The 50,607-nt window shown below is 39.1% G+C and overlaps 4 protein-coding genes across 14 annotated transcripts; 1 reads left to right on the top strand and 3 right to left on the bottom strand.

The window, feature by feature from the left end:
- Positions 1-13,578: 13,578 nt before the first annotated feature.
- Positions 13,579-18,897, bottom strand: LOC130552757 (uncharacterized). Of its 3 annotated transcripts, XR_008962783.1 has the most exons (5): positions 18,384-18,897; positions 17,978-18,036; positions 15,048-17,701; positions 14,722-14,776; positions 14,547-14,646 (listed from the first exon to the last, which is right to left on the bottom strand). XR_008962783.1 is itself a non-coding variant. In XM_057331307.1 (3 exons), exons 1-3 carry the CDS (start codon positions 18,132-18,134, stop codon positions 14,100-14,102), a joined length of 759 nt encoding a protein of 252 aa, XP_057187290.1. In that variant the 5' UTR covers positions 18,135-18,375; the 3' UTR covers positions 13,579-14,099. The 3 variants fall into 3 exon arrangements, 2 of the variants coding, with proteins under 2 accessions (XP_057187290.1, XP_057187289.1); XM_057331307.1 differs by lacking the exons at positions 15,048-17,701; positions 18,384-18,897 and having other exon boundaries at positions 13,579-14,646; positions 17,978-18,375; XM_057331306.1 differs by lacking the exons at positions 15,048-17,701; positions 18,384-18,897 and having other exon boundaries at positions 13,579-14,776; positions 17,978-18,375.
- Positions 18,898-19,019: 122 nt separating this feature from the next.
- osbp (oxysterol binding protein) lies at positions 19,020-38,064 on the bottom strand. 7 transcript variants are annotated; one of them, XM_057331273.1, is made up of 19 exons: positions 37,939-38,064; positions 36,629-36,799; positions 32,951-33,159; positions 32,673-32,835; positions 32,397-32,508; positions 32,076-32,274; positions 31,819-31,933; positions 31,585-31,645; positions 31,167-31,334; positions 30,845-31,090; positions 30,616-30,736; positions 28,609-28,712; positions 28,371-28,466; positions 28,076-28,263; positions 27,648-27,877; positions 27,506-27,544; positions 26,243-26,290; positions 25,465-25,503; positions 19,020-20,961 (listed from the first exon to the last, which is right to left on the bottom strand). In XM_057331273.1, exons 2-19 carry the CDS (start codon positions 36,760-36,762, stop codon positions 20,819-20,821), a joined length of 2,415 nt encoding a protein of 804 aa, XP_057187256.1. In that variant the 5' UTR covers positions 36,763-36,799; positions 37,939-38,064; the 3' UTR covers positions 19,020-20,818. The 7 variants fall into 7 exon arrangements, with proteins under 7 accessions (XP_057187256.1, XP_057187255.1, XP_057187257.1 ...); XM_057331272.1 differs by having other exon boundaries at positions 31,585-31,648; XM_057331274.1 differs by lacking the exon at positions 27,506-27,544 and having other exon boundaries at positions 31,585-31,648.
- An 825-nt stretch (positions 38,065-38,889) lies between these two features.
- aptx (aprataxin) lies at positions 38,890-40,975 on the top strand. 3 transcript variants are annotated; one of them, XM_057331294.1, is made up of 9 exons: positions 38,890-39,001; positions 39,087-39,219; positions 39,292-39,338; positions 39,412-39,465; positions 39,600-39,842; positions 39,995-40,054; positions 40,163-40,389; positions 40,502-40,605; positions 40,708-40,975. In XM_057331294.1, exons 2-9 carry the CDS (start codon positions 39,090-39,092, stop codon positions 40,857-40,859), a joined length of 1,017 nt encoding a protein of 338 aa, XP_057187277.1. In that variant the 5' UTR covers positions 38,890-39,001; positions 39,087-39,089; the 3' UTR covers positions 40,860-40,975. The 3 variants fall into 3 exon arrangements, with proteins under 3 accessions (XP_057187277.1, XP_057187278.1, XP_057187279.1); XM_057331295.1 differs by having other exon boundaries at positions 38,897-38,928; XM_057331296.1 differs by lacking the exon at positions 38,890-39,001 and having other exon boundaries at positions 39,151-39,219; positions 39,548-39,842.
- A 37-nt stretch (positions 40,976-41,012) lies between these two features.
- slc44a1a (solute carrier family 44 member 1a) lies at positions 41,013-47,941 on the bottom strand. Its single transcript, XM_057331285.1, has 16 exons — positions 47,503-47,941; positions 46,753-46,839; positions 46,489-46,631; positions 46,222-46,358; positions 46,026-46,119; positions 45,747-45,916; positions 44,596-44,685; positions 44,367-44,506; positions 44,006-44,192; positions 43,660-43,828; positions 43,432-43,588; positions 43,235-43,318; positions 42,830-42,967; positions 42,079-42,315; positions 41,883-41,960; positions 41,013-41,806 (listed from the first exon to the last, which is right to left on the bottom strand). The coding sequence occupies exons 1-16, from the start codon at positions 47,524-47,526 to the stop codon at positions 41,786-41,788; spliced, it is 1,956 nt and encodes a 651-aa protein (XP_057187268.1). The 5' UTR covers positions 47,527-47,941; the 3' UTR covers positions 41,013-41,785.
- Positions 47,942-50,607: the final 2,666 nt, after the last annotated feature.

Here is a 50,607-nt window from a genome sequence, read left to right on the forward strand (position 1 = left end):
TTTACCCTGGAGCCAGGGCTCGGGGGCTAAGTATGGAGCAGCGTAGCCCTGCAGTAGCGGAAGGGGCCAAGCTAAGAGGTGGCCCAGTCCGGTTAATCGTCCCAATGACAGTGCGCAACTGTCAGTCCGGCGACGTAGTGTGAGCCCGTTAAGCAGAGAGGACTCGAGCCTGCAAGGCCGGGACGTCCAGACTATAGAATCTGGTGATTGTGGAAGGCGAAGCCCAGCAGGCTGCTGCACAAATCTCTGCTATGGACAAACCGCTAGATCATGCCCATGAAGAGGCAACACCTCTAGTAGAGTGGGCTCTAACTCCCGTGGGGCATAGAAGGCCCACGGAAAAATATGCTAGCATAATAGCCTCAACTATCTATTTAGAAAGTCTCTGCTTTGTGACCGGGGACCCTTTGGTGCGGTCACCAAAGCAAACAAAGAGCTGTTCCGACCGCCTGAAGGGGGCAGAATGCTCGATGTAAACCTTCATTGCTCTGACGTGGCAGAGCAGGTTCAGCTCCAGGTCCTGCTCGGAGGAGGGGAGTGCAGAAAGCATCACTACCTATGCTCTAAACGGGGTAGAGAACACCTTAGGTACGTAGCCATGCCTTGGTTTGAGGACCACCCTAGAGTCGTCAGGCCCAAATTCAATACAGGAGGGGCTCACAGAGAGCGCCTGTAAATCGCCCATGCGTTTAACCAATGCCAGAGCTAGAAGCAGAGCGGTTTTAAGCATTAGGGAACATAGGTCCGCAGACTGCCTCAACGGGAGAGCTCTTCAGAGCTCTCAATACTGTGGGCAGATCCCATGTGGGAACAGTGAGGGGGCGAGGAGGGCAGAACCGCCTGGATCCCTTCAAGAAACGAACAACAAGGTTGTTCTACCCACCGTTTGGCCTGCTATGCCGAAATGGCTGCCACATAGACCTTGAGCGTGGAAGAGGAATGACCCTTATCCAACAGCTCTTGCAGGAAAGACAGTATGTCACCTATAAGACAGTATAGGTGCAGGGTCCAGCGTGATCTTTGGCCGGGGTCCCTGGCGCTGAGTGTGAGGGAAGCGTTTTCCAGAGCGAGAGCGCTGACAAGTCTCCGCTCTCGCTGCAGTCTGTGTAGCAGGGGGTGTGAAAGCGCTTCGGGCGAGCGGTAGAGGACCTGGAGTCAGGTCTTTTCGGCAGAAAGTGCTTCATGGCCTGCAAAGATTTCTGCCCTACAGGAATCGTTCTGCGAAGCCCTACACCGCAGGTCCGAAGAGGCCTGTGGCAGAGATCGGAGCGTCGAGGAAAGGGACCTTGTCAGCCTCCTTGATCTCTGTGAGCGTCAGCCATGCCGTGGCCTTGGTGGCGCAGTGCGAGATTGGTTGCGCTCTGCAGCTCTCTGAAATACGCAGGGTCAGTTCCAGACTCATCCATTCCCTGGAGGAGTTTGGCCTGGTAGACCTGGAGCACCACCACGGAGTGAACCGCTGAAGCCGCTTGGCCGGCGGACGAGAATGAGCGTCCAGCGAGGGCCGAAGTCGTCTTACACGGCTTAGACGGGTGGGTCACTTTCGCCGTCCATCCAATGGCCATGGGCGGACACAGATGTGCGGCCACTGACTCATCGAGAGGAGGCAGCCTCTCATAACGTTTGTCCTCTGCGCCGTCAACCAAAGTGAGAGAGGAGGAAGAAGAAGGTTGCAGACGAGCCGAGTAGGGGCGCGCCATGACCTGGTAAGTTCTTCGTGAAGTTCTGTGAAGAATGGTGACGTTCGCTGACGAGGGGCCTGGGGCGCCCCATCCAGACGGCTGCGAGCGGGTTCTTCTGGCAAAGACCACTCTAAGCCCAGCTCCTCCACAGCTTTAGTGAGGACCCGAAACAGCCCGGAATCCACACCAGGCTTGGACTCGCTGTGCTCCGCAGACGGCAGGGGAGCGGGGTCAAACACTGAACCCAACAGCTCCTCCGCATCTGAAGCAGCTTCCTTGAATTCGCTTCTGCCAAACGAGACCATATCACTGGTGGCGGCCAAGGGACGCTGGTCAGGCTGAGAGAAACGAACCAGAGAAATCTCTATCTGTGGAAAAGGCAAGGCATGCCGTGGCGGCGTGAGCCCGCTCTTCTCCGAGCGCTTAGATCCTCTACCCTGCTGCTTTTTCCTCACATCTTGTGAGGAAGAAAACGGGAGGGCACGAGGGGCGGATTCGCTCTCTGAAAGAAAGCTATCCGTGAGCGCAGAGAGGAGAGACTCATGCTGGGATAAGGTGGGATAACGTGGGATAACCCCAAGCATGAGACGCACTCGCCGTGACCATCAGCGGCGTGTAGGAAGACCCCACACGAGTGACAGGGACGGCGCGGCATTTGCAAAAACGCCGCAAGAAATTTGCTCGAAAATCCGTTCTTTTAGAACTCGCCGGATGGCGGCAGGGAAAAAGACCGGCGCTGCTTACCTGCGCTGAAGAAAACAGCGAGGCCACTGAGCAGGGGCCAATCCGCTGCGAAGGCTTTTCGCCGGCGGAAGCAGTCAGTATCGAATAGCGAAGTTAGAGTTGTCGCTGAAGGAGAAGAGATCTAAGGACACTGAGGTGACGTGTCTGCTTATAGCCATAAGCTCGCCCAGTTTGGTGGGCTCCATTGGTTCAAAGTTTTACTTTGCACTAACCAATGGCCGTGCAGTATTCACTGAGTTATTAAAAAGCTTCAGTCAGAGTTTTTCCCCATAGCGTCCTGCTACGCAGTACGAGTGAAGTATCGATAGGGAACAGAGCTTGTTTTTGCATATACTGTAGTTAAATTCCACCTGTTGCTGTGACAGTCCAAAACTGCAAACAGCAATGTTTTTTTAGCTAGGCTATAACCAAAAACTTTAAATAATATAAACCTAAAATAACACCAATGTTACATAAAATCGTTTATAGCTATTGTAAAAAATCACCTCGTACATAAATACTAATAAATTAATTATAAATGCATTTCAGAAATGCAGATTAGCGACAGACAAAAAGTTTTTTTCTATTTTTGTTTCTTAATGTTTTCTAACCACAGTATGTAAATAACATTGTACACCTCTTGCTCTCCTTTTTCTGTGTCTGTTTTTTATATGAGCATTTTTTTTTTATTTTAAACCAATAAAAAATGTTGATCACAAAAAAGTAAATAATATTGTACACTAAGGTGGGCTTACCTTTCTCTAGTGACATGTGACACAGTCAAATGGAAACTATGTAGTGTATTCTGTAGGGAAAACGTGAAAGTCTAGCTTAACAAAATGAGGGAGTGTCTAAGACCTAAAAAACATGCAAATATGTACCCATCAGTCAGTCACGGCTGGATTTAAAGAACCATGCACGTTAATACCGTGTAGCGTACTAAAATCTTAAATTGTATAATGAGGTAAAGACTGATTCAACAAGATTTTAAATGTTATTTCTTTTTTTTCCTGAAGAGCAGGAAAAATAAGCCATCCCTTCTGAAAATCTCTCCATGTAAGTCTTGAACGAGTTTGTGTTGTGGTTTGTGTTTAAGACACACCTTCAGGGCAGAAGGCAGAAGAATATCAACTTAAACTGTTCAGAGTGCTTTTTGGGATTTTGTTTGATAGATTTATCCCAGCAGAAAATTATGAAACAAGAACATGTTTTACTCTGTTTTGAGAGTTCCAAATTTTCCTTCAGTTAGGAGCCTTAGCATATTTTAACCAATGATGTTGTTCAAGGACTAAAATGTGTGAACACTACTTTATAAAGGTTTCATAAGTGGGTTCTATTCTGAGGTCAGAAACCATTTCATGGAAAAATATCTTTGGTGTTAAATGTCTCCAATAAAACAAAACAAAACGTAGTGGATGAATAGGAAGTGATATCAGCTAATTAAAGTGGACATGCAAACAGTGCCACACATAAGAGAATAACAAAAAGATAAAAAGGAGAAAGAAACTTAAAGGGAAAACTTTTGAATTAAGGTTAAAATAAAAGTTTGGGAATGGTTACGTAAATTATTTTATTTATTATGATGGGATGATTAAAAATACATTTCCATAAGGATACAGAACAAACAATTCAAGCACACAAAATAACATTACTTTATAAATTTGTACCCTGAAATTATTTTGCACCTTTTTGAACAAACATATTTGTCAGTTTGTATTCACAGGCCTTAGTTTTAGACTCGATTATGGTTAATCTATGTAATTGGAATCAAAGTAAAATTTGAGAGACATAGCTATCTGCGATTTCGACGACGCCGTCTGATAATAACTTCGCTGATGAAGTCTGACCGTTCTAGGTTTTGAATGATCCGTATGAGACCTTGACTGATGCGATAGGTGCAGCTCTCATCGAAGCCATCTTCATCTGAATGCTCTGTCACATAAATCTGCTCAAACCAGACTTTCCTCCGGGATGAATCGACGGAAACAATAATTCGATCTGTATTGCTGTCAGGATCATCAGAATCATAATTTTGAGTGACAATATGAGGGAATGTGCCCGGATGGTGGTGATGGTTGCTCAGGTTGCCCACTTCATAGTATGTGAGATCAGTATCTGGAAGAAGATCTTCTTCATTATGAAATTCATGGAAGCCAAAATGTCCTTCTTTAAGGTCGCAGAGTGCAAACATTCTGCCGTTTTGGTCGATGTCAACACATTTATCGGCAAACCACCACAGTAAACTGAGACCATGTCTGGGGTATGGTTGGCCAAACCTGGTGTCTTTCAGGTGAGATAATTCATTCAGGGTTCTCATTTTACTGGAAGTTCTGTTTTTGGATGGAATGAGAGCATTGAATAAGACAAGTTTATTTAAAGGGACAGTACCCAAAAATGAAATTCTGTCATCATTTAAAAGACATTTTTAACTGTTGGCAGTTTTGACTTAATGAAATGCTGTAGTAACTTCGTTTGACACGTAAAAAACATGTACATAAGTTTCACTTTTCTTTAAACACGTACACAATAGCTGTCTGTCTGCAAGTACGCTCAGCTAAGAGATTATCTAAGCACCTGACGTCCTTTCAAACAAGGACTTGGCAAATGTTGCGTCTTTCGATTCCTTTTTTAGTCTAAAGTGGTTCACTTTTTTGTTCCCTCCTGAACCAGATCGAGGTCTTCGATGATATTTACGAAATATTCGTAACGTCTCTGATCAAGTTTAATAACGCTGTATAAGTTATGATTTAACAAAGTCCATTGAAAGACTGGAGACAAAATATGGTCTGTTTTTTTCATAATCACAATGTTATTAAATGATTAACAATAACTAAGCGAGAAACAAAGTAAACTGAGATACTTTACCTGCTTTACACGAGCTGGATCTGTACAGGGAAACGTATCAATCTCTGATATTATTTATTTCTTTGATAGTGGGCGGAGCGAAGTCTGGAAATGGAAACTAATGCGTACGAAAGTAAAACGCAACATGCAGGATAGTGCAACCGAAAAAAAATCGGACATATTCCAAACCTATGATTTCCTTCATGAAAAGGGAAACAAGACGTATTTATTTGGTTGACCAAATGGAGACAATTCATTGGATCTTCTCGTTATATTTAGGACAGTCTTGTTTTTGAAAGGTGAAGGATACATATAAATACTGAATAGGACTAGTTTTAATTTTAAGAATAGAAATGATAATCTTTTTTTTTAAGAATCTTTTTGTTTTTGTGCAAACCTCAATTTAACAAACTTTAATGATGATAATTAACAGAATGAATTTTACATTTGCTGTTGTAGGATTATTGTTTTGCTGCTTGCTGAGTTTATGCAGCTGTCGTTTTATTTTTATTTTTATAGTGATGTTCTATTTGATAATATGAGAGGACTGTTAAGAAACAAATAAATGAAAAGTGATTCGTGGTTTTAGCTTTGTGAAGGAATTTATTTCACAACCACAGATTACCAACATTATATTGAAATTATTTTTTATATTTATTAATAAATTCCATGTGGGGTAAATGAAAAACAAAACATGCATTTAAAGAATGGCACACCACCAGGGGATACAAGTTGCCCACCTCATAGAAGAAGTGCTTCTGATTGGGCAACAGATGCTCATCATCTTCAACTCTATATTCTGAAACATGTGAAAGCCAAAATGTCCTTCTTTAGGATGGAAAGTAGGTTTAATAATTCCATTTCTGACTTCTATGTAGTCATGACCAAACCAATAGGTTCAAGCCATTTCTGTGTAAATACATGTTAAAACAATATAAAATATGGAGGATACTGTACTTCATTCAAGCAAGGACTTATATGCTGCATATATTTAGTTTATTGTGTATAAATGAAAATAAACCAGATTAACAATATAGTTTAGGCGTGTCTCAACTAAGAAGAGTCAACAAACAAACCAGCCACACACAAAAATATCAAAGTCCATAATAAAAATGCGAAAAACTAATGAACCACACACTAATGTCAATTTAAAACAAGAAATTATTAAATTTTGAAAGCCAAAAAGTGTCCCAATCTACCTGAAATCACACCGTAAATACCTAGATGAAATGATTACACCAAAAAACAACAAATAACTCTAAACTACAACCTTGCTGAGTAAATAAAATCTCTATTTAAAGAATGGTACACCACGAGTCATTTTGTGGATTGGAGACAGAATTGAGATACTGCTCTTGAGTCGTGTTTTTGATAATCTGGAGGAGACCCTTGCTGACACGATAAGTTTTGTTGTTGTCGAAGCGTTTCTGGTCGCTGTGTTCAGTGATATACACTCTCTCAATATTGCCATCGTTGTCCATACGCACTATAATGCGATCTTTATTACTGTCAGCATCACTGTTCTTATTTGCTCTGACATAATCCGGTAGTTTGTCTGCACCACGAGCATTCAGGTTCCCCACTTCATAGTATGGAAGACTCTGAAGAGGCACAATGTGGTTGTCATCCTCAATCCTGTTGAGGAACTTGTGAAAGCCAAAGTCTCCCCTTTGCGGACTGGTTTTGGGTACAATTTCGTAGTTACTGAACGCTATGTATTCACGATCAAACCAGTAAAGCAGATTCAAGCCGTGTCTAGGCTGTGGCTGCCCGAACCCGCAGTTCTTCAGTTGGAACAATTCATTCAGAGTGTCTTTCACCATGATGGATAACTGTGGAACGAAAATTAAGAGAAATGAGAGCACAAGTTCAATTTTAAACTGTACAATACAATATATGTATAAACCAAGCAATGCTTTGACATAAACATACTTGTTAAAACCTCCTTGACAAATATTTAGATGCGGCTTTCCTTGTACCTTTAAAACAGAAGTGTCACCCGTCTCTTGTAACCTTCAGAGAGCTGATAGTAATGTAACTGCTGGAGAATGCTCCTGGTAAAGAAAACTGCTATAATCGTGTGCTATGCATTACACGCCCATAAAGATAAAGAGCTAGGAAACAGAAACTTATTGAGAAATAACACGTTTGGAAACATTACCAAACGTGTTTCAGAATTAAAGGAAGCAAAAAACCCACCGTTCGTTGTTATAACCAGACGGACTTGTTTTTCATGTTGACTGAAATGCATTGACCTTCATCACTGCAATATACCGAACTCGATAAAATGCAAACTCGGGAACTGCATTACTGTCACAGCATATATTTTCTTATCATGGTAACAGATAAATGTGACCCTGGACAACAAAACCAGTCTTAAGGGTAAATATTTTGAAATTTAGATTTTTTTCATCATCTGAAAGCTGTATAAATTTCTATTGATGTAATGGTTTGTTAGGGTAGGCAACTATTGAGAAAATTGCCTTAGAAGTGGTTAATCAGAGGCACTGCAGCAAGCCATCCACTCACAAAAATAAAGTTTTCATAAATATAGTTACGGTAGGAAATTTACAAAATATCTTCATGGAACATGATCTTTACTTAAAGGGGTCATAATCGTTTGTTGTAGATGTAATGCAATGTGTATACACGATTTAAGGTTCAAAAACGCTGTATTTTCCACATACCCTGCATGTTTGTATCTCCTCTTTGCCCCGCCTCTCTGAAACGCGCGTATTTTTAACAAAGCTCATCGCTCTGAAAAGCGAGGTGTGCTATGATTGGCCAGTTAACCAGTGCGTAGTGATTAGTCGAATACTGCAAGCGTGTGACGGAAATGTAATGCCTCTTACCATATTTGGAACATCAGGTTCCAAAGCAATTGTACTGACAGGCCCACCTTACTTGCGTATACATTTGGGCGGTCTTAGTCAAGTCATACCACGAACTGACGTAGATTTGTGGGGGTGTGGTTACACGAGACGTTTCAGGTAGGTCTGTGTGAGCATTCGCTTTTAATACATCTTTTCTTCCACACTTTCATTTTTGCCATTTTACGTGTCTAATACATGCATGGGCGACTTATAACACACCAAAGACACAGAAAAACACGTGTTCGCACCATATGTCCTGGGGTATGGTTGGCCAAACCTGGTGTCTTTCAGGTGAGATAATTCATTCAGGGTTCTCATTTTACTGGAAGTTCTGTTTTTGGAAGAAATGACAGCATTGAATGAGACAAGTTTATTTAAAGAGATAGTTCACCCAAAAATTAAATTCTTGAGATTGTTCCAAACTTGTATAGACTACATTTCTTTGATCTGCTAAACACAAAGGAAGATGTTTGTAAGATTGTCAGTAACAGGGCCGCGTTTCCCGAAACCTTCTTTACGCTTCCTCGTTCTTAAGTTATACCTTAAGATGTACCTTATCGTTAATATGTGTTTCCCGAAACGTTCTTAGTTAAGTATACCTTCTGTAAGTCATACGTTCGGAAGGTTGGTCTGGAGCGCTCTTAGCTATACCTTATCATTGTTAAGATTTCACCCGCTAGTGGCCACTGTGAAAATAAAAGCTTTTTTACATCGCAGTCTATACAAATAAAATTCTAAAGTTAAAAATACCAGTAGGCTATATTGACGTGTTATCATGCAAGGGATATAATTGTTTTTACATGTGTTAGCTTTTTAATTATTTAATCTGTGCATCAGCTGGCAACCCAAAGAATGTGGAGTAGCCTAAATTTAAAGAGAAAGATTGTGGTATAAAGTTTAGTCAAACTGCGATACAGCAAATGTTTTGGCTAAATCAAAGACGACGCCATCCGCGGAGCATTTTAATGCATTTAATCCGTGAAAACCTGGCTACAATTTATGCTGCAATTATAGTTATAGAAAGCTGTTGATTATATGTTCCGCGTTCTGCTCTTTTATTGAGTAAATAATGACACTTTAGCAACATATATTATGATAATATAAATAAGGGGTTCCCAAACACAGGTATAATCAAAGGTAGGCTATCTCATGGAACAACCTTTAAATAGAAAATAGGGAAACAACACACATTCACTCCCTTTACTTTTTAATTTTCTTGTCATGAATGAATAAGTTTAATTTTAATATCAAAATACATTATTGTATGGCATACTTGTTTATATTATTCCCCTTAATATTGTAAGTCTGATTAATAATGTTGATTATATTTTAATGCTTTAATAAACGCGGCTACATAAGCTACATGCTTCGCGCTGTAAATACGCCGCTTGAGCATTCAGTGTCCAAGCACAATAAACGTGTGTACAAGTACAAGTATTGTTAGTTGCTGGAATAAACTTTTTAATGCACCGCAACAGCAAGTGCTTTGCGTGAACCCCCAACCCAAAGTTTGAGAACCTTTGATATAAATGACCATACTGCCAGTTAGTGTTGCGGGTTGATATTTGGGCATGAGATTGCGGGTTCGCACACTCATTTCACAATTAAACAATATCCATGGTTGGATTTAGTTTGGAATTTGGTTTATGTTTATCCTATGAGTCCTAATAGATGCAACTTCAACTATTTCTACAGTGCTTATTTTATAAAGAACGCCTCTACCTCACATAACGCAGTGAAGCTGTCACGGTCCTACCTTCTTGTTTATGAATTTCTAGTCATGTGGCAGGATCTTTTGGCTTGCATCCACTTGGGTCCGTGTACTTAGCGGCCAACGGATTTCCCTTTTGAAATTAAAACCAAAATCGGGAATCAAGTTTTTTTTTCTTTTTTGCATTGATTATAGAAAACGGGAAACGAAAAAAAACCTGTTGTCCGATTTTTTCAAATGTGTTTATAAATGGTAGTCGGAAATTAAAATACACGTGTGAAAATCCTAGGTCTCTATTTTCTGCAGTTTGTTTGTAGTGACCCGGAAGCGGAAGCTATCGAGTAGTATGATTAACCCTTCTGTTGATGTCTTTAAAATACATGAGAGCAAGTACATCCTTGGGACCCATCATACGGGCACACGACTTCTCGTATCACTGTTATGCTGACGACACCCAGATCTACATCTCGTTTCACCCAGACGATACCACTGTAGCAGCTCGCATTACAGCCTGCCTAGAAGACATCTCAGCTTGGATGAAAGAGCATCGCCTCCAGCTGAACCCTGCCAAGACAGAACTACTCGTGTTTCCGGCACACCCCACGGTGCCACACGATCTCACCATCCAACTTGGCAATACCACAATCACTCCTTCCAAACAGCCAGGAACCTCAGAGTCATATTTGATGAACAGCCGTCCTTCAATGATCACATTGCAAAGACAACTCGGTCATGCCGATATGCCTTATTCAACATTAGAAAGGTTAGACCCTATCTCACTGAGCATGCGGCACAACTCCTTGTCCAGGCCCTAGTAATCTCAAGGTTGGACTACTGCAATGCTCTCCTTGCTGGTCTTCCTGCAAAGGCTATCAAACCGCTCCAGCTGGTTCAGAACGCAGCAGCACGCCTCGTCTTCCAACAGCCCAAAAGGGCTCAAGTGACACCCCTTTTCATCTCTCTCCACTGGCTACCGGTTGAAGCCCGTATCAGATTCAAGTCACTAACTTGCCTACTGGACTATCACTGGATCTGCACCGGCATACATTCACACCCTCCTACACCCCTACACCCCATCAAGATCCTTGCCTTCAGCAAACCAGCGGCGTCTTGTATTGCCTTCTCATAAGGGCAGCAAATCGCTTTCCTGCTCATTCTCATTCACAACTCCTTCCTGGTGGAACATTCTTCCTAACTCGGTCCGGTCAACCACATCTCTCACAACATTCAAAAAACTACTTAAAACCCATCTCTTCTGTGAATACTTGACAGACAAATGAAAACAGGTAGTGGTCTAGCTTTTGTTTTAACCTATTGTATTATTGCTCCTGTATGACATATCGCTTATTGCTCCCTGAACTCTCTGTAAGTCACTTTGGAAAAAAGCGTCTGCTGAATGTAAATGTAAATGTAAATGTAAATGTAAATGTAAATGTAAATTTAAATGTAAAGTAGAGGAAGCGTCTCACTTGCTAAATTGTAAGTTGACTCAACTTATTGTTGTGAGCAATTCTTTGCCAAAACTTGTCACAAAAACTGATTATGAAAGACGGGTCACAGACTACATAACGCTGATGGAATGACAGCACCATCCAGCTAGTGGGACACCAGCCAGGATCAGGTCTAAATTTGTCAAAGCGCTTAGGCACAGAAAAGAAAATTAAACGTTAAACACAAATAAAGCTAGTTCTCATTTTTAGAAGCTCACTAGGACACAACATTGACTGGACTGCAATAAAAATGTCAGATTATAGTGTTATAAACAAATGCGACATCAGTGGATTATAACACTACTCTAATCAAAAAGAAAACACTTGCAACAGTTAATTTTATGAAATGTTTAGATCTGACAGTGGATTCTGACTACAACTGCCAATAACAAAGCACTGCGACTGCACATCTCTATATCGCCATCTCTGTTTGAAACATAACATTGCAGATTGCTTTAAGTATTTATCTTTACATGTGTTGAAGTCAAATGAAATCAACAGACATTTTAATATGTTAATACACTATTAACACTAGTTTAAATATGTTTTTTTAAATTGATATTTTTAACGCTCTTTAAGTTGCAAAATGAAAATGAAAATGCATTCCCCGGATTGATTACATGTTTAAGATAGTCAAGCAAAACTGTGGAAAAATGAAAATTCAAACGTTATTTTCCGTAAACGCATTAACAGGTTGAACATTTGGGATTGCATTTTCTTTTACACAGGCGCGTTGAGTGTTGCAAAATCCAATGTGGACTTGAAAATGCATTTCGAGCTGGCCATGCCCCCTCCGCAGTCTGATTACATTGTGAATTGTGTGAATTAAATGAAACAACATTCTTAAAAAAAAAAGAGGAGCTTCAAAAGGTTCTTTGATGTCATGGAAGAACATTTTGGTTCCATATAAAACCTTCTGAAGAACCTTTCTGTTTCCAAAAAAAGGTTCTTTGTGGCCATAAAAGGTTCTTCAGATTATAAAAAAGTAAGAAAGAGATGGTTCTTTGAAGAACCTTTGACTGAATGGTTCTTTGCGGAACTAAAAATGGTTCTTCTATACCATCGCTGTGAAGAACCTTTATTTATAAATCGCACTATAAATAGAAACACAGTTTTAATTGTGGTATCGAATTAAACTCCTGTTTAATAGCTGTCAGAAGTCGGATTTATTGCATTCGTCTTGACATTATAACAGATTTTACTCTGATCATACATTTTCCACACAATAGCATAATAGAAATGACCAGATTCATTAATCAAATGACCAGTGTCCAGGTTATCTGAAGACCAGTACATCACGTCGCTACAACGTTCTCCATGGGATTAATTCACGACTTTATTTGAGGATGTGGCTAGGACGTTTCTGGAACATAAGCAAAAATAAGCAAATAAGCAAAGAACGTGGTCACAAAGTAATGTCACTGTGACCAAATGACGAACTGGCGACTTCATCAGAACGTACTGTGTTAGCTGGAGTTTTGTATGTTTTACATTTCCCAACTATACATTTCACTGCAAATTTGTTAACAATTGTAATTTCATTATGTGTTCTGCTTTATAATGGCCTATAAATCTGCTCTTTCATATGCCAAATTGCCAATATAGAGTCATCCCAAACGCAGTCTCAAGGCAGTTCGTGGCATTGGCACAAAATTTGGAATCTATTTATTCGTGTTCATTGACACGAAATATCCCCTTTTTTGTGTCAGTCAGCACAACCTTTTTTCGTGTTACTCCAAACGACTTTCAATACACAGGTTGTTCGTGTATGTACATTTATAACATGATATCAAAAGAAGTTGTACATATTTAAGGATGTGGTTAACCAACACCTTACCTCACCTCACCCCAAACCCTAAAATCACAGCTGCAAAGGCTAATTTTGCTAAAAGAAAATAGGCCTATGTTTATTAAAATGGATGAGGATTGAAGGACCTGTTGCTAAAATTTTGGTGCCATGCAGGTGCACTCTCTTTCAGGGAAGTCATTCCTCAGCAGGTCGGCACTGTTTTGGCATCCGTTTCATTCATTGGACAACTGCATTAGTCTAACCTGATCATATAATGATGCTATGAGTCTGTCTTCACAGATAAGACTGATATTTTAAAAATTGTCTAAGGAAAAAGAATGTGTTAAACACATTTTTGAGTTATGAAATTTCAACACGTTGTCTTTTTGTGATAAATAAATAAAAGGGACAACACAAAGTTGAGATAAAAGTAACACAAAATATATTTTAACAGAGATGTGTTCAGTTAAAGACAGATTGTGTTGTTTTTAACAAGTTTCAGAGTGTTAAAATCTAACATCAAAAAATATGTATAAAATATATTATAGCTTACTTTGTTAACTTATATATTTGTGTCTGTGTCTTGTAATCTTTTACATGACATAGACAATGTAAAAAGTAAGACGATGTAAGAAAGTAAGACAATGTAAAAAGTACACATCTTAAAGGAGTCTTCAGAGGTGGACTGTACTTAAGTATTTGACATATTTAAGTAAAGTATCAAGTACATTTGTCAAGTATCTGTACTTTATGAGTGTTTTTACTTTGGAAAAAATTACTTCACTACATTATAAAGCATATGTTTACTCCACTACATTTAATAAATACATGTTTTACATGTTTTTACCTTTAATACAGAATTTAAGTAGCCTACATTAAAAATCTAGTAAAAATATTTAAGTAATGTCCACACACATCTAAATTGAAGTATAACTGGCCTATCAATCACATTCGAGAGAGAGAGAGAGAGAGAGAGAGACTGTATAGCTATTTAGCTAAGTAGACTAAAATAATAATAGCAACAATTAGCGCACATCCTATCAAACAACAGCATGTTTTACAACATTCATCCTCTGTAGACTGATATGACCGCTGCTGCTCATGTGTTGAATCCTGAATAGGTTCAATTTGCAGTGACTGAAAATGTTGGTCATTCTTCATTTGTCTGAGGAATTCTCCTGCTGACAAATTTCTAATGTCCTCTATAATCTCTCGCCTGATGAGATAGGTGCGATTCTGGTCAAAACGCGTCTGATCTGAATGCTGCGTGACATAAACCTTGTCAAACCAGACTTGGTTTCGGGACGAATGGACTGAAACGATAATTCGATCTGTATTGCTGTCAGGTACATCGGGATCGTAATTCTTCGTGACAGCATGAGGAAATGCGTGCTGAGGGTGGTGACGGTTGCTCAGGTTGCCCACTTCATAGTATGTCAGATCAGTATGTGGAAGAAGTCCTTCTAGATTATGAAATTTGTGAAAGCCGAAAGATCCGTCTTCCGGGTTGTACCGCGTAAACATCCTGCCATTTCTGTCGATGTCAACAAAATCATTTGCAAACCACCAGAGTAAACTGAGACCATGTCTGGGATATGGTTGACCAAACCTGGATTTTCTCAGCTCGGATAAATTGGCCAAGGTTCCCACCATGTTTCTGACAACTGTGTGTTTGGGACAAATGGAAAGGTTACAGTTACAGTCAAATATTTTACTGTAGTCTTTCACGCAAGAAAGTCATTCATTTAGCCTATTCAGTTCTTATCTGTTTTTTTATGAGTCGTAAAACATTAAATGATTAATCAAATAAACATAGGATATTCAAAGAGAAAAAGGCAAATTGAAAAAAGCAGCGAGGACAAAAAGTAGTTTCACTTTACTCTTACTATATAAGAGCTATAAACATCTTCTGTGGCTTGCTTCCACTTAGCCTACCTGCTTTTCAAACAAAGACAAGCCAAAAGTCTTCGACACAAAATATTTGTCGATTTCCCGATAAGTTTCATCAGGGGTGTAACTATGGTTTGAGAAGTGGGGGGGACACAAAATGGGGGAAAATGTTTTTGATTTGAATCCCATTTCCTGCATTTACATACGTTTGGGTACTATGGTGATACAAAATGCACGAAATAATGGATTTTCTGCATGAAGTGAGCGAAGTGCAGATAGAGAGCAGCAAGTGATTTCTCCATAGGGAATTCACCATCACCATCACAAACTCAAAATATCTATGTTTTGCATTGTTTTTGATTGTTTAAATTGATAAAACCATGAAACCACACTATGTTTTTATTGTGTAGCAAAAGTTGATGTTTATGAAGGGGGAAAATGCGAGTATTGACTGAGAAACGGAGGAAAAAATGGCTTGTAAACCTGAATCTGCGGTCGGGAGGAGACGAGCCGGACGACTTTCTAAAACGCTTAACGAGGTTTAACGTACCTAAACAACGACCAAGGAAGCGACATTTCTGTAGCTGCTGTTAAAAGAACGAGTCCGATCGAGAAAACAGCTTAACTTAGTGTTTATTACAAGTAAGGTTTGACAAGAATTTGGGCTTACCTGGTCGTTGTTCAGGTCGTTATACATAAGTACTTTGAGTTTGTCACAGTGAATTACTATGGAGAAAATCACTTGCTGCCGTCCACGTGATTGAAAACAACATTTCATTGAGCTATTTTTAGTGTGCACGCGACACCCGCATCGACACAGGCAGACTGCTCAAGTGGAGGGGACATGTCCCCCCCAGTGGAAATTACGCCCCTTAGTTTCATAATGCAAAAGTTCATGATTAACTAATTTAATCACGGAGATGGAATTTGTAAAGGTACGATTTTCCTAAGCATACATTTACTGGAGGAATTAAAGACAATAAACAAGTTAAAATGCACTATTTCCCTGATTATATGAGCTGGATCTGTAGGCATCACCTTCTGGTATTAGTCTATTGGATTGTTACTGGGCGGAGTGGAGTCTGGAAATAGAAACTAAATGCGTACAGGAAAGCGCAACATTCTCCTGTGTTTTATTATTATCGAGAGGGAATAACAACAAACTCATTATTGTAAAGCGAGTTTAATAAGATTGTCTTAAGATTGGTTTAAAGATGTCTTTAAATCGCTGTCTTTCTTTTAGCCTAATTCCCTACCTTAGTTTGAAACTGATTTGCACCTGCTTCAAAAACATTTGCGTTTTTTGTGATTTGCTAATACGTCACACTCAACATTCTGATATTCAGATAAATTGTACTTAGGGTTTATTAATATTCTTATTAATGGGATGGTCATTTAGGCCTACTCACCCACGTTTCAAACCTATATGATTTTCTTTATAAAAAAGATAAATATGTAATTTATTTTCCCATTTGACGGGGGTTCCACAAAAGCTGTCATACAGGTTTTGATTAACATGAGGTGAGTAAATGATGACATAACTTTAATAGACTATTGCATTAATACATTTAATGTAGAAAGGACATTACAAGCTATAAACTTAATAAGTTTGTGATGACGTTTTGTGTGAAGTTTTAAGGTTTTGTATGTGTTTGCACACGCTACACTTTTAACTGTTGTGAGTAATCTAGACAATACTAACTCTAATGGAACAACAGTTTTGTTTTGTCTTCAAAATCAACACCAACTTTAAACAAAAATAAAGCAAATTGTTTATGGTCTATAACAAATAAGTTTATTGACATCCTAAAGCATGAAGTAAATCAGGCTAGAATTATATCACAAAATCCTGCTCACGCACCTTATTTTATGCATGTTCAGAAAGACAATTGGATTTATTGAACCTCTTTGGAACTTACAATGATAGACCACAGAAGTGAAAAATTTCTCAAGGTAAAGAACAAGAGAAAATCTAAAACCATTGTTTTTAAACAACTGTTTTCATATTAACATAAATAAAAATGAACAACGCTAGAATTATAATCAGCAAAATCAGCAAGCCAATGCACATGCATGTTGAATTATCAGTGGCTTGGTATGGTGTGTGCTGTGATCCAGTCTGTCTGGATTGCAGATGTGTTGAATGAACCCGATTGTATTGGGGTTGGAAAATCAGTCCTACAGGGCGGTCATTCTTTGTTCGCCTAAGGAATTCCTCCAGTCTCAGGCTTTTAATGGTCTTTATAAGACCATGGCTGATTCGATAAGTGCTATTTGTATTTAAATTCAGCTGATCTGAATGCTGAGTGACATAAATCCTGTCAAAGCTGGGTGGATTTTGTTGGAAGCCAACAATAATGCGATCTGCGTTGCTGTCGGCATGGTTTCTATTGTAATTCGCAGTGACATATTTAGGTAGTGAGCCAAAGCTCAGGTTTCCCACCTCATAGTATAGTAAGTTATTGTTAGGAAGAAGTCTGTCTTCATCATCTTCAATTCTGTTATAGAATCGACGGAAGCCAAAATGTCCATATGCTGGGTTGTACCGTGCAATCATATAGCCATTGACATTAAAGTCAACACATTCATCGGCAAACCACCACAGCAATCTGAGACCATGTCTGGGATCCGGTTGACCAAAGTTGGTTTCTTTCAGCTGAGACAATTCATTCAGTGTTCTCACCATGTTTATGACAATCCTGTTTTTGAAAGGTATAGGATACACTTAAAAACTAGTTATGATTCTAAGAATAGAGTAGTCTCTATGCTCAAAGGCTTGTTATGGTCTACTCTAAACTTTTTACAATTTATAAGTGGAGAAAACTCAAATAAAAAATGACAGCGACCACACCAGAACAAAAATATGTTGTTATACATACTCTATTGTGATATGTTGATGTTTCCTGAAATTAATGAAATTACTGTGAAGAAATTTGTGCAAGAAACAGACAGAAAATAGATAGAATTCATTGTACCTTTACACAGTTCCAGCAGAGAGATGAAATGTTGAGCTGTAAATCTGTACTGAGGTGATCTGTCAAAAAAAGCAAGAACGTTCAGAATAGAAACCGGTACAACAAGCCTTAATTCATTTCCATACTCATTGTTGGAATGATCACATTTCAGCTCCATTGTTTAGCAAAACATTGCTTTGCTTAAAGACACATCGCTCATTAAATTGTTTTTATACATCAAAGCATTTTGGTGTATGCCTTTAAACATAACAATAAAACATACTACAACGACATTTTAGAATATACAATTCAATTCAGTTAAATTCAATAAAGTATATAAAGTTTAATATTCAACTAAATTCAGTTTAACCAATAAAGCAATGTAAAAACATTTGTAAAAATTTGTAAATTATGTAGGATACTGTACCTCAAGCAAGTAAGATATAAGATGTACTGTAAGTAACCAGAGAGGGCAAACTAACCAGGACACTCTGATTTTCATGTTTTCTTGTTAGTAGGAGGAGCAAAGACTCTAACAGCAATAAATGAATGTAATTGTGAACAGACACCAGTCACACACAGAAAATGTGTTGCATTTCTTATTAATATAATTTTCACACACTTATTTTTAAATATTTAATTTTTTGATTATTTGTATGCATATTATTTCCTATTCTATACTTTCATTTATGTTGGTAAATTACTACTACTGCAGTGTTCTTTGCAAGACACGCCCCAACTTAAGATGAATAGCTGGGAAACCGAAACTGATTGACAAACATGCTACATGTTTGGGAGGAACTGTTGTCAAGGGAGTAAGATTTGACTAAATGTGTTTTAGAACAATGGGAATGCACATAAAATCACTTTCATTGTTATAAACTGACAGACTGAGTTTTTTTCAATTTGGCTGAAATGTCACCATTTGCAATATACTGTTTAGTACGATGCGATGAGGAAGTGAACTCTCCACCAACTGCATTTATCATCACAGCAGTTATTTTTTATCATGGCAACATGCAAATGGTGACACTAGCTCACAAACAAAAACATGACAACAGGCTGTTGTGTGTTTGATTATTTTCCTTTTCCAAACCAGCTTTTATTACATCATCAGTCTGCACCAGGACGACAGTCCAGAGCAATTCTGTGCCAATACACAATGATCAGAGGCCAAGAGAGAGACACAAACGATGGAAAAGGACAAAGAAAACTAGACGCAATAAGGAAAACTTGTGGAATTACGGTCACGTGGGAAAGAAAATGTTTTACAGTTTCTCAAAAGAAAAAAAATATATTATGAAATTATGGTATCCAAGAGTAAGAGTGTGAATTCATGGAATGAAGGGATAGATATACATATTTATAAAATTTCCATTAGTCAGAGCCAGGACAGATTATTTTTGATATGGGGAGAAAAGTGAACGCTTCCTAGTTTCTTCACATCAAACAGACACCATGAAAAAAATTAAAAAGTCTAAATAATTGTGTTCAACCCTCAAAACTACATCAATTACCATCATTATAACTCTAGCTGTCAGTGTCAGCATAAGAAGAATTATTATTAATAGTATGAATATTTTTACTTCATTATTTGATATATATATATATATATATACACACAAAAACATCTGCAATGATTTTGCATTGCTGTATTGTTTTTTTCCACGCGTGTGTTTAAGTACACTTGAAAATAAAATGTGATTTTTCTTTTCGTTTCACTGGAATATACAATAAACCTCAAATACATCACTCATTAACACACATACTGTACACGCACGCACGCGCACACGCACGCACGCACACGCACACGCACACACACACACAAACAAACATATTTTGAAGTCCTCTCTTGACCTCACTTACATACAAACACTCACACGTTTGTTCGCCTCAGTTTGTGGACATAGTTTCTTTATCTTACTGCCAGTGTTGAAAGGCCAGCAGGGCAGATCCAAGATGCTTTTCTGAAAAGCGAGGATACAGTTTATGATGACATCAACAAACAGGTGGTTCCTGTGGTGATGTGTGCAATGTGACTATGTTTTAAACACCCAAACTAAAATCAAGAAAAGCAACATGGTTTCTGGAGATTCATAAAGCCAATAATCATCCTTCATTTTCCTCTGGCTACGTTCCTTTAGATAACACAACCTCATGTGAGCATCAACACCAGGTCTCAGATCAGCATAACACAAAACACAGATCTGGAGACCACAATTACTCACTGGGCAGTTGTTAGTTGTTTAGAATGATTTCAGTGGGTGTTAGTTAGAGATCAGGAAGATATTCAGACTCTTTTCAAGCACATAACTGAGGAATATCCAGATGTGAAAACCCTTCATCTATTTAATAGGTGAAATACCAACACAGAGGTCTGAAACAGGAACGTCAATAAATGTCAATTTTTTTAGTCCACAAACCAAGGCGAACAACATCATCTAAGAAAACCGCTAGTTCTCTCTCGCACAAGCACACGCAATGAAAGGTAAGAGCTCTACGGCGCTTGTCTGAACTCACTCAGAGTCTCGCCTCAGAATCCCTTCATTTTGAAAATGCCCCCCATAGATGTAAGAGAACAGGTCCAGAGCTTTTGGAGGAGTCTGGGACAGGGATGTGATGCTAGGATACACTTTTCTAACGCTACCAACAAAACCAGAAAACCTCTGTCTTAATTATTCTGCGAATACACAAGAGAAAACAGAAGTGGGATCACGTTCCCAAATGTTGTCCCTCATTGTCCACTAAGTGCAGCACAGGTGGAGAAGCGGAGAGCGTGTTCAAGTTTATCTGGGCTTGTGTTTGTTATCTGGGGGGGTTTAGTTCACTTTCCTGGCGAAGGGGTGGTGTGCGTGATTTAGATTAGAAGATATCCGGGCAGCATTCCCAGTTGCCTTGCTCCTTGGTTTCCCAGTATCCCCCTTTGTAGATGTGTGTGGGTTCCCCCGTCGCCTGATCCACCTGCCGCTCGAACCACATTGCCTTGTAGCTGTCCTGGTGAACACCTGTTTGAATGCAACAAACACATACGCACACAAGTAAACAACAACGTAATTGTGCAAACGAGCAGTTACATGAGAACAAGTAGAGGAAGCGTCCCACTAGCTAAATTGTAAGTTGACTCAACTTTGGTTGTTAGCAATTCTTTGCCAAAACCTGTCGCAAAAACTGATTATGAAAGACGGGTCACAGACTACATAACCGCTGATGGAATGACAGCAAGTCAATGAGGAAAACAGCTAGTGGGACACCAGCCAGGATCAGGTCTAAATTTGGCAAACATCACACTTTTGTCAAAGCGCTTAGGCACAGAAAAGAAAATTAAACGTTAAACACAAATAAAGCTAGTTCTTATTTTTAGAAGCTCACTAGGACACAACATTGACTGGACTGCATCAGGCTCAACAACTAACTGTAGGTGACAGCAGATGCTATGACACTGAAATCTACAATCTCTGATTCTACTCATTGCACACTACATTTAATAAAAAAGAACTAAACAAAAAAAAAAAAAGCAGGTGAATGATATGGGCACATGTGATAGATTGAGGTCCTAAATAGGCTTTGGGTAGATGTTACTTGCTTTTGACTGGAGCTCCATAAGGCCTCTCCACTAGAGCAACAAAGAGCAAACAACAAGTCAATGAGTTTCTCTTTCTTTAGCTTTTTTGAGAGTTGACAAGAAGTCAAGAAACTATTTCATGGCATGAAAAATGTCAGATTATAGTGAAATAAACAAATGTGACATCAGTGGAGTATAACACTACTCAAGGAGTCTTCAACTAAAATCGCTTGAGGTCCAGTAAACAAACCCTCCTTACCAGCCGAGGTTCGGACAATTAAATACCTAAAAACATGAATTGATGGTTTTTGGCAGACCAAAGAAATAAACATGTCTTTTCATATCTATACGACGGCATTACAATGTCTGACAATAATATAATGAAGGAAAATGTGCAAAATGCTCTAATCTCTAAACCTGCACTGAACATACATTCATTTCAACATTAACAACTTTAAAAGAAAACTAAAATGTTGTTTTCTGCTGAACTGAGATTAACAAATAGCAGTATCAAATTGTGACTGATCATCTTCTGATAACATTTCAGCTTTTCTTGTGGCTGGTGCAGCTGAAAGGGGGGGTTTGTTTAATATTTTCTTTTAGTTCATGTCTTTATTTTCCTTCTAAAAGTGTTTCACACGCATCCTCCATGCACTCTTTTACTATTTCCCCATCAGTAAAGGGCTTGTTATGTTTTCCTAAGATCCACTGTATTCTTAGGGAACATTCATATGCTTGTTGTTGGGCGGTAAGTGAGTGAGGGAGGACCCGTGTAGATCGCTCCTACTGGGCTTTGAGCTCATATATTTTCCATGTCCTTACCTCGGACTGCTGCGGGCAAGTTTCTTCATAGTGTCTCTGTCTAATTTCATAATGCCGTTTAAGGTTTCCACGTTTGACAACCGCAACAGACTCCGAGCAAATGAGACAAACCGGTCACGTGCATGTCGATGCAGGAAGAATAAATGCAAATCTCTCGAGCCATTCATCTCGGAAAACATGGTTTTCAGCCTCAACTTTTCTAACTTTTGAAAAGGACATTGTTTTTCAGTCACTGAGAGCTATGTCTGCGCGCTGTGCAGCGAGTCTGTCTCTATGTCTCGGCTCTCTTCACTTATTGACGTCTGAACGTAGCAACAGTGCGCATATGTTAACTGTCCGTGGCACCGTAGGACCCAAACTGCTACTGAACGGACCTTGATGTGCCTGGTATAAATTTGATTGCATTAGAATATAATGTGGCGTCCATTTATTTATTATGTCAAAAGGCTTTGAGGTCCGGAAGGACGCATCTCGCGGTCCGCATTCGGACCGGAGTCCGCTAGTTGGTGACCCCTGCACTACTCTAACTAAAAAGAAAAGACTTGCAACAGTCAATTTTATGAAATGTTTAGATCTGACAGTGGATTCTGACTACAATTGCCAATAACAAAGCACTGTGACTGCACATCTCTATATCGCCATCTCTGTTTGAAACATAACATTGCAGATTGCTTTAAGTATTTATCTTTACATGTGTTGAAGTCAAATGACATCAACAGACATTTCTTTGTGAAATCGTACCTGACAGCTCAACTTATAAATCATTATGATAAGCTTGCCGTTGTGAATTGCAGTGAAGTAGACGTTTTAGGTAAAAATTTGATGTACTTGCTCAATAACTGATTTTTATTTATTTTTAACCAAAAAAAGTTATGATTGCAGCTTCAAAACAGCAAGTTGTCATGCTTTATACTTATTTATGTCAACTTTGACTTCTGTGTAAACAGCAGTGATACAAAATGTACAGTGAAATCTAATGTGTTTGTTGTGTGATAGTATATCAATGTATAAACTCTGATATACTGTCTATATCGGGTTGGCAAGTAAGTTTGGCATCGGGTGAAAAAAACAAATTCGCTGCTAGATGGCGGGCCAGAACATAGTCAAAGGATAATTTAAGAAATTAATTGATGAAAAATACAACTACAATAGCCTACTTTTAAAAATATAGTTATTATATAATTGTATATAATTACATAATGGTTATATAATTATTTAACATAGCCTATTTTTACACTCCTCATGTGCTAAACTGCATTTCTTTTGCCTGCTGGGGGTACGCTATTACGTCGTGTGCACTGATGTTAACATTTAAGCTAGCTAGATGGTGAGAGAAAATGGCACTATCAAAGAGTCTAAAGAGGAAAGTTGAAGGCGAAAATAGGGCATACAAAGAGGAATGGAAAGACATGCATTCATCCTACCTAGTTTTGTGAATGCAAAGCCGGTGTGTCTTATCTGCAACGAAGTTGTCACTGTTTGCAAAGAATATAATATTAGACGGCACTACGAGACGAAGCATGGCACCTTCAAAAAAAGGGAAGCTGAATTTGCTTTATTATTGTTCACGTGTTGGTGCTGAGCAGAGCATGTGAGCGAAGCGGAGCGGTGTGTCGCTCACGGACCAATCAAACGCTCTGTTCACATTACGCTCACCGGTAAACCAAATCCCGCTCAGATCCCGCTCTGAAATATGTCTAGTAAGCCTAATAGTTTTCAGTTTATAATAAACTTCTTGAATAAACATCTCAGTAGTAGGCTGCAAATGTTTCAGTCTGACAATCTGTGACATATTACAGCCAATATTTTTAGTCATTTTTTATTTAAAGAGTGCCTAAATTAACTGTATAATAACTGATAAAGTAAATTTGATTTTCGTTACTTCCGTGGTATTTCCGTGAACATATAGCTGCCATAGTGCAACATTCAAAATAAACGCACAAAAGATGAAATGCACTACCTTTATTATTACTGGGGTTAATAAAAGAAACAGGCTCTAAAGAAAAATAGACCAAAACAAGGGGAAATGCAGTCTTAAAACCTCAATCGTAACAGCATTTTAGAATGTACTTTTAGAAACTTGGACAAAGTAAATGCGTCTTCGAAGGCTGCATGCGTCCTCCGGAGATCACATTTGTCGGCCTCGTTGTCGGCCTGTAGTTGACGCGCATGCCGTTGTGCAATTCTTCAGGCTTCAGGCTCATGCGGTGTACATGGGACAATAATCCAGCAGCAAAAAAGGAAATCACCAAAAGGGCTGAGCGAGCGACTCTGACACCCCATTCAGACAGCCAGAGACTTTGTCGCTGTGTGTCGCTTGTCTCTTGCTATGAGATCGTTTGAAGGCGTTCCTAGCTCTGTTTGTCCTAGTAAAGTTTGAACAAACCCTCCAGTAACTGACGAGAGACGGATGACGTGAGCTTCACTGCTTTACTCCTACTGGTTGTCGCTCGCGAAAGTCGCTCAGCATTAGCATAAAGTTGAAATTTTCTAAACTTTTGTCGCTTCACTCCCGTCGCTGGACACGCCCACTTTCTGTCGCTCGTGTCTCCGGAAGTAGCCAGCTCTCCAATGAAATGAATGAGATCGCTGCTAGTTTCTGGATGTCTGAATGGTGATTGAGCGTATTGAGCGAGCGGAATTTTCAGAACGGCGCTCTCCGCTCCATGAGAAATATTAACGCTACGCTCTCGCTTCGCTCACATGCTTTGGTACTGAGGCCCCGCGTTATAAGCAAACGTTTCAATGCTTCACTGTTAGTTTTTTCATACCCCATATTTCATGACGGCTATTTTAGAAGTGTGTCTAGCGATCGACAGACTCCTCAGAATATCTTTCAGAACTTTTCAAATGAAAAGCTCTCAATTCTTTTCAAAATAAAACTTTGCTGCAAAAACATTCTCTTTGAAGGCAAATTCACTAAAGACGTTATTGTGACAGATCTATTTCAGAACCAGCTGCGGGCAAATTAATCAAAACAATGCTGCTGGTGCGGGCCAGATATTAATGCTGTATTGCCTGTTGCCGACCCCTGGTCTATATAGTGTGTGGAGAAGTTAAAGCTTTGACATAACTGTTGTGACTTTACAAATAATGTGAGTGTGTGTGTGTGTGTGGTACTTGCTTGAGTACTCTGGTGGGTGACACCCGTGCAGTGTTTCAGCTAGATTAGTAGAGGTGGGGATGGAGAAATGCAGACAAACAGAAGATGAGTGTGAGATGTCAGCATGTAAGGGAGGTGTAAACTGAATAAAATAAATATCAACAAAATGCTCTCAACTTATGAGCTCACGCTGCCCCCTGCTGGATGTTAAATGTGGGCAGTCGAAACGCTCATCTTCATGGTTTAGACTTACATTACATTTATACATTTGCTTTTATCCAAGGGACTTACATTGCATGATACTATACATTTGTATTTGAGTACATGCAAATCCCTGGGATCGAACCCATGACATTGGCGTTGCTAGCATCATGCTCTAACCACTGAGCTACAGGAAAGCTTGACACAAGATGTGAAGAGAATTCTAATGTAGGCTGAGTATAATTAAAAACATATCACAATTTGTGATATGGAATTTTCACACTACAGCTTTAAAATAATTCTGTAAAACAAAACAAAAAAAGACCTGCAGAGTGGAACTGAACTCTATTCAGAACCACACAGTTCAGATCGAGATATCAAAGCAAGTGTGCAAACAGCCCCGAGTCTAAACAGATTCAATGCTACACAGCTGCAATTTGTGCTAATTCAGCTACATGAGGGCTACTTGCTTGAGAGCGAGAGATCTGAGGAAGTTTCATCTGTGTCAGCTGATGTAGGGACAGACAGAGGAAGCAAATGATTGGATGATGAATGTGACAGACAAGCGTGATTAAGAGTGGAATGGGATGGTACTTGCTTTTGAAAGTGGTCTCAGAGGGCTCGCTGGCAATCTCGACTTCATCAGCTGATCAGAGTTGAGACGAGCAGCGCGGAAATTAAAAAGGGGGATGCAAATTAAGACAAAAAGAAAGAATACAATGAATGACACTATGAAGGTGAGGAACATGCTGAATATTAATGTCATGGCAAACAGGCATCATTATAGCGTGTTTTTGTTAGTGTTTGTTTGTCGGAGAAGAGAAAAGACAACCTCTGATGCATGGGGAACTTTTAAAGACATGATTAACCTACGGCTGTCAAATCGATTAATCGCGATTAATTGATTGCAAAACAAATGTTTGTGTTCATAAAATACTTGTGTGTGTGTCTGTTTATTTATATGCATATAATCATAAACAAACACACATGTATGTATTTAAGAAATGTATAATGTTTATTTATATTTTTATATATTAATACGTACATGTTTTATTTGTACACAATATAATTTAAATGTGTATAGAGAATGTGAAGCTACGTCACGCCGTGTTGAATCTTGCGCCATCTTGGCAGGATCGCTGCTAGTGCGTTCAATGCAGTGTTTTGTTTTTCTTGTTTGATTAGGAAATATAACTATGGTAGGTTCGGTCTTGTTGTGTTAAAAACTGCAATAACGTTACGCCTAGTCGTTCAGGAAAAGCCTCTAGTTCTTCCACTTTCGATTTTTCCAAATATCAAACGAAACAAATAACGGTACATATCAAAACAATAATATCAGTGGAGTATGATCCTCCCAAGATGGCGGCACCACTGCAACATGCAACATAGGGCTCACGTCAGCTTCACATTCTCTATATAGTTATGCAAATATTTGTTATATATACTGTACACATGTATAAATATATTATTTATATAGAAACATTTATTTTGGAAACAATTAATCGCGATTCATCGATTTGACAGCCCAAGTTTAAACAAATACTCTATATACTTGCATTTAAAAAACGTGCAGATAAAAAAAATTGTGTCCATAATACCTTTTGCTGCCATTGTAAATTTGCTGTGTCATAAAAGAGGCCTCCATAACAAGTTTCGAAACTTGGTTTCGAAACCAAAATAAACACTAAGACAGTTCTTTTCCATTGCAATTCATGCATCAGAGGGTGAAACAGAGAAAACAATCAAGGAAACTTGGTTTCGAAACCAAAATAAACACTAAGACAGTTCTTTTCCATAGCAATTGCATGCATCAGAGGGTGAAACAGAAAACAATCAAGGAAAGAAAAGCAGGAGTACTTGCTTTTGAAAGGCGAGTCAGATATTGAATCCTCAATGAGAGCTTGAGGGAATAACAGAGACAGACAGGAGTGAATGAGAGACAGCCAACAGAGAAACGAGGAGACAGGAAAAGGTGACATTGAGTCAGTCGGGTGGTTTCTTACCCTCCTCTGAAGGATTGGCGGTTCGGCTGGCCTCTCTCTCCCTCTCTCTGCGAGTGGTGCGCTGTTTCTCCTCTAGCCGCTGTTTCTCAGCGTTGGCCTCCTCCCAGCGACCCTGTTCCATCAAGCGCTGGTCCGGCCGTCTTCTGCTGTCCGTGGGAGCCACGCCATCCTCCGACTCGTTCAGCGTCAGTGCCAGCGAAGAAAAGTAGTACATGTTATCTGCACCCTCCCTGGACGGAGACAACAGATTTTAAAGAGTCAAAAAGTTACAAGCTTGACAGATTATTGTAACGGCTTTCTTCAATTTTTCTTCCAAGTCAAAGGTTTGCTCTGTTCAAAGTGCAATTAACGTTACAAGTGCACTACACATGAAACCGGTCTGAGATCCTGAAATTGTATGTATTCGAGAGTATCAGGAAACATCTTACGGCAAAGGATTTTTCCTCCACAGCTCTTTGGCTTTAAGCGTCTGATAGACTGTTTTTTGTCGGCCCTCTGCACCGTTCTCCCCGCCTCTGCTGCTTTGCATGACACGCGAGCACTCCATCTTCTCATCCCACGTCCCAGACAGAACGTAGTGTGCCTTGTCATCCTTATCTGTTACCACACCTGTGACCTAGAGGAGGGAGGAGGAGACCAAACATATATTGCAGACGGATGAAACTCCACACAGGATGATGAAACAGGAAGTGGGCACGTCTACATTCTGAAGAAGTGACTCACCTTTCTGGCTACGTCTCTGGAAAAGTAGCTATACGGAGCGAATTTGAGGTGACACCGGTCGCCCGTTCTGTGGTTCACAACGTCTATTTCTCCTGACTAGAAACGATACAGATATAAATAATCTTATAGATCGAAAAAATGGCATTATACAAATTTAGGAGCTATGTTTGTATAGTACAATCTTAACTTGCAAAATGCACAAAACAATCTGATCATTCAAGACAGTGAAGGTTCTTACCTGATCTATCCATAGTTTCCCAACAATGATATTGTGCACTGTGGTTGTGACTTTCTTCCAGGTGTAGTGATTGTTACTCTTCTCAAACATACAATGAATTGAACCTGAGGGCGCAACGAAGCAATTTAGACAATCTTAGTGTAAAGAAGGACTCACACAATGACTAATACAGTATGTTACTATATAAACATATCGTCGCTGTCGGGCGGAAACCTCCTATGTCCAAATTTGGTCAATTTCATATTTTTTCACAAATCGATGCTATTGGTCCAGTCCCCATGTGGGTCTGTTATTTTTACAAATTATTAATCAATCTAAAGTGTTGAAAATAGCTTGAGAGCAAATCTCTTAACTCCATTGGACACTTCAACTGTCTGAGAAGTCTCGTAACTCCACCTCTTCTTCACTCCGCTGGAGCCTCCCGGCATTACGTCTCCTGATTGAAAGTTTTTAATATACGAGTTATGAGACAATAACGAGTGAAAATAGTTAGGTTAGATACATTTGAGTAGGTCTGTTTTGTTAAAAATCGATAGCTTTAATGCTTTGGTGCAGAAGGAAGTCCGTGAGCCACGAAGGTAAGTTTGCGAGCAGATTCGGCTAATTTCCGCCTATTAGACAGCCTAGTCAGCTCATCGTTTTTTGTATTACATCACGTATAGTTCTTAAACCTTTAAAATAGAGTTTAGGAAGATGTATGTAACCACAGTCGTTAGCTTTGGTTAACTATTTAAGCCTTTTCTCATGTCAAGAGGCTCAACGCGACCGCCGACTTTATTTGCGAGCAGATTAATTTCCGCCTATATTAGACAGCCTGTTTAACGTTTTATTTTGGTATTGCATTACTCATAGCTCTAACGTTTAAAATAGAGTTTAGAAAGATGTATGTAACCACAATCATTAGCTTTCATTAGCTCTTAAAGCCTCGTCTCTTGTCAAAAGGCTCAACGTGACCGCAGACTTTGATGAACACTGCTGGCAGCAGCGATGTCTGTGTCCGTACCATTCTTATCAATGACAGCGTAATCTCGTATCTCCCTTCTCCCAAGTTATAAACCTTGTATCTCCGATTAAACATGGTTTTGGGGAAATGTTGTGTTAATGTTGGTACACAACAGTATATGATAGCAATATAAGGTATAATATCAACTTTTACGATACAATGTTTAATAACTCAAAAAATAATGAAAAATAACCCTGAAAAATAATGGTTTTGGAGATACGAGGATTCCGCCCGACAGCGACGATATTAAAACATCACCATGGTCATTTACAGAAGCATATGAGCACTTAGCCCAGCTAAATCAATGTACAAATATCATTGGATTAGCAAACAAATGTTAAACTGAGGGGATTTATTATATTATATTTATTAGCAAGACATTTTACAAAACCATGTTAGGTTTTCAATGACAAAAATCATTTTGAAATCAGAAATGGGTAGCAAAACTGTTTCAAACATTACATGCTAATGTTTTTCATTACACGTCCCGTTTCATAACATACTGTGTTCGTTTTAAAGGGATACTTCACCCAAAAATGAAAATTGTCATCATTTACTCACTTTGAGTTGTTCCAAATGTGTATAAATTTCCTTGTTGTGATGAACACAGAGAAAGATATTTGGAATATCGCTTATAAACAAACAGATCTCAACACCCATTGACTCCCATAGTAGGAAAAATTACTTTTGTTCTGTTGAACAAAGAGACATTTTGAAGAACGTAGGACAGCAAACCGTTCTGGGGCACTTTTGACTACCATTGTTTTTTTTACCTACTATGGTAGTCAATAGGTGTTGAGATCTGTTTGGTTACAGGCATTCTTCCAAATATCTTTCTCTGGGTTCATCAGAACAAAGAAATTTATACACATTTGGAACAACTCGAAGGTGAGTAAATAATGACAGAATTTTCATTTTTGGGTGAAGTATCCCTTTAAGAACAGAAACTCTTTCTACACATGCTCGAGTCATCATAAGTCTCAGATAAATATGATAAGTCTTACCAAGAGGCATAATGGAGAGGTATTTGCCCCTGAACTTGCTGGCCAGGGCAATCTCCTGGCTCAGTGTCCAGCCTCGCTCGGAGATTGCGTGATGGGCCGCAGCCGGAGGATGATGACTCACCTGAGAAGAGAGACTGAATTTGTAGTTCACATTCAAACAAAACCCACATAATTTGTGGTGTCACGTCCTATTCACTAAGATTTACAGTAATGGAAGGCTTCCAATCACCTGCTCGCAGAGGGACCTGTAGCCGCACTCTGGAATGCGGTCCAGCTCAAAGGTCTCTCCCAGCAGAGGGTTGAAGGGTTTGCCCGTACGGTGAACTGTAGTGGAGTAAGAGGAAACGGTGAAAGCTGCCACGTAGCACATCTGCTCCAGAGAGCTCTGGCACTTGGCGGCCCGATCCAGCAGTTCATAGTACTCGAGATCTTCTGAGAGACGCTGCAACATGGACAGGGGCTCGTTGAAGTTCACCTGCCGAGAGAGGGTAATGAATTTCCGAACGCAATTGAGATTCACGGCTGCTTTAGATTTTTATAGATGTGCATACAGGCATTGGGATTTTGGAGAGCTCTTTTCCGATACAGTTCTTCATGATGCTCCACAGATTGAGCGAGTAATTTGGTTTATCTGGGATGCGGGACCGTCTCTTCTTCATAGGCACCAGCTCCTGGGACTGCGGGGACTCGGGATTGGATGCTAGGGACTGCTCATCCAGCTGTGAGAGATTAAATGAGTTGATGAGTTCAATTCATTTTTGTGAAACAGTTCAAGCTGATTCAACATGAACGATTCATTTTAACACTCTTGGATTCTTCATTTTTTATTCAATAATTTATTTGCGCCACCATGGACAACTTTATTAAATGCAGCTTTGTTATATTTAACTACGTTTACGTTTTTATGTTAAACATTTTGACTGGACAATATGGCTGTTTCGTTGAAATGATCCCATAAGCATCTCATACCGATGTGGTTCCGTCATCCATTCCCAGCTCGCTGCTGATTCCGCTGACGTTACTGCCGGATCTCCTGAGACAAAGCGAAAGAGGGTATGAGAGAGCCAGAGGGTGTGACAGAGAGAAGGAGAACGAAGGAAGGGGAGTGAAGCGGAGGACACACACTTAGGTCCAGTAAGGTAACACATACATAAGAAGGATGGGAGGAGTGTATATAACAGGAGAGAGGGAGGAAATAAAGACCTGTGATATTTGGGATCTGCTGGTACAGTGATGAACTCTTGAACATCCTCGCATGCGTCGAAAAACTCGTTCTCCTCATCCTCGTCGCTGGCGTCACCCTTTACTGGAACCGAGCCTGTGGGACAGATCAGAAGCAGGAAGTCAAATACACTAAACATCAGTGACTGCATACACACCGGGGCTAAACGCCGCTGCCAAGAGGGCTGTAGATTCAGCAGCGGTACAGGAATTTGTACATGACACGAGAAGTATAGTACCTTTACTGTCAATGGCAGGGTTGCTCTGGGAAGGAGGCAGTACAGTAGCTCCTCTGAAGGCTCTCTCAAGATGGTTGTGTTGTTTGGCGAGCTGCTCCAGCGTTTCTTCTAATCTCACTCTTTGCTCTCGCTCGGCCTGCAGTGCTTTCTGCCAGCGCTTACTGTGAGCCTGAGCCAATGCTAGGAAGTCCCGGCACGCCTGGTTGTCAGATTGACAGAGAAGCGTTAGAGAAGAGTATAGGTTTTGTCAAAATGACAAAATGATCATTTTAACATATTGTAACGACTCTTTTATCGAAAGTAAACGTGTAGCTGTCTTACATTGATCATGGCGTTGGAGGTGATGCGGAAGAGCGTGGCTCTCTCCGTCACCTGCCGAATCTTCTCACTCGCTTCTCCTCCCAGTCGAATGCCTTCAAGCTCAGACAAGGACCTGAGGGAGAGCACAGAAATCAACAGATTACACTTTACGTGGTGATATGTGCTTTTTATGTACACCAGTAGCTGGTGCAAACAACACCAAGTTCATAGGTTCGATTCCCAGGGACAAAAAAATGCAAATCCAACTTTTACAGTTTGATATTAAGAGTGACTGACCGCTGAAGAGCAGAGCCGTGTTTGGCGATGAGGTCGTTACAAGTGCTAAGATCCTCCACCTTGCTGCCCAGAGTTCGGAGGGTGGACTGAACTTCCGAGTTGCGTGAACCTCCACCCTGCCCTGACGCTGGTGAAGTGGTCAGGCCCTCGGTTTCAGAGTCATCTGTAGAGATAAATTAAACAGAATTCTAATTTGCTCACTGGTTGATTTGTAAGGCATTTGGATCCATTGTTACGGGAAAAAACAACATGTTTCCAGACTCAGCTGTATGACTGACCCGATTCCGCCTGCATGCGGACAGCTTTGGCTTTGGCCAGTTCTAGTGCGGTGATCCAGCGCTGGCGCTCCACCTCTGAGCTGGCTTTCAGATGGTACGTCTGCGCACCACCATTAGAAATTACAAAGTTGCATGAGTCCTCCACCGCAATGTTGGCCGTGGCCAGGTTGATGGTGCCCCGGCATGTGTGACCCATCTCCGCCTGGGTCCTGAAAGAGAAAGATCTTACTAGTAATGACGGAATTTAACACTAACAATGTGTTAAAACAAGATTTTATGATGAATGCTTATGGAACTAGTTTTTGGATTTGCAAGTTTGCAAGGTTCACAGCAGTAAACCTTTAAAAGCTAAATACTAAATAATGTGGTAATATAGTTAAGTATTATAAATGTGATGATGCCTATTTTGTGGATAATCAAGTAACACTTTATAAACAACAGTTACTTCTTATTCTTACTGTCTTTTTTAGTTGTAAGCTGATTAATACAAACAAACATCATTCATAAACAAATCAGTCTGGCATCAGTGTAAAAACATTACATGCTTTTACATTATATGCTTCAGTACTGTCAAAGTTCATTGTATAAAGCCTGGAAGTAAAACTTGAACCTGACAGCTGTTATTCAGTGTCTGATGCAATATTCATGAATCAGCGCTAAAATGCTTACGTTCGAGAAACGCCTCCGGATAGTTTTTCTCTCAATCTTGTGACACCCTGTTATTGCTGCTATCCTACTATCTGATATCAAATTGAAAATGTGTCTCGTGTGCTCAGATATATTGATAAACACACACAGAAGTTAACCTGATAACCAGATAACTTTCCCAACAGGGGCACCCCTGCATCCTGATGTATTTGCTCAGTTTTCATTCTCCCAATATGCATTTTATAAAACACTTCAATATGAACCATATCAGGCAGATCAGAGAACAATCAGTATATTACAGCTAGAAATGTATCTTTTAGAGCAGTGGTTCTCAACCTTTTCATGGTCGTGCCCCCTGTAACCCACTTAAAAAACTGGCGGGCCCACCTCATACTGTACATTGAGGATAGATAAGATAATGTGTAAAATATGTTTTATATATATATATATATATATAAAGAAGCGAAAAATACCTGTATATGACAGAATGATCTCAAGAGATCAGATTATAAATGTAACAACCCTGCTGATAAAAACAAAAGAAACCCAAAAGAAACCATCACAGAAATGGGTTCCATTAAAATACAACTGTGAAACTTTTTGCATTAAAACCATTACAAAATTGTAGTGTTTCGTGCATTATTCCAAAATCTGCCAGATCACGAGAACGGTGCGCGTTTCATTGATTGTAACGAGCGAGAGTTTATTTGCAGTTTAAAATATAGACGTAGTGTGGTGTCATTTGCCTGTCGAAAATAGCGCTTTACATCTTTAATAACTGTCAACAGCTGTAAACAGCCTTCCAAGTTTGGAACCTGATGTTCCAAATATGGTAAGAGGCGTTGCATTTCAATCACACGCTTGCAGTATTCCACCAATCACTACGCGCTGGTTAACTGGCCAATCATAGCACACCTCGCTTTTCAGCATGATGAGCTTTGTAAAAATTCTGCGCGTTTCAGAGAGGCGGGGCAAAGAGGAGATACAAACATGCACGGTATGTGGAAAATACAGCGTTTTTGAACCTTAAATCGTGTATACACATTGCATTACATCTAAAACAAATGATAATATTAGTTTTAGCTGTGTCATATGACCCCTTTAAGCTTTTGTGCGCAGCCTAAAATTGCACTGCGCAGGACCTACAATGAGTCTGCGCAGCCGCTCACGCGCGCAGCTTCAGACAGAACATTGCCCTACAGCAATTTGCAATTGCGTTCCTCCGTGCATTCGCGATCGAGTTCCAAAGGTTGGGGTTTCTGGGAACCTTCGCGCCCCACCTGCAATACCTCTGCGCCCCCCCGGTTGAGAACCACTGTTTTAGAGGATTAAGTGGGATTAGAGTTATTGCATTCTTATAAGAGAGACTCATAGTAACCTCAGTTAGCAGCTACTAACAAGCACCAATTGTACAGAAACTAAATAAAGTTTCCATGTTCCGATGTAATCTGCCAATACTGGTGAATCATAGTTTCTTTGGATTTTCCATAGTCTATAGACAAACAGGGCAAGACACCTTTGGATGGCTTATGAAGTGACGAAAAACAGATCCCAAATCTCTTGCCTGCCCTCTAATTTTCATATGAATCTCAAGCACAGTGATTTATCAGAGCAGACTGCTGGAAAATGTTGAGGCTTTCCAGCAGGAACAGAGATGATCCATTACAAGAATCACATGACCCAAAGTCACCAATCAAATGCTTATTCAACAGCGTCATGAGGAGTGAGAGACAATGAGCTCTTGTGTCATTTATTTACACTGTGATGCTACAGGTCTCACACTTTTTATACAGTGTGTTTATTAACCTATTCCTTGGTAGTACTCAATAAAAATATAAGAGTTGCATAAAAACAAAATGATTTCAAGCCAAGAAATCACTTTATAGACAAGCAGCAATGTAAATATTTATATTTACTTCAGTAACCTGACTGGAAGGCAATTGTGCAATTGTATAAAACCATGAATACAGTCTACCAAATAGGATTGTGAATTACACATTTCGTCATAATATATTTTCCAGGGTGCCTAAAAACCCCAGAAATGTCGTCCTTGAACATCTGTTTGTACAAAGATATGTCATTCATATATACACATACTATCAGCACGAACTGTCTGCACTTCTGTTTGTTTAATTCTATTCACGGTGAAATACAAATAATTATGAAAGCGCCTCTAAAAATAACGTGTATCCTCACTCACACTTTCCAACAGCTGATGGGTTGGTAATTGTTCTATTTAGAGAGTTAAACATCGAGTTAAGTGGGTGGATTTGAAAGAATGTCTTATCCTCTCATCTCAAACTGTTGAGCAAACAGTGACGATCGCACGGACAAAAACGCACACGCCGGCGCTCTTGTGCACTCACATACACACGCACGTCGCACACACACAATTAATAATTGACAGAGATGAACGCTGCTTCCCACCTGATCGTTGTGACTCTAATCTAATTAAGTCAAATGGTATCATCTTACCGGCGGCCAAACGTAAACAAGGCCAAAACAAAACACACAGATAGGCGAAACAAAACTGATAAATTTCTAAAACAGCTTGAGTGAGTGTTGCTTGTCGGTGTTAAACTTGTTGCAACAATGCCAGGCTGTTCTGTGAGGTTGCTAGGGGGCTCACATCAACAAAGGCTCCCCCAAAGATATTCAGGTCCTTTCTCCAATTTCAAACTTTTTTGCAGGGCAGGGAAAAATCACAACTCCAATTTAGCCAAGTTCCAAGCATAAGGTTTAATATATAGGATTTGAATGCCGTTATGCTAATCATAAGCAGAAATATTCTTAGACAATACTTTACAATACTCCTTTTGCATCAATATTATATGACCCAATTCGCTATCAAAACACCACCTTCACTGTCCACCTTATCAGATGTTGACAGGGGCCAAAGAACACTATGACACTACCTCAAAAGGTTCATTAGAATAGATCTGACATCCCTATCAACCCACGGGAGACCTGTAGTCTGCAGATAGTCGATAACATTCAAGTTCTTGACAAAGGTCAGTAAACACTTCTCACCTGTAGTAAGACAGCAAACCATTGCTCAGGACAAACCATCGCCTTTGGTATCCCTTGATGTAATTAGTCCATTTGAAGAGCCAGCCTTTGTACATGTCTCCTGGGGCTGGGGTGGGTGCCTTGGGCTCCGACATCACGACAGCCCGTGGCTTCACAGTGTCTTAAGGGGGCCTGGGTAAATACAAGCAGGTTAAACATGTTTGTTTACATATTTACCTGTATGAGCAACCTACCAATATCCATCTGTGAGATGGAAGGGCTTAAACGTGCTGATCTGTTCCTTCTTTACATATAACTGTTTCAAATATAAATAAACAAACAACACCCAAAGTGCAAATAATATACAACAGCTAATTTGTTTGTTTAGGCTGCCACGTAACCTTGGTCTATCTAGATTGTATTCTAGGCATTACAGGTGCTGTGTACCCAGAGGCATGATGTTAATGATCCCTAAAACATGTCGTCTAGGTAGACAGCACGTAGGTTTTGAAACACAGTCCAACCCTTGCGCGACAAGGCTGAAACATGCGTTATACTAACTAAGTCATAACGTAAATAATGTGGAGGTTCATAAGTGCGCTGGTTTCGCCTACGTGTCCAAACACAAACTCACTGGGTGAACAATAACTTAACGTTACTTCTGTATATTTATAGGCACGACGAAACGAAACCCTTTTAAACGACAGTTATTAGTTAGCATTCATGACATTAATAAATCAAAAATAAACACTGTTCGAGGAAGTTTAAACTTTAAATAAATGCGGCCTGTACGAGGCATAACTTACAACAACACCCAAACGACCTCCCAATGACACAAAAAATGCACACACACCGCCACCAAACACAACATGAACACTTATAATTCTTTAAATTGAAGTAGCTTTTGGTGAACTGGATGTCTGTCAAAAGCATGCGCGTACATACAAAATGACTTTGACGGCTAATTCAGCTAACGGCTATTAAAACTGACGCGCTGTCGCGAGACGTGGACACCTATCGCAAAAAGCACAAATATATATATGTAAATAGCGACATATGAACTGATATATCATTTGTAAACCATTTAAATGCGCTTCATTTCCTCAAAGGTCTTTTAATAATGTGGGAAATGTGGGTTCAAGTGAAGCTAGCTAGCCTGTGCTAACCTTCAATCTATAATGGCAAAGACATAACAAAATAAAGCGCAACATTTGGTAATATCTAGAGAAATTCACACCTAACTGCATGACGTGACGGGAAAATACAAAACTTACACTGCATTGAGTGTTTAAATGATTTAAAGGGTGTTATGGGTCCAGCCCAGCTCTTACCTGATCTTTCAATGATCCTCTCTGAAGAAGGAAGTCACAGTGACATGAGAGCGCACAACTCGCATAAAAGTCACATTATTTCAGCCCCCTCACAGCTAAGGGAATGCCCTGCTTTTGATCAATAAACGTGCCTGAATGACTATCTCTTTTGCTAAGTGTATTTTGGCTCGGGTTGTGTTTAGTTTCAAAGTAGCTATTCAGATTTAAATGAAGCAATGAGTAGTGATTGCATACAGTAATTTAAACAGGGCCTCGTGGTAAAATCACTGTAACACACGGTGTCGATCTGATGAAACTGCAATTTGATTAGAATTTTGATTTAATAAACAGATCGGATTTTAATAATACTAATAACAATTCAGAAAAGAAGCAATAGCTGTGGTAGGGTTGCCAAGCAACACAACTCTCCAAAATGCTTGACCCGTTCACACATTTTTAACATGTTCACTGTTAATTCATGCTATTTTGGAAATACTTATATATTTATTATTTATTAAAAACATGTATAAATATATGTTTTAACCAACCGCTTTGAACAAGAAATATTAGGATATGGCAACGCGTGACCTGTTTCCCCCTGTAAGAGGCAGATAAACAGATGGGCGTCTTCATGAGTTTATTCTGAGTTTTCAAGATTTTCTAACACATATCTCCCTTAGTTGTCTTTTCCATTATCTTTATGTATTCCCTCTTTCACGTGAGCTTGTCATTCTTAATCTTGTCTAATAGGCCTACGCATGTGTTTAAAAATGTAAAACTCAATATAACTATTTATATTCTTAACATATACATTGTTTTCTATTCTATTCATTTACAGACTCTCTAACGCAGTAATAAAAGTCACTATCATTTAGTTTCTTGTCGAGAGCATATTAACGTCCAGACGGGTTGGCGAGTTCATAGCGTCTTCTGGCCGATAGGTGGCAGTATACGCGCTTATTTTCGTTTGCGCCGCACGGCCGTGAAGAAGATCGGGAATCATGTTTTGAAGTGAGCAGTTGCTACTGTTTACTTCTCAAAAACACATTATTTTCAATATATATTACCCCAGCAGTCTTATACGGTAATTTATAAACGCAATACCTGCAGTTTTAAGTTTCGTTGTATAGACTGTTTAATGTTTGAACGCATTTTGTCTTGTTTGAAAGGAAATGTCTCTCTGCTGGCTAGTGCGTCAAGATGATTCTCATAAACCCATTCAGCTTTATCACCATCAACCTGTGATTCTGGGTCGAGGACCGGAAACTAAGATTAAAGACAAAAAGTGCTCCAGAGAGCAAGGTAGAGATTTTATATCAGCTAGTGTGCAGAAAGCAGCCCCAGATTATAAATAACATCTTAATTATTTTGCAGTTGAATTGATGGCTGACTGCAACAGAGGATTTGTCAGTGTTAAACAGGTATGGCCGAATGTTTATAACATAAATAAATAAAATATGGGAGAAAAGTATTATAAAGGTTTTTTTGTTACAGTTAGGTGTGAATCCTACAAATGTGGACTGTGTGGTTGTGGGCAAAGGCAATCAGGTAAACACAGTCACGTCTTGGGTCAATTTTATTAATTTAAATTGCAACTGTAAATGTCCTATTTTGATGCTATATTGCACAGGTTATTGGTCTTAACAACCTACAAACCACATGTCACCCACCTTTACAACCAGGTAACGATAAAGCCCGGCCAAAGACTTCACATGGTCAATCAGCTATATCCATACACAGTGAAGTTCACTGAAGAGACATCCACACCCAGATCTTTTGCAGCGGGGATCAAACCCACCAAAAGACCCCATCAGAAGAGCGAGAACCCTGCAAACATATCAACATCGTCCCATACAGACCATCACGCAATGTATAGTGGTTCACCTCCACAAAAAAAGACAACACCACCAGGCTCTGATAAATCAGTGAGTAAATTTACCATAGAAAAGGATTTGTCAAAGGACCCTTTTCAAAAATAGCTTGTGTATTCTCACTCGCATAGTGTGTGTGTGTGTGTGAAATGACTTCTTTAATTATTTTGAATAAAAATATAATTCTGAAAGAAAATGTTTTTCAGGAATCTGCAGGTCATTGGAGTCAAGGCCTTAAAGTATCAATGCAGGACCCAAAGATGCAAGTATGTCTGTTCAGCTGTATTAAATCTGATGATTTGATGTGGAATACCAGTATGATCATTTAAAATGTAAACCTATCAGATCAAACCTGTAATCGACTTTGTCCTCAGGTGTATAAAGACGACAGGGTGGTGGTCATCAAAGACAAGTACCCGAAGGCGCGGTACCATTGGCTGGTGTTGCCGTGGGACTCCATCTCCAGTCTGAAGGTTCTGAGATCAGAACACTGCGACCTGCTACAACACATGCAGCACGTTGGGGACAGGATGGTGCAGCAGTGTCCGGACGCTCAAAAACTTCGCTTCCGTCTGGGTTATCACGCCATTCCCAGCATGAGGTACTGTTGTCTGTGTTCTAATTGGCTGCTGGCAAGAGGAAGGGCGGAGCTTGTATGACACATGTATAATGTATGCTTGTCATTCATATATTTCATATGTATTTGTTTCTAGTCACGTTCACATGCATGTAATCAGCCAGGACTTTGACTCGCCTTGTTTAAAGAACAAGAAACATTGGAATTCCTTCACTACTGAATATTTTATTGAGTCTCAAGGTGAGAAAGTCCTATTAATCAAGCTTTCTTGTTTTTTTAGATTAACATTAGACTAAATCAAATAGAGTATCATTACTGTATCTATGCTTTGTCTTGATGCAGATGTCATTGCAATGCTGGAAGCAGATGGAAAGGTCACGGTTAAGGAAAGCACAAATGAACTATTGAAGCGTCCTCTGCGCTGTCACGTTTGCCATAAAGAGCAATCAACAATCCCAAAACTGAAAGATCATCTCTCAACTCACCTGTCTTGACTAGTTAACATTTTGTTTGTATAATCTGTTGCGAATTAAATAACTTGTTTGTTCTGGTTATACTGTGTTTTGATCTGGGACTTGCATATTAATCCTTATCATAGAGGATTTGTACCATGAGGTAAATTAACAATAACGAATTTAGGACAGTTTGTACTACTCTTTGGTTTTTATTTAGTCAAGTGTGTTCCAATGCAGCTGTCAAAACCACAGCTGTACATACAGTACATACACATTATATAAATGCACTTGTTAAAAGGGGTTACATTGGCACACATGAATGGATATCTAAATATCCTCTTGTTCATTTGGTGAACTAAAACTAAATTTATTTGTTTGTAACACTAGTTCAAATAAAGAAATGCTCTAAAATATTAGATCTAGACACTAAGGTATCGACTTTAAACTAACCGTTCAGCTAAACAGATGAGTTTTGTTTGCATATAAGAACATAGATAGTTTTAAGCTCAGAAGGCTGTATATCACAACTAGACTTGTAACGGAAAAAGGTTCAATTTTAAAACAAAATATAGATACAAAAAGCACCATTTCAAAAGTACAAAGTAAAAAGTTACATGAAAAATATATTCCACAGACTACAACATTTCAATTATTGCTTTTCATTTAACCAAAATATGAACTATTAGACCATTTCTGCTGTATAAAACATACATATAGTTTTGAACTAAAAATGCTAAATAATGCAAAAATATGAGTGCAGAATTCCACATTTTACTCAGCTTCCCGTTTCATTTCCTGCATCTGTGCTCAATTCAGATTAAATGCAGACATTTAGCTTTTCTAAACTAAGCGTCCTTTTGAGTAATGACAAAAGCCTGTCACATGATCCCTGAATAGTAACTTTTGTGCATCTTAAACCCATTTTTCTTTGGAGTGTACGGTAGGTTGATATAATATGCCGGTCCTCATGCCAATGTACCTCCAGTCTGAAATAAAATATATGATTTGAGTTTATGAGACTATGAAAGTATCACATTTGACACTTATACCCATTAAACTCACCATAGATTTCATTTCACCACGGTCACCTTCCTCTTTGCTGTACCGCTCTGTAGCTTTCCTGGCGTTATCTACAAACTCCTACGTGAACAATTTCAAAGAGAAACATGAGCATAACATGAATATTACAATGGCATCGATCTGTCTGTAACAATGTCTTCTGTTTATTTTAGCACTGCCTCATGCATACTGCTCTCACCATAAGCTCTTTGTCCATGTAATATTCGCTGCCCGGGCTGCCATCGTTGTTCTTGGTGTCGATGGCGAAACAGAGGAAGAGTACGTCTACTACAGTCTCAAAGATGGACAGGAAACAATGAGCCACCAGGAAGGCAAACACACACACTATGAGGAGAGGCAACACCCACACGGTGTATTCTCGCTGATAGTTTAGCGCAAGTACGCCTGCAAACGCCGTACACGACACAATCAAGACCTGTGAGCACAAGACAAACCTGTTAGCGAATCTGACGTCGCAAATGCTTAAAATCACCAAACAGAAAGTGAAGCTTACATATAAAATGTATTTTTTTAACATAAGATCCATTTTTGGTTAAAAATAAAGGTTAAGAGGAAATACATTAAAACTATCAATGGTAAGTTTATAATAATTATAAGTTGAGCTGTCTGGTTTGATTTTGCAGGAAATATCGGTTTCATTACAATTGATTGTAGTTTAACCTTAAGTAACCTGTAGTTTTAAGCTTCAAACAGAGATGGCAATATAAAGGCAAAAAGTAACAGACTGCAGCTTTAAGGTATCGACACAGTAAAATGCGTCTTTGTGAAATACTAATAGTAAAAAAAGAAAAGTACAAATAAAAACAAAGACATTTATAAAGGTTTAGAACAACCTGAGCGTGAGTACATGTTCATTTTTGGGTGAACTATCCCTTTAATTCCACAGCAAATAACGGTATATTACAAATCCTGTTGTGTCGAATAAATACCTTTCCTAAAAACAGGACAAAGTCGCCAACGCTGTTGATCGCTGCTACGCGCAGAGCATTTTCAGCCAGGAGGAACAAGGCGTCCCGTGCTGACGTACAGAAGCCGGTGCTGTTAATAGCCGTTGCTGTGTATGCGTTCTGAAGTCATACAAATCATACATTTATCATAAAATAACTGCTCAATAATTCTACTGATCCTATATTTTTGCCCTGTTGCTTATGCATGGGTTTTAATGGCACAGTTGCACATCAGCTACTACAGGGTACACTAGGGCATCATCCTATACACCATCACCTAATGACAAACCACACAAATCTCTTTAAAAAAATGTGTAAAAATCATTCGTGTAAAACGATATTTGCTTGTTCTATAGGTACAGCATATGACACAGTGGAGTCACTCACCACGTTCAGGTAATTGAGGCACTTCTCTAAACACCACAGACAGCAGATACACGCCTTCAGCATGCAGCGCGCACATGCGTTTTCCTGCACCAAACAAAATATATCAACACTTCATTCTTGTCTACAGAAAAAGTTAAATACAACGAATAAGGAATAAAATCAAGTTTCTGCTTCTAAACAGCTGGCACCGGTCTCACCTTTCCTTTCAGCTGAGTGTGGATGTAGGTGAGAATAAGCCGTGGAATCTCCACTAAAGTGATGATGAAAGCTCCTTTAGCCACAGTGCCCAGGTGATATCGCATCAGAGTCAGGATAGATGATATGATTGGTGTGAGGGGCAGCTGAGATTTATCTCTACAATGACACAAAGACACAGTTAATAAACTCCCAAAGATCTGACGACTCAATGACTTTTGACCTCTGACCTGGTGAAATAATACGTGACGACGGCCCCTGCCACAGTCATCTGCTGGCATGCGAGGAGAAACTCGCTGATCCAGATGAGACCCACGGCATGGTACCACACCATGTACTGCAGCGGACTGTCCATACGGAACTCCACCAGACCTGTCTGGTTGTTCTTCACTGGACTTCCTGTAGTAATACAGTAACAGATCAATATTTGATGGTTAGTTCTTCAAATATTCCTAAGATATTTCATTTTAGACAATTTGAGTGCTATTTTCTATCTTTGAAACTACATGCATTGAGGTTATATCATGATATGGTTATAAATGGATTATATTAGAAAGGTGGTTTATGCTGACGGACCTGCCGTTCCGAGGAACAGGAGCACAGTGATCCAGTAAACCCAGAAGCACATGAGGGTGAGGAAGGTCCAGAAGGGCTGCAGCGCCAGAAGAGGCAGATGAGTGAAGACTTTACCAGCCACGTGGAACAGAGCGATGGTGAGAGCCACACGCTTCCTCATGAAGAACATGAGCAACAGCAGAATCACCTGATACACAAGCAACTGACAGCTTCACAACCAGCTGATGACATCATGCAAATTCGTACAACATTTCCATCTCAATAAATAGTTCTGTTTTTGGTGAGATCAGGTTGTACTGTGTGCAACGTTACACTGCAGAAATAAAAAAAGTTGCATTCCGAACCCAACAACAGATCATACCGTGCAAACAGTGGCTCCGATGGCGTAGACGAGAAGAGCTTGCTGGTTGTCTTTGGCCACCTGCAGTTCATTGGCAGGCAGAGTGGCGTTCACAGAATTTCTGTGATCCACATATAGCCACCACAGAACGCCAGAACCACCTGCCAGACAAAATATCACGCGAGCTGTCGTATGTTTGCTCAAATGACTTTACCAGGTCTCTATTTTAATGTAGTTCTCATCGTCTTACCGATTGAGCCGACCACGACAACAGCCGTCAGAATCCACACCAGAACGACTGAGATGTAGCGAATCACAACCATCAGAATCAGAGACAGAACTAGAGGAATGAAAAGAGTTTAAAAAAAAAAGAGTGGCCGCAGACATTAAATATTAAGTTATAACATGATATATTCTTATAGATTTTATAATATTGGGAAATCAAGCTTTATAATTATGAAAGTGAGTCATGATTTTCTTGGCCTCCTGCACTGACTTTAATCTTTAAAGATTAAAAGTTTTTTAAATATGAATAATGAACAAAATTAATTCACTGCCTACTGCAACAAACAATACAAAACGATAGTTAGAGATAGGGATGTAACAATATTATCGATATCATGTTATTACAATGTTATAATGTTAAAATTGTCTCAAAATTATCACATGACTGTATGAAACGATAAGTCTTCCGGGCCTAACATAAAGAAAGTTAGAAAAAAATAGATGTTACCTTTGTCAAGGTCCATCTGGTGCACTTATTTTATTTTATAAAAGGAATTTTTAGGTCATTTGACCCATCTCATACTATAACTCATACCTCTAAGCAACAGTTGTGATTAGAGGATAAAGAAAAGAGGGCACGTTTCAAAGTCTTCATTTGTCATTTTAAATAACGCAACAAATATTGTACCGTGGACGTAATACCGAGGTATTATAGTACAGTGAGATTTTGATATAGTTACATCCCTAGTTAGAGATAGTTTCTTTAAAGGTCCAGTGTGTCATTTTTTGGAGGATCTATTGACAGAAATGCAATATAATATACATGACTATGTCTTCAGAGGTGTCTAAAGACCTTACATAATGAAGCGTTATGTATTTATTAGAATGAGCTATTTCTATCTACATGCACCACGAGTCCCCTTGCATGGTATTCACCATGTTGTTTCTACAGTAGCCCTAAAAGGACAAACTGCTCTACAGACCGTGTTTCATAAATACGTTATCCCCTACGGCAAAGAAGCAAAAACGTGACGGCCTCTTAGTGCCGTTTCAGCCTCCGTGGTGCTTCGAAATGGAGGGGTGGAGTGAGCCATTGGTTGCAATTCGTAACCTCACCGCTAGATGCCGCTAAATTTCATATACTGGTCACATTCAAAGTTACATTATTGATCTCACCAAGAGCGAGCAGACACAGGCCCATAATGATCTCTTTGGAGGTCATCACTCCGGCAACGACCCTGTGCACCACGCTGTTATCACTGACAAAACTGATGAATGCTTCGGCAAACTTGGAGTAGCAGGAAATATTAGCTGGCATACAGCGATGAAACAATGGTATCGATGCACTACACAAACAACAAATAATAACAAAAACACAATAATAATAATAAATAGACTTTACATTACAGATTACATCACAGACACATCAATATTTTTTATTTCCTGGGTGTCTACCTTGGATGGACAGGAAGTTTAGGGCATTTTGTAGCTTTGTCAGGGTGAGAGGAATATTGGTCCGGTTTAATTTCATAAGAGCATAAATCTGATCCTAAAGAAAATCATATTGAAAAAAAAATATGTTAGTAAGTGTATCAACATTAACATGTCATTACATTCAATTCAGGCTATTCTAGGACACCATATAACTCACCATTATTTGCTGAAAAATGTGTGAGATCCTCGTAAGTATTTAGCTCTGTCTTTGGGCATTTTGAGACACACAAAGCAATGGATTTAATCTTTCTTCTTAAGAGATCAATGTTGCAGGGATCCAGGAAAAACACATACCTGTAAAGCCATAAACAATGCATTAACAAGAAATCCCTGCAGGTGTCAGATCTACAGTGACAGCGCCATTATTTCAGCATAACTCTGTATAGACAGACACAATTGTACAGTTTTTCACAGTTGTACGCACTTTCTTGAGGTCTGGTCTCTGCCGCTGAGTTCGATTCCTGGGATTTCAGCATTCTTCTGACCACAGGTGTTGCCATAACTGTCGTACCCTGATATGAGTCTGGAGGCGGCCCCTGTTGCTATGGCGAAGCCACAGATGAAGAGCTGCAAAGACAAGATGATGATCAAGACATGCATTACATCGCCTGGAACTGATTTTCAGGGGAAGAGTTTTCTAAAAGTTTTTTTGTTACACAGAAGATGCTACTCGTGTACAGTCTCTTACCATGCCAATATTGAAGAGGATGAACAACAGCAGCCATGGGATATCTGTACACTTCCTCTGTTCTAATGGTTTCCAGTCTCTCTTCTTCTGTAAGGGGTAGGTGACATGATGATGTGTCAGAAAGTAGGACATAAAATATTATAATTGTTTAAAACAACATTTTTTTATATTACATTACTTAACATTAAGGGGTCACTAAAGTGGAAAGGAAGGAAGGAAGGAAGGAAGGAAGGAAGGAAGGAAGGAAGGAAAGAAAGAAAGAAAGAAAGAAAGAAAGAAAGAAAGAAAGAAAGAAAGAAAGAAAGAAAGAAAGAAAGAAAGAAAGAAAGAAAGAAAGAAAGAAAGAAAGAAAGAAAGAAAGAAAGAAAGAAAGAAAGAAAGAAAGAAAGAAAGAAAGAAAGAAAGTTCTTTGTCAACTACAAAGCGCGTGGATCAGCCACAAACTGAATGGATGAATGGGAGGACATTCTCAGTGAAACCCGGAAATGAGCTTTTCACTGTTGATCAACAAAAACCTGCGCGCTTAACCACTATCAGTTTCATTAAATAAAGATTTTGGATCTTTACTTACTACATTTCTGTATTAGTCACTTAAATCTTTTATAAATCTCCATATACAGTTTATTTGTATGCTAACTCCTGAAGTTCAGACCCATATCGTGTGCAGTTCATGTAACGCTATATTGAACTCGAAAAGTTCCCAAACATGAATCAGCATGCACTCACACGATATTGTATTGTAAATCTTACCTGTGTGCTACCGCAGCATCCCATTGCAACAAAACCCTAAGTTAATCGAAACCACAAACAACACAAACCAGATAACGTTTAAAAAGGGAGTTGCCAGCGCAAGATCGATGCGTCCTGCTGCAGTAACTCGGCGTAAAAGTTACACGTGCGTAATAAATAAACGCGTTTAAATGTCCATACAAACGAAAAGATCGTCCACTGTCACATTCCCATAACGCCTCTCACGTGTCGCTGGTTTTCGGAAATGAATTATTATCCGTTGTTTTCTCAGGATCTGACGTGGAGTAATTGTCCCAGAGGCATTTTGTGACAAGGTGAAGGCGGAGCTGTCGCGTCCTCCTCCTCTGCCCAATTGGCCCACATCGAACCAAAATCTGATATTTAACGTTACACTCCAGCAGCAGGTGTAGAAACGCGTTCACAAGACTATCCATAACTGAATGAAAGCTAGACATTTATTAGGACAGCCAGACACGCGTTACGTTTGATCTGCCGGTGTTCGGTATTGTCATTGAGCGGTGATGTGGGATTCGTGTAGGAATAGTTTGATTGAACCGATTCGTTTAATGAGTCGTCTACAAGATTCACAATGCGTACCACTCGACAGTAGGAGGTTAATAATTAGGCTATTGTGAGGTGTGATATTGTTAAGGATATTGATAACTTTGTGACATTGTAACGTTTACAAAAAGTGGTAAACGAAATAGCTCGAATGAACCGACTCGCAAAAGGAATCTGACTTTCCAGCGTTACGTTCAACTCGTATGCAGCTCGTCTTATGGTGCTTTAGCACCATCTAGCGGAATGAAGGAAATACTGCGTAAACATTTTCTGCCCGTAGACATTTTATAGTCACGAGGGTGAAATTTAATACAAAATACACTTAGCACAGTGTGCTTCACAACTTAAAGGTCAATGTACTATAATAAATATTTTGTGTTACTTATCAACTACAGGCCGTAAAACGAGATGCGTTCTGCGACACTGTGTTGTTGTTGTTGTTGTTGTTGTTGTTGTTGTTGAAGTAATAGTATGGTATGTTTACTAAATGCCTTTCTTAACCCTCTGGTACCGTATTGCCTCCAGGTAACAACTTGTTTCAGTCTTAAACATAAGATACCATAATTGTTCAATGCTTTTCAGGAAAGAAGAACTCAAAAACTAACCAATGAATGTGCAAAAAAAGTGTTCACATGACCCAAAGGGGTAATTTGGTTTCCTTTTTCAGCACATGGACACATGCCACACAGCCCTGTGATTTCTACAATAAAGCCACCTTTTTTGGGAAGTAAAGAAGTTTTTTCAAAAACTTTAAATAATATATCATCAAATGGAAAATAGGAAATTACAAAAAAACGTGTACCATAATGGAATACGATAAGGCCATACCAAACACACTAAAATAGGATATAATTACATTAGAATATAGTTAGAATTATCTAAAAATTATCTTTTTAAATTAGAATGATCTTTTGCATGGTTTTGTAATGCATTTATAATGATAGTAATTCACATTCAATATCTGCATCTATTATAATTGAATGCAGGTGATTAATAAAAAAAAATCTGCGGCCCTTTTGAAGGGTATTATCACAGGTAGCCCTGCCAGTTGATGAAGGTATGGATGACATGTCAAATCCAGAAAGAGTGAGATTGATGTTGGAGATAAGGACAACGAAAGAAAATAGGAATAAATTGTAATTTTGTTCCATTATGGTACAAAGTTGCCTGAGAGCAACAGCTAAATATCAAATATAACTTTTAATTAAATATGAAATGAGTAATACATTAAAAACTAGATAAATATGTTTGTTCACTCTTGTTTAAGGAATTAATGTTTTTATTAAATTTATTTCTTTGTTCTGAATAAAAATGTAAAATTTATCACTTAGTCCATGGTACAATGTTGCCGTGAGGCAACACATTTTTATTAAAAAAATTAGTAAAAAAATAATAAAAGTGTTTATTAATATTGTTATAGTGTGCAATTTTAAGCGAGAAAAACATCACAAATCATTTTTTATCTCATGGATGTCATATTGCGTACCATAGAGGGTTAATCAAAGTCTGTCTTTCTTGATCTTTTTCGACATGAACAGAAAGAACAGGACTCTCAATTAGGGCTGTAAATATATTACATTTTTAATCGCGATTAACCGCACCCTTGACTTGCGATTAACTGCGCTTAATCGCACACGTATAGTGAAATGAAACATACACTATTCATTTAGTTAAACATGTATATTTTAGTGCTGTCCATCGATTAAAAAAATTAACTAACTAATCACACACAGCTTTTATGTTTTTAAATATACTTTTACATTCTAACAATTTCACATTTTATCTCAAAATTAATGAAGAAACAACATATTTCTTCAACAGCATCATTTTATGAATGAAAGCCAAAATTCTAATATTGTTGGTTTTGCAACTGATGTCTTTATTAAATATATTAATTTTTTGTACTAATCAAACCCATTACAATAAGCGTGCCCTTCCTACCTGTTTAACAGGAAATGTAAAGAAATTAAATAAAGTTCTCAAACACTTTACAGTCTTTACTGCTGAATACATGAAATACAGAAGAATCATCATTAAAGCTACAAAATCGCATTGATATAAAATCACATTTAAATAAAATTAACGCGTAAACATTGACACCCTACTTTCATCACATTAAGAAGCAAAGCTAAAGCTAAAGCCTCATAAATGCGCTCTACCACTGAGCTACTTCGCCCACCGTGCTCCCATTGCGTTTATTACTGCTCAACCGCGATCAATTAAAGGGACAGTTTACAAAAAAAATCTGTATCTGGTACTAAATAGTGGCCAAGAACTGTTTGGTTATAAGCATTCTTCCTTATATCTTTCTCTGTGTTCATCAATGTACAGATTTGGAAAAAGTTGAGGGTGAGTAAATGACGATAGAATTTTTATTTGTCGGTGAACTGTTCCTTTAATTGATCGCCCCTTAACGGTAATAATCGCGCAGTGTATTTGTGCGGATGTAGCTCAGTGGTAGAGCGCATGCTTTGCATCTCCATTTAGCTTTGCTTGTGTTAAATGAACTGTTCCGTCTGTTCCTGTCATAAAAGATTAAAGAGA

The sequence above is a fragment of the Triplophysa rosa genome, linkage group LG4 (genome assembly GCF_024868665.1).
Source record: "Triplophysa rosa linkage group LG4, Trosa_1v2, whole genome shotgun sequence".
Taxonomy (NCBI): domain Eukaryota; kingdom Metazoa; phylum Chordata; class Actinopteri; order Cypriniformes; family Nemacheilidae; genus Triplophysa; species Triplophysa rosa.

Bases quoted from the DNA above. Each gene is read 5' to 3' on its own strand.
- LOC130552757 (XM_057331306.1), bottom strand. From the start codon at position 18,134: ATGGAGCTGAAATGTGATCATTCCAACAATGAGTATGGAAATGAATTA. The intron at 14,777-17,977 runs GTACAATGAATT...CCAAACACACAG, and splicing joins TCTGCTGGAACTGTGTAAAG to TTGTCAGAAACATGGTGGGA.
- osbp (XM_057331272.1), bottom strand. From the start codon at position 36,762: ATGTCGGAGCCCAAGGCACCCACCCCAGCCCCAGGAGACATGTACAAA. The intron at 33,160-36,628 runs GTGAGAAGTGTT...TTTCTCTTTCAG, and splicing joins GGTTTGCTGTCTTACTACAG to GACCCAGGCGGAGATGGGTC. The intron at 28,713-30,615 runs GTAAGACTTATC...TTGCGCCCTCAG, and splicing joins CCTCTCCATTATGCCTCTTG to GTTCAATTCATTGTATGTTT.
- aptx (XM_057331294.1), top strand. From the start codon at position 39,090: ATGTCTCTCTGCTGGCTAGTGCGTCAAGATGATTCTCATAAACCCATT. The intron at 39,466-39,599 runs GTAAACACAGTC...CTTTACAACCAG, and splicing joins TTGTGGGCAAAGGCAATCAG to GTAACGATAAAGCCCGGCCA. The intron at 40,055-40,162 runs GTATGTCTGTTC...CTTTGTCCTCAG, and splicing joins TGCAGGACCCAAAGATGCAA to GTGTATAAAGACGACAGGGT.
- slc44a1a (XM_057331285.1), bottom strand. From the start codon at position 47,526: ATGGGATGCTGCGGTAGCACACAG. The intron at 42,968-43,234 runs GTGAGTGACTCC...GTATGACTTCAG, and splicing joins GCCTCAATTACCTGAACGTG to AACGCATACACAGCAACGGC. The intron at 41,807-41,882 runs GTGAGTTTAATG...ATTTTATTTCAG, and splicing joins GTGGTGAAATGAAATCTATG to ACTGGAGGTACATTGGCATG.